At 33.9% G+C, this 60,948-nt stretch overlaps 9 protein-coding genes and 1 long non-coding RNA gene across 12 annotated transcripts; 6 read left to right on the forward strand and 4 right to left on the reverse strand.

Moving 5' to 3' along the window:
• Window positions 6,243–7,981, forward strand: LOC109349452 (caffeoyl-CoA O-methyltransferase). Its single transcript, XM_019590257.1, has 5 exons — window positions 6,243–6,424; window positions 6,593–6,672; window positions 6,785–6,929; window positions 7,278–7,409; window positions 7,513–7,981. Exons 1-5 carry the CDS (start codon window positions 6,332–6,334, stop codon window positions 7,804–7,806), a joined length of 744 nt encoding a protein of 247 aa, XP_019445802.1. The 5' UTR covers window positions 6,243–6,331; the 3' UTR covers window positions 7,807–7,981.
• LOC109349453 (40S ribosomal protein S16-like) lies at window positions 10,073–10,766 on the forward strand. The gene has a single exon (XM_019590258.1). The coding sequence runs from the start codon at window positions 10,159–10,161 to the stop codon at window positions 10,597–10,599; it is 441 nt and encodes a 146-aa protein (XP_019445803.1). The 5' UTR covers window positions 10,073–10,158; the 3' UTR covers window positions 10,600–10,766.
• On the forward strand, window positions 14,030–20,625 carry LOC109349454 (probable E3 ubiquitin ligase SUD1). Of its 2 annotated transcripts, none has more exons than XM_019590259.1 (9): window positions 14,030–14,607; window positions 15,273–15,965; window positions 16,644–17,411; window positions 17,495–17,706; window positions 17,811–18,173; window positions 18,454–18,614; window positions 18,694–18,857; window positions 18,959–19,105; window positions 19,785–20,625. In XM_019590259.1, the coding sequence occupies exons 1-9, from the start codon at window positions 14,245–14,247 to the stop codon at window positions 20,283–20,285; spliced, it is 3,372 nt and encodes a 1,123-aa protein (XP_019445804.1). In that variant the 5' UTR covers window positions 14,030–14,244; the 3' UTR covers window positions 20,286–20,625. The 2 variants fall into 2 exon arrangements, with proteins under 2 accessions (XP_019445804.1, XP_019445805.1); XM_019590260.1 differs by having other exon boundaries at window positions 14,031–14,607; window positions 18,457–18,614.
• LOC109349455 lies at window positions 20,443–20,821 on the reverse strand. The gene is made up of 2 exons (XR_002107970.1): window positions 20,780–20,821; window positions 20,443–20,703 (listed from the first exon to the last, which is right to left on the reverse strand). It is a non-coding gene; the product is annotated as an uncharacterized LOC109349455 (long non-coding RNA).
• Window positions 22,237–27,245, reverse strand: LOC109349456 (polyadenylate-binding protein 2-like). The gene is made up of 9 exons (XM_019590261.1): window positions 26,999–27,245; window positions 25,041–25,159; window positions 24,278–24,934; window positions 24,122–24,199; window positions 23,942–24,031; window positions 23,421–23,558; window positions 23,101–23,274; window positions 22,806–23,012; window positions 22,237–22,703 (listed from the first exon to the last, which is right to left on the reverse strand). The coding sequence occupies exons 1-9, from the start codon at window positions 27,243–27,245 to the stop codon at window positions 22,458–22,460; spliced, it is 1,956 nt and encodes a 651-aa protein (XP_019445806.1). The 3' UTR covers window positions 22,237–22,457.
• On the forward strand, window positions 30,403–34,124 carry LOC109349461 (CBS domain-containing protein CBSX2, chloroplastic-like). 2 transcript variants are annotated; one of them, XM_019590268.1, is made up of 8 exons: window positions 30,403–30,974; window positions 31,070–31,157; window positions 31,279–31,343; window positions 31,503–31,551; window positions 32,152–32,201; window positions 33,367–33,482; window positions 33,688–33,745; window positions 33,842–34,124. In XM_019590268.1, exons 1-8 carry the CDS (start codon window positions 30,783–30,785, stop codon window positions 33,908–33,910), a joined length of 687 nt encoding a protein of 228 aa, XP_019445813.1. In that variant the 5' UTR covers window positions 30,403–30,782; the 3' UTR covers window positions 33,911–34,124. The 2 variants fall into 2 exon arrangements, with proteins under 2 accessions (XP_019445813.1, XP_019445812.1); XM_019590267.1 differs by having other exon boundaries at window positions 30,410–30,974; window positions 32,149–32,201.
• LOC109349457 (UDP-glucose flavonoid 3-O-glucosyltransferase 7-like) lies at window positions 36,769–38,440 on the forward strand. Its single transcript, XM_019590262.1, has 2 exons — window positions 36,769–38,273; window positions 38,340–38,440. Exons 1-2 carry the CDS (start codon window positions 36,848–36,850, stop codon window positions 38,342–38,344), a joined length of 1,431 nt encoding a protein of 476 aa, XP_019445807.1. The 5' UTR covers window positions 36,769–36,847; the 3' UTR covers window positions 38,345–38,440.
• Window positions 42,021–43,269, forward strand: LOC109349460 (protein IRX15-LIKE-like). The gene has a single exon (XM_019590266.1). It carries the CDS (start codon window positions 42,131–42,133, stop codon window positions 43,058–43,060), a length of 930 nt encoding a protein of 309 aa, XP_019445811.1. The 5' UTR covers window positions 42,021–42,130; the 3' UTR covers window positions 43,061–43,269.
• LOC109349458 (uncharacterized protein At4g06744-like) lies at window positions 46,450–48,004 on the reverse strand. The gene has a single exon (XM_019590264.1). It carries the CDS (start codon window positions 47,854–47,856, stop codon window positions 46,453–46,455), a length of 1,404 nt encoding a protein of 467 aa, XP_019445809.1. The 5' UTR covers window positions 47,857–48,004; the 3' UTR covers window positions 46,450–46,452.
• LOC109349459 (uncharacterized protein At4g06744-like) lies at window positions 48,915–50,940 on the reverse strand. Its single transcript, XM_019590265.1, has 2 exons — window positions 50,097–50,940; window positions 48,915–49,710 (listed from the first exon to the last, which is right to left on the reverse strand). The coding sequence occupies exons 1-2, from the start codon at window positions 50,891–50,893 to the stop codon at window positions 49,110–49,112; spliced, it is 1,398 nt and encodes a 465-aa protein (XP_019445810.1). The 5' UTR covers window positions 50,894–50,940; the 3' UTR covers window positions 48,915–49,109.

A 60,948-nucleotide genomic window follows, 5' to 3' on the forward strand; every position in this document is an offset into this window, starting at 1 on the left:
GCATTTTATATTTCCAACCATTGTGGATTTCCATCATGTTTCATTTTGTCTTAATATATTGCATTCTGGATTTCATTCAAAGATATAGATGCAACCCTCTGCAAAATGCAGTTGCACTCGACTTTCTACCAGAGAAATCTATGGATTAAAAATTGGACCAACAACATCTTTATCTTTTATGGCAAGCATTCTATTCAACCAAATTGATTGACAGTTGAGCCATGTGTGAGTTAAATAGGATAAGAGTATTTTGTTTAATTGCATTTGCCCATAAAACTTAAATGTACTGATTTGTCAGCCAATTTTTCTTTAAATTGTAGAGTGGTAACTGCTTTGTCCCATCGAGAGTCACACACTCAGCCTATACCATGGATGGAAATTGAAGACTTAAATATCAACTAAGATAATTCATTCAATATATGACATTCAATTATATATATATATATATATATATATTAATTATCATCCTTGGATTTCTTACAACTTAATAAATGAAGTTCCTAATAAATATTTCATTTAAGGTTATTCTAAGTATCACATTACAAACTTAATTTTCATCGATGACTTATGGCCTCCTATTATATTTTTTGGTATAATCTAGAATATTCTCTCACCTTATAAGTAAATAATAAATTTTTTTCTGGGTACACAATTGTTCTTCTTAATAAGTCTCGTTTTCAGGAATCGAATTATTGATATTTTAGTCTACCTACTATTTAGTGATGACTTGCATCATTAGACTTACATGTGTCTTCTATCATTCTTGGTAAAACAAGGATGCAAAGAAACTGTTAAGGATACAAATTAAATGTATTAAAGGAAGGATTTATTACAAGAATTACTAGAATCAAAGATTCAGAACGAGCAAAGTTTTAGGAACTTTTTTATCAATTAATATTTGTAAATGGCCAGAGAAATAAGGAATAATGAATGGAGTGTTTGTACGGTGGTAAAGTATCTTTTCTTGTTATTTTCATCAAGTATGGTGATACAATATATAAGATGCATCTATGTTAGTTAGTTTTGATTGCTACAATCGGTATTCCTTGATATAAAATAGTTCCTAAAATATTATTCTTTCTTAATGTTTGATTCTAATTCCTGGAATACTTTCTTCCTTTAATATTTGAACTTTGTATCTTAACATAAACACTCACGCTTAAAAAAATGGCTGCCAATCTTAATCACACATTCACACCGCAACATTCTACTTAAAAAATCATTTTGAATACTGATATGGAAAATTGAATTAGACAGAAGCATGATTTTTTATCATTTCCCACGCTTGCTCTTCTTTCACATTGATCAGAGCCTTAAATTTTAATATTTCAGAAAAAATAACAGAAAGTAATTTTAAATCTTATCTTCTAACCCTACAGAGGAGGCATGTTTAGCATGGTAGAGTTGCATCATATAAGGTTTGTTTATTATTTGACTGTAATGTTGGTTGAATCTTTTTTCACAAATTGTTCTTATACCGAAATTAATTTTAAAGAACACCTAAAATAATTTTAAATATTATCTCCTAACTATCTATAACAAAAGTGGTATGCCATTTGAACAAAAAGAATGACAATTATGAAGAGTGAATGATCTTGAAAAGGAAGAAAGATGAAGAAGGAGATCTTGATCAATGAATAACCTCTTTTGTTCTTTTATTAATTGAAGATTGAACACTTTGAATGAAAAGAATTTTTACATACTAATTAGCCAAGAACAAAAGGCTTATAATGCAGAGAACCAGAAAGGAAAAACAGAAAAGTTTCCAAAAAAAGAAACTTAACTAAAAACGGAAATAACAGAATTTTGAAAATATGCCAAAAAAGGAAAGAAGTCAAAAACAGAAAGAAAAATCAATTGGGCTTGTCATGACTTTGGGCTTTGATCTCTTCTTCTTCTCCTTGATTATTCATTTCAACATCCCCCCTCAAGCTTGGCATGTAAATATTGATGATGCCAAGTTTGCTTATAATGTTACGAAAAGGAAATGGAGAAAGAGGTTTTGTAAAGATGTCTGCAAGTTGATTTGTAGAAGGGATAGGTAGAAGGTGTATGGTGTTGTTTTGAACCTTTTCACGAACAACATGACAATCAATCTCAATATGCTTTGTTCTCTCATGAAAAACGGGGTTTGCTGCAATTTGTAAGGCTGAATTGTTGTCACAATAGATGCTGATAGGATTAGGATGAGGGATTCCAAGATCTCTGAACAAATAGGTTAATCATTGTGCTTCACAGGTTGTCATGGCAAGAGCCATGTATTCTGCTTCCGAGGAAGATCTAGAAATGGTGTTCTGCCTTTTGCTTTTCCAGGAAATGAGGGTTGTTCCTAAAAAGAAACACCACCCTATAATGGACCTTCTAGTGTCAAGACATCCTCCCCAATCTGAGTCTGAATAGCCCTTTAGAACTGCTGAATTGTTGCTTGGAAAGAATATGCCTTGTCCTGGTGAATTCTTGAGGTACCTTAGGACTCTAGTTGCTGCCTTATGATGAAGATCAGTAGGATTAGAGAGAAATTGGCTTAGAAATCCAACAGAGAAGGAGATATCAGGTCGTGTGTGAGTTAAGTATAGAAGCCTTCCTATTAGTCTCCTATAGGCAGTGATGTTGGCAAGGGGGGTTCCTGATTTGGAGTGGAGTTTAACATTGTACTCCATTGGAGTTGATGCTGGTTTAGCTCCTAGTAGACCTGTTTCTTGTAGGAGATCCAGGGTGTATTTTCTTTGATAGAGAGATATCCCCTTAGTTGTTCTGGCCACTTCCATTCATAGGAAGTATTTTAATTGCCAAATGTCTTTGATACTGAATTTGTTGTCCAGAAGGAGCTTTGTGTCACATATTTGTTGTAGGTCATTACCTGTCAAGATTAGATCATCCACATAAACTAGAATGGCCGTGAAGCCTGTGTTAGAGTTTTTGATAAACAAAGAATAATCAGAAGAGGATTTCACATAACCTGTTTTGAGAAGAATCCCTGTTAATTTTTCATGCCACTGCCTGCTTGCTTGTTTCAGGCCATAGATTGATTTCTCTAGTTTGCATACTATGCTGGAATCATTGGTGTGAAGTCCTGGAGGGACCTTCATGTATACTTCTTCTTTGAGTTCTCCATGCAGAAAAGCCGTGTTGATGTCAAGTTGGTGTATGTGCCAATTATATAAGGCAGCAAGGCATAGGAGAACCCTTATAGTTGTCATTTTCACAACAGGACTAAAAGTGTCCATATAATCAACTCCCTCAGTTTGATTGAATCCTTTGGCAACTAGTCTAGCTTTGTATCTCTCTATAGATCCATCAGGGTTATGTTTGATTTTAAAAACCCATTTACATCCTATGGCCCTTTTATTTTCTGGCAGATTAGTTAATATCCAAGTGTTGTTTTTAGCCAAGGAATCTAATTCTGTTTGAATAGCTTTCTGCCAACATTCATGCTTGATAGCATCAGCATAGTGAGAAGGAGTTTGGTCAATGGATATGGTTAAGGAAAAGTGTTTGTGGTTTTGGGATAATCTGTCATAAGACAGATATTCACAGATAGGATACTTGATGCCTTGAGTTTGTGTGTGAAGGCCCTTAATCATGTTGCAGTGATAATCACTTAAATAATTGGGAGCCTTTCTAACCCTTTGAGAGTGTCTTCTATCTTGCTGAGAAGTAGAAGTGTTTGCATCAGTATTGGTAGGACTACAAGGTGTTATGGCAGGGTTAGGCAGGGGATCATAGTCAATTAGAGGGCAAGGTGGTATGTTTGGTTTGATGAGAGGGACAGTGTTTTCTTGGGTACTGCTATCTTTATTGCTGTTAAGAAATGGGAAGATATGCTCAAAAAATGAGACATTTCTAGAGAGAAATACCTCATTGGTTCTAACATCTAGCATAATGTACCCCTTTGTCCCAAGTTTGAATCCTAAAAATACACACCTTCTTGATCTAGGATCAAGTTTTCTCCTGTGTGAGGTCAAAGTGGATGCATAGCATAAAGAGCCAAAGACTTTTAAGTTTTCAATGTCAGGTAAGGTTTGGTAAAGTTCCTCATAAGGAGACTTGTTTGCTAAGTAGGTGGATGGTTGCCTATTGATCAGATGTATGGCATGGGACACAGCATAGTTCTAGAAACAGTGAGGTAGACCAGATTGGAATATCAAGGCTCTAGCAATGCCTAGTATGTGTTGATGCTTTCTCTCAACTACACCATTTTGTTGAGGAGTTTCAACACATGTAGTTTGGTGTTGAATCCCTTTTGCAAAATAAAAGTCATGCATAATAAATTCCTTCCCATTGTCACTCCTTAATGTTCTTAACTTTTAAATCAAACTGAGTATGAATGTATGAGACAAATCCTTTAATAAGTTGACTAGTCTCAGACTTTTGTTTCATAAAGAATGCCCAAGTGAGCGCAGCAGAGTCACCCTTCACAAGGGTGCTCTGATACCATAACAAAATTGGTATGCCATTTGAACAAAAAGAATGACAATGATGAAGAGTGAATGATCTTGAAAAGGAAGAAAGATGAAGAAGGAGATCTTGATCAATGAATAACCTCTTTTGTTCTTTTATTGATTGAAGATTGAACACTTTGAATGAAAAGAATTTTTACATACTAATTAGCCAAGAACAAAAGGCTCACTTAAATAATGCAGAGAACCAGAAAAGAAAAACAGAAAAGTTTCCAGAAAAGGAAACTTAACTAAAAACGGAAATAACAGAATTTTGAAAATATGCCAAAAAAGGAAAGAAGTCAAAAACAGAAAGAAAAATCAATTGGGCTTGTCATGACTTTGGGCTTTGATCTCTTCTTCTTCTCCTTGATTATTCATTTCAACAATCTATGAGGAGGTCAGGTGGAGCATGGACCATATTGCATTGTTTAAGGTTTTTTCCTAATTTGACTCTAAATGTTGGTCGAATTATTTTTAAATCATAACTTGTTCCTAGAAACGAAACTAAAACGACCCAAAATATTGTTTGGGTCAGACTTTGAATCCAAACCTGACACTTTTACCCGATTAAATATAATACATATCTCTTTTAGATAAAATTTTCTCAATATTATTTACTATTTATGAATGTATAATTTGACATATAAAATGTTATGTATATATATATCAATCAAAGAGATGTCATTATTTTGTATACAATTAAATAAAAACACATGCAAATATAAAAATATGATGAATGAGTTTCTATGAAACAGGTTGAACCGATTCATACGTATTCTTTACATGGTCCTAAATATTGTATGAATCTAGTTTTTAAAATTGACGTGACCCTAAACCCGATGAAACTCGACCACATTCGAGTTATCATCATACCCCAAGACGATGATCCAAATCCATTGAAACATACGTTATTCGATGGTCCACTCCTCAAACCTGTCAATACATTCACTCTCTCATGCTTAGTCTCATTTATGGGTGAGCAGGACCTGCCCTACCCGCTCACTCGACACGACCTGATCATGATCAGATCCGAATAGGGTCGGGTCTGATCTTCGGATTCAAAAAATAGACTCGGTCAATATTTAGGGTTGGGTAGGAACCAAACATGACTCATCCGACCTGTCTCATGGTCACTCGCTCATCATGTTTGTATGTATTTTTACTCAAACGTGTATAGAGTAATGATATTTTTTTGGTTGAATGTATCATTTATTCTTTAATTTTTTCATAATTTATAATGATTAATAATATATATATATATATATATATATATATATCATTTTATATATTAAATTACATATTTGTAATAATAAATAATATTGAGAAATCTTTATTTAAAATGAGTGTACATTATATTTAATCGGGTCTAGGTTGAGGTCAAGTTTAAAGACTAACTCAATATCTATTTTGGATCAAATTAGCTTCGGATGTAGAGTCAGGTCTAAGATCGAATCTAAATTCAAAAAATTATCCGACCAATACTTAAGACCGGATAAGAACAAGCGTGAACTCGTCCCAACCCGGCGATGCTCACCCCACCAACCCCATACCAGATTCAATTGTCATGTGTACGTTTCAACTTTCAACTACACCCATGGGTGGGACCCACCATTTCAACCACCACCATCCCCACCACAGTTTGCGATGAATCATGATTTTCAACCATATAATAACTAATAAATAAATACATCACCAACCACGGACCGGATGAAAACCGGTTCAACCAAACATCTCATGCCTTTTCCACTCTCACCTTCCCGGTTCGACCGGACTTTCCTTTTCCTTATATAAACCAATCCTTCTGCATCATCTTCCACAGGCTCTAGTTAACTCTTACCATCTGAGAAGTAAGAAGAAAAGGAAAAGAAAACTATACAAGTATTGTAGCAATGGCAAACAACGGCGAACAGAATCAAACTGAAGCTGGAAGGCACCAAGAGGTTGGTCACAAGAGCCTTCTCCAGAGTGATGCTCTTTATCAGGTATACACACAATACATAACTATTTATTTTCTTATATCGCACAATATTGACCATAAACAATCAAATAAAGAGCATACAATAAATAGAAAAACAGAAGACAATGAATTTTAGTAACAGAATTCGGTGAATTATGCTTATGTGAAACATTACTTTTTGGATTATCTGCAGTATATTCTTGAGACTAGTGTCTACCCAAGAGAACATGAAGCCATGAAAGAATTGAGAGAGATAACAGCAAAACACCCATGGTATATAATTATTCATCGATCCACATATTTCTTATTAGTTCCGTTGCTATTTTGTCACTTACTTTTACTTGCGGGTGATTAAGTTATTGTTTTGATTGAACAAAAACAACAGGAACATCATGACAACCTCTGCAGATGAAGGACAATTCTTGAACGTGCTCCTTAAGCTTATCAATGCAAAGAATACCATGGAAATTGGCGTCTACACTGGGTACTCCCTTCTTGCCACTGCGCTTGCTATTCCTGAAGATGGAAAGGTATCAAAGTTTCTTTTAATACCCTGTAGAAAAAACAATTTTTTCTTTATGAAAAGGAAAATTTTCTAACACCGCCTTTTTTGGGTCAAGTATGTCGCTATTTTATTACTATCTTGACCCTTTTCCTTTGTGTTTGAGAAGTAAATGTTTGTTTAAATGAAGTAATATAAAATGTCTACTTTTGAATAGAGAATGTTTTTGTATTAAAATATTATATATCGATTTGAATATCATTAAGTACTTAGCTTTACTATATCATAGTACAAAAATGGCTATCATAAAAAATTGTCAATTGCATGTTATATCTGAGCTGAATTGATTTTGATTGCCATTAATTACTTGTGACAGATCTTGGCCATGGATGTTAACAAAGAGAATTACGAATTGGGTCTGCCTGTGATAAAAAAAGCTGGTGTTGACCACAAAATTGATTTCAGAGAGGGCCCAGCTCTCCCAGTTCTTGATGAATTGGTTAAAGATGTAAGCTTTTCCAAACCTTAATTTTCGTTAATAAAGATAAAAATAACAATAACCATTACTTAAAGGAGAGAGAAGTAACTAAATTGTGTTTGGTTAAATGCAGGAGAAAAATCATGGAAGCTACGATTTCATTTTTGTGGATGCAGACAAGGACAACTACCTCAACTACCATAAGAGGTTAATTGAACTTGTTAAGGTAGGAGGTGTGATTGGATATGATAACACCCTATGGAATGGGTCTGTGGTGGCACCACCTGATGCACCTCTTAGGAAGTATGTTAGGTACTATAGGGATTTTGTGTTGGAGCTTAACAAGGCTTTGGCTGTGGACCCAAGAATTGAAATTTGCATGCTTCCTGTTGGTGATGGAATCACTATCTGCCGTAGGATCAAGTGATTATTCATCTTTGAAGCCAACTTCATTTCTCATGATTGCTCATTATTACTATTAAGTTGGATTTAAAAGCAATCCACCCTTTTCTTTTCATTTTCTGCAAAATATTTGTATGTGTTTTTCTTTTTATGTTCATGTCAAATGGAGGATTAATAAGAGTTATACATATGCTTGTGCTTTGGGTGTGTGTTTAGTGCAATGGGAGAGTAGAATTGGGGAGAAGAGGGTGGCAATGTTCAATAATATGTGTCTTGAATTTTATTCATAAACATGATTTAATACATGATCTATCCATTGTTTCTATTTGAAAATCAGTAAGAAAATTTTATAAAAAAATAAAGTTACAAGTTTGTAGATATACTTATACTTTTACTACTTCGTGTACCAAAAAATTACTTTTTACTACTTTATAGATTGAAAAATATTGCTTGCTCCTACATTTTGTGCCCAAATTTGGCGTGCTTTATGGCTTGGTGTGTTAATGATAGCGAAAGATAGACTCGCCAGTCATCACAAGCAACATTTAGGTGCATCATGGGTGGTGGACCAACAACCCACCAACCCCAACTCAAACACAAACACAAAGTGATACCATCCAGGTTATTATTTAATTCCAACCATCACCGAATAAGAGATAGGGATATATAGAGTTAAAGGTGCCAGTTCCATCCCAAAATACTTGTCCTAATATCCTATATACCTCTACCCTATGTATAATATGAGGCCTCTCTTGGAGGTCCATAAACCAAATGCAGCAGGTGGGTCTAAACTAAAAAGGCTTAAATGTAATAATATAAAACCACAATAGAATAAAATGTTGAAAATTTTGCATTGTCCTTCTCGTACAGGTATAAATTAGTTCGCACAGACATGAACTATTTTATTACTTAAGGGGACTGAATCACTGACCCTTAGTTTGTTTTTAAATATTAAGTTGTCACCCATATCAAATAACGTATTTAAACATAAAAAAGAAATCAATAGACTACAGTAATTTATTATTTCATTATAATTGATTTTGCATATAAATATAAAAAATTAAAATAAGTCATTCAGAAATATTTATTATTGTTTGATAATGTCTGTCACACCTATTTTTTGCTTGATTTTTTATTTTGAAATGTTTTAAAATGATTTACTTCAGAGGAATAAAATTGAAAGGCAAAGTATGTAAACAAGAAACCTGGATTTTTAACGCAAATGAAGAATAAGCTACAAACGATCTTAATTGGTACAAAATACTTTGCAGCCAAATCAGCCCATGATAGGCCTTGAAGTTTGTATAGTCATAAAACACATCTTCTCTCATACAAAATGGACCAGTTTATATAATATCAATTGTGATCAGTCAAAAAAATATTTAATTATTAAATATAATTTTTTAATCAATCATAAAATCTAAGATATAGAGTTACATATTTTTGAGATAAAAGATGTACAATACCAATATTATATTTTTTTATTAATGAAAGTTGTTAAAAGTGAACCATATATCCAAGTGTAAAGGAAAGATGATCATAAAGAAGTAGACAATAAATACAAATGAGTGTGATGTATTAAATATACATATATCAAATATAACCATTTTGTAACACAATAAGCAAAATATAGAAATAGAATGGTGCCACCCAAAATACATACAAGGGAAAAATAATAAGATAAATAATATTACCACAAAGAAAAAAGAGAGAAGAATCAACTAAGAACAAAGTGCACCAATACTATTCATTTTATTTCAACCCTATCTTGAAACTCTTCACTCCATGAACATATATGTTCATGAAATCCTTTTCATTTACTCTCATCTTACTTTCAAGGAAGATTGGAAATTTGGAATGAAGTAGGTTTTAAAGGAATCTCCACAAAATATCACATTTACTATTGTTATCTTAATTAGTAAATTGTAGAAAATCTCATTGAGTGGAATGTAAGCATATATTTTCCATCAAAACTCTCCTTTTATATACGATAATAACTGGTATTATTTATTTATTTATTATTTTTCATCACCAATTTTATTTATATTTATATTTATATTTTATTTTTCATCACCAATTTTATTTATATTTTTTGATGCGTCCAACTTGTGCAAATGATCCGGCTAAAATCCAATCCCCCTAGTATTGGATTTTATTTTATTCTGGGCTGGACCCTTGCTCTAATTTGACGAAGCCAAATGTCAATCCAGTAATTAAGTCGGTAACTAAGGGCATTTTAGAAGCTCTAAAAACCCTAATCCCCAATATAATATAATATCACACTCGAAACTCTGTCAAACGCTGCGCACAAAATTAGGGTTTCCAGAGAGAGAGAGAGGGGCAAGGGGCAAGGGGCAATTTCTACGAAGAACAAAAAATGGCGACCGCACCCGCACTCGAACAAGTCCAGTGCTTCGGCCGCAAGAAAACCGCCGTCGCCGTCACCTACTGCAAGCGCGGCCGCGGCCTGATCAAGATCAACGGAAGCCCAATCGAGCTGGTTGAACCGGAAATCCTCCGGTTCAAGGCCTTCGAACCGATCCTATTGTTGGGGAAATCCCGGTTCGCAGGCGTTGACATGAGGATCCGTGTGAAGGGTGGAGGACACACTTCCCAGATCTACGCCATAAGGCAAAGCATTGCTAAGGCACTCGTTGCGTTTTACCAGAAGTACGTTGATGAACAGAGCAAGAAGGAGATCAAGGACATTCTTGTTAGGTACGATCGTACTTTGCTTGTGGCTGATCCAAGGCGCTGTGAGCCTAAGAAGTTTGGTGGTCGTGGTGCTCGTGCTAGGTTCCAGAAGTCTTACCGTTGAAGAAGGAAAAGAGAACGTGTTTATTGCTGTCTCGGTTTTCGGTTCATGTTTTATGCTGTGGAAAACCTTTGTTATTTTTGGCTTTTTTGTTTTGATTATTATGGGATGCTTTGTTATTTTAATCGAACCTGTTTTATTTAGATATGGTTGTAATTTTGCAGCCATCATATAAGTTTATCCTATTTTCACTTTAAAATCTGAGTATTTTAGTTTTCTGCTTATGCTTGCTCTTTAATGTGTATTCCATATCTTATTCTGAAGGTATTGGAATATGTAAATGGGGTGGTTTGTTAATTTCATGTTCATTTGCAATTAGGTGAGGTTTAAATTCATGTAGGAATAAGCTATTTGTACATTAGGGATTCAACTCAACTCTTTCAACCCATGATTTTGGGACTTTAGAGTTCTTTTTGCCTTCTACTGTCATGGTATTTGGCCCATCTGGCAAATTGACTGTGGGAGGTGCAATCATTTTATGTGGTCCATCTTAGGTCTTTCATATCTGTTAGATGATATTGCATAGTGATGTGTTTTCTGTCTTTTCTACATTGTTATAGGTTAGGTGGATAAATGAAGTTGGGTTACCTGACACATTTATATCACTAGTTGTTAATTTTATCATGCCATTGTCATGTGCATTCAATTTATCAGGTTCAATTTTGTTAGTGATTTTCAATCAGTATATTAAGAACACTTTTGGAGTTAGAAGAGTGGCTATTTTTTGTTCCAGGTTTGATTGTTTTGTTATAAAGTGTAACATGGGTTGATGTGTTCCATTTTTTTTCCTTTGCAAGTCTTGTGAGTTAGATCGGAAATTATACACATATTCCTGATTAGTGCAAATATTTGGCTTATAAGTTCAAGCTTTTGTTTGCAGTTTGATTTATCTCCCTTTTTCTTTTAAGTTTTAACAAAACATGAACAAAGTATGCCTGATTAGGGCAGTATTATCTTTGTTAAACTGTGCTGCTTTCATGCAACCTCAAGTCTGGAATTTACTTTCTCTGCCGTTGGTCCCAATTTTCAGTTATTATTCGGAGATCAGGTATTTGGAGATGGTTTGGTGAGATGATGGAGTCTCATGTATAAGATGAGATGATGGTTTGATTTTGAGGAGATAAACAGAGAAATGAGATATAGCTTCCCAAGAATTTAAGGTGCGCCCATGGCTAAGTTTTTGCTGCAAAACTTACTCATCCTGGCAAGGCTCACGTAAAAATTTTAAGTCTTCTCATATCTTTCATTCTCCTTCAAAAAAATTATTCACTCACAAACAAGAGGTTAATCTTCAGCTTTGAGGAGTGAAATTAAGCCCTCTCCGATCTTGTTATTTGGCTAAAGAAATTAGTATGAAAGATACTAATGCTCTTATAAAATTAAAAGGATTTGACACCAAAGCTTACGAGGTTGGACAATGATCCGCTGTCCAAGTCCCAAGCTAATCACAATACATTACTTGGGAACAATAGATTTGAACAATAGATTTGCATCCATGTCTACCTTGAAGCATGTCCATATCATCAATGATTTGGCGGTATGTAACCACATAACTTGCATGACTATATTTTCTGATTTGTTATTCAATTGTGCAATGCATGTAAACATAGGATGAGGATGTAATGATGTAGATCAAACAAATTCTGAGGAGAAAGAAAAACAGTCAACACAAAAATGCAAGCAAACCAGTTCCATATATCAGCACTGTTCAATCTCGAATACCAATAATGCAACTTCTATATGTACAAAAGCAATATTTACAACACCACATCTCTAACTCAAGCTTCAACTCCGATCTCCAATAATAAAAGAAAACCATTGCCAACCAATAAAGGATAAAACCATGTCTCACCAAAATCTATCAACAACTGAATTCAGACGTAGTAGGACAGATAGAACAAGTTGCAGTGTTTAACTTTTTCTTAAAATGCTTAGTCATGCTTTGCTTCCCCTTCCGTTTCTTCCTTCTTAGCAGCAGTTTCCCCGAAAACCAAAGCCTCCTTGTTGTTTACATGGTAGAATTTGCAGAGGTCCACTAGCATCGCTTCTATCATTTTCGTCTGATCTGAGACTCGTTTCTGGACGGTTAACCATGATTTTATGAGTTCGCATAGTGCTATCACTTTCATAGTCAAGAAGAGGTGTCTTTTATGCATCTTTAGTACTTCTAATTTTTTCAATTTGGACAGGATCATTGGTTCCTCTAGCTTTAGCATCATCCTCAGCTTGCAATGTGATTGAGTAGAGAGCATTGTTTAATCAATTTCTTATTCTTGGATGCATTGGCCATGGCCATAGTACTTGTTGTGGAGACATCCCTGTCAAAAGTAGAATTACAAAATACTAGAAACCAAAAAAAGAGAGGGAAAAAAGAAGAGTGGAAATCGTTACCTTTTTTCCTGCTGGAATTGAAGCTCAAGACATGTTGCTTCTAATTCCTCACAGGAACTCTTTTTATCATCTAATTCAACTTCTAGGGAGGAAACTTTTTGAAAGATGCCATTTAACTTGACGTCAGCTATTGTAAGCCGTGTATAAAGGTCTTCATTTATCAGCTTTTGTTTCTCATTATGATCTTCATTTATGATTTTTTCTACACATATAACTTTCAGTATTTTTACATGTGAGACTTCTTGTTGTAACTTAAATTCCCAACAACTTTTAACTAACACTAACTACTGTCTAACCAAAACTTAACCTCACGATTAAGAACTAATTATATTTTGGTCTCAATTGAGCAATATCAAAGTTGGAGAAAATTCAAATTACAAAAATGAAACGAATAGAACAAACAAAAAATGGAAAAAGAAGAAGCTTAGTCAGCTCACACAGTAATATATATAAACCAACACAGCCAACCATTATATGTTGATGATTATGGGCTGAGATGATTGTGGAGTTTGAGATTACATAGTATAGATTGAAAAATGAGATTAAGGGGTTATGAAATTTGTGGTTATGAGATTTTGGAAAATAAGAAAATGGATGGAAAAGAGTAAAGGATATTTTGGATTTATAAATTTTTTGTGTCCAAAAATAAAAAAATGCATCTCTTGAGACTTATTATTAAAACTACTTAATGGAGAAGACGGACCAAACGAACCCATAAAATGAGGTCTAATTGAATTAAGTTTATTATATTTGAGTATAACATCTTTATATTATAAGAGTAAATATTTATATACAATCAGTATATTATTCATTTGTATTATTTTTGCTAAAAATTAATAATAATTAAAATTAAATGATAGATAATAAACTAACAATATATAACAATAAAAAAAAGAGACATTTTTTGTCTTATATTTAGACATTGATTCACTCTTCCAAAGAAATCATTTTTGAACCTTTAATAAAAGTGTGAAATTACCCCGTATGAATTCATGAGTTCCAGCTGTTAAATAAAAGCACCGCCAATTACAAAAAAAGACCATACCCATTAAACCCAAAACACGCTTCCACGTCCTCAAAAGACCCACGTCCAAATGCATCACCAACACACCATCACCTTCGCATAATATAAATGTCTGAACGAGGGTAATTCCGTAAACCTCTATTTCAATCCTCATCCCCTCCTTCACCGACTCGGTCCCTCAACCCGCGCTGAGTCGCCACCGGTCCAAGGCCAGTTCGGTTTGGTTCCGTTTCATGGAGATCGCTCACGATCACGAACAGCCACCACTGCCGCTGCTTTCCCTCGACGGAACCCCAATCCACGGTGAAACTCTCGCAAACTCTCCCACATCTTCTTCCTCTTGCTCCTCCCCCTCTTCATCTTCAACAGAGGGAAAGGACATCGAAGTGACAGCGTCGTCGTCGAAGGCACCGCCGCCTTCCGCCGTAAAGTACGACGATGATGACGAGGAAGGGGATGTCTGCCGAATATGCCGGAACCCTGGTGAAGCCGATAATCCTCTTCGGTATCCTTGCGCGTGTAGCGGCAGCATCAAGTTTGTGCATCAGGATTGTCTCCTTCAGTGGCTTAATCACAGCAACGCTCGCCAATGCGAGGTTTCATTGAATTTCTAATCTAAATGTTCTTATATAAATCGACGTGCTTATATTTCTTTTATATCTTTGTTTTTTTGTTGTACTTCAGAAATTGGGAGCTTAGATTAGTTTTGTAATTTTGAATGTCAAGATTCAGAGATGACCTGATTTGATGCTAAGAATAATGGAAACAAAAATATGGGCTATCAATTGTTTAATAGTATAAATATATTGTATATACCCATTTACTGATTTATGGCTAATCTTTCTAGTTGGAACCTGAGAAGAGTGGGTTGCAGAGGCCAAGCTAATGTCCTAAAATAGCATGATATTATCATGAAAACTAGCAATTATGAATTTGATAGAAGAAATGAAAAGAGAAGATGAAGAATAATTCTTGCCCTTACTTGCAAGAGCTACTTGAAAACATATTTATTACAGTATTAGACTTGCATATATTATGAAAACGTATATGACTTACATGATGTTTTTGGAAGTTATGTATATACTATGTTTGGTAGTTGGCTTTGCCTTGCAACCACATTAAATATGTCATATAACCCCAGCTCATACTTTCAGACTAAATGTTTAGTGTACTTGATTCCTTCAAAATAAATGTTTAGTGTACTTGTGTCTTTCTTCTCTTTGTTTGGGATCTTTATCCTAAATGTGCTTCACATGTGTAGGTCTGCAAGCATCCATTCTCCTTCTCTCCTGTTTATGCTGACAATGCCCCATCTAGGCTACCTTTCCAAGAGTTTGTGGTTGGAATGGCAATGAAAGCTTGTCATGTTCTGCAGTTCTTTTTACGCCTGAGTTTTGTGCTATCTGTGTGGCTCCTAATTATACCTTTCATAACATTCTGGATATGGCGATTAGCTTTTGTGAGGAGTTTTGGTGAAGCCCAGAGGTTATTCTTAAGCCATTTATCAACAGCAGTTATTCTGACTGATTGCCTCCATGGTTTCCTACTTTCTGCAAGCATTGTCTTCATTTTTCTTGGGGCCACTTCTTTGAGAGATTACTTTAGGCATTTGAGAGAAATTGGGGGGCAGGATGCTGATAGAGAAGATGAGGTAGACAGAAATGGTGCTCGAGTGGCTAGAAGGCCTCCTGGACAAGCTAATCGTAATGTTGCTGGTGATGTGAATGATGAAGATGCTGCTGGGGCACAAGGAATTGCAGGAGCAGGTCAAGTAATTAGACGTAATGCTGAAAATGTTGCTGCACGGTGGGAAATGCAAGCAGCACGTCTCGAGGCTCATGTTGAGCAGATGTTTGATGGTCTGGATGATGCTGATGGAGCAGAGGACGTGCCCTTTGATGAGCTTGTTGGCATGCAGGGTCCAGTTTTTCATTTAGTTGAAAACGCATTTACTGTAAGTCTATCAATTTTATTTTAATGTCTGTTATTCATTTACGACAATGTCTATCCAAACACTATTCTATTAAGACTATTTTAGATCACCTTTATGGCAGTAGAGCTTAACTAACAAGCTTTACAGTCTACTCCAAATAAGTATATTTATGTGGTGCATCCAAACATGGTCTTGGTCTACTTCGCTTGGGGTAATGCATGATTTTCTTTCTTGATTAATGAACTTCCATACTTTAATGTGGACGGAAAGACTGACTGATGTAAATTAATCGTCATTCTTAGATGAATATTTAATATTTGTGCTTATAAAACTTAAAATAGGGGCTTGTAGTTGCATGAACCTCAATGTCTTGTACTAAAATTGATTTTGGCCTGATTTTTCATCACTAAGACATTAACAACATGAATCTAAGCTTGAAATTTTCACTTTTATTACTAATTTTCTATGGTGATTTGTCATTCTATTGATACATCCCTGTTTGAAGCCTGAATATTTCTTTGATTATTTTCCCGTGTATTAGTCATTCTATTGATGCAACAGCTTTTTATGTTTTGTAATTTCACCTTGTTTTGATCGACTTTGTATGAAAAAATTAAATCTATTTTCTTATTTGTTGAAATAAATTTCTTGTTTACCACATTTCTTAGTTAAAAATTGAACGCATTGTTCTCTATGCAGGTGTTGGCAAGCAACATGATTTTCCTTGGTGTTGTAATCTTTGTTCCCTTCTCATTGGGCCGCATCATACTTCATTATCTATCCTGGTTATTCTCAACTGCTAGTGGCCCTGTATTGTCAGTGGTGGCCCCACTTACAGATGCATCTCTTTCCCTAGCAAATATTACTTTAAAAAATGCTTTAACATCTGTTAAAAACTTGTCATCTGATGCTCAAGAAAGTGGATCAATTGGTCAGATTGCAGAAATAATGAAAGTGAATGCAAGTGGATCGAGTGAAATATCAAATAACATAAGTGCATCTGTTTCAGCTGATCTCTTGAAAGGAGGGTCAATTTCAACTTCAGGGCTTTCTGATGTTACTACTCTAGCTATTGGATATATTTTCATATTTTCTCTGATTGTCTGCTACTTTGGGGTTGTCGCTTTAATACGTTACACTAAGGGTGAGCCTTTGACTATTGGAAGGTTCTATGGTATTGCTTCCATAGCAGAGACAATTCCATCTCTCTTCAGGCAGTTTTTGGCATCAATGAGGCATTTGATGACCATGGTTAAGGTTGCTTTCCTTTTAGTCATTGAACTGGGGGTATTTCCTTTGATGTGTGGGTGGTGGCTCGATGTTTGTACTATACAGATGTTTGGGAAGACAATGGTTCATAGGGTTCAGTTCTTCTCTGCGTCTCCTTTAGCAAGCTCATTGATTCATTGGGTTGTAGGGATTGTGTACATGCTACAAATTAGCATATTTGTCAGCCTACTTAGAGGGGTAAAATTTTGTCATTTGACATGATTCTTAATGCTCTGATTTTGTTTTTTTACCACATATTCACGCTCTGTTTCCAATGGCAGGTTTTGCGTAATGGAGTTTTGTACTTCCTTCGAGATCCTGCTGATCCAAACTACAATCCATTCCGTGATCTAATAGATGATCCTGTGCACAAGCATGCTCGCAGGGTATTATTATCTGTTGCAGTTTATGGCAGTTTGATTGTGATGCTGGTATTTTTACCTGTCAAACTTGGCATGAGGATGGCACCTTCCATTTTCCCACTTGACATATTGTAAGTTGCCCTGCTTAAGCAATCTTATTAATTGTTACTAGTTTCAACAGGATATACTATGTTCTCTGCTACAGTTGTTAACTTCGAATATGCATATTTTGCAGGGTATCTGATCCATTCACTGAGATTCCGGCTGACATGCTTCTCTTTCAGATCTGTATCCCATTTGCCATTGAGCATTTTAAATTGAGAACAACTATTAAATCCCTACTTCGCTATTGGTTTACAGCTGTTGGTTGGGCACTTGGTTTAACCGACTTTTTACTGCCTAGACCTGATGATAATGGTAATCAAGAAAATGGTAATGGGGAGCCAGCTAGGCAGGAAAGACTGCAGGTAGTACAAGCAGGAGTGCATGATCAAGGTGTAATGGCTTTTGCAGGTGATGATTTGAATAGGGTCATTAATGCAGCGGGAGAACTGAATGCTGCAGAGGATAATGACAATGACGATCAATCTGATACTGAGTGAGTTCCTCACAAATTTAAATCTTACAATTATTTTGTGTTTATCCTTCAGTTTATTTTTTTTTATCTATTTAAGTATTTATCTAGTTATATTGCACATTCCTCTTAGGAGGTGGAGGGTGAGTGGAGGATCAAGTCTGTGGCTTCATGGTTTTTTGGCTTTGAATAATGCACTGCATGAAAATTCTAGCTGGAATCATCCATTTCTCTGTATACACATGTTCTAGCCATTGCTAATTTTCTCACCATATCTGATTACACATTTGTTTGATGTGACTAGCAGTTATGCCTTTGTTCTTCGCATTGTTCTTTTACTGGTACTTGCTTGGATGACTCTCCTTGTCTTCAACTCTGCCCTGATAGTTGTACCAATTTTACTTGGACGGGCACTTTTCAATTCTATTCCTCGTCTTCCCATAACTCATGGCATCAAGTGCAATGGTATGTATTTGATTGGATTGTTATCTTTTGTTATTGTGATTTGTAACTTTGAAAGTGTTTGTAATATTATTCTTGTTAGATCTGTATGCATTCATCATTGGAAGCTATGTGATCTGGACTGCTGTTGCTGGAGTCAGATACTCAATTGAGCAAATTAGAAAAAGGAGAGCTTCAGTTTTGTTTGGCCAAATATGGAAGTGGTGTGCCATTGTTGTGAAGAGTTCTGCACTTCTGTCTATATGGGTAAGGATGATTCTGGTTATAATCATGTTACTGAACCTAACCTTTTGATTATGCATTATTTCGCATGCGCTTTTTAATGATCAACTCAATTTTTGTTTCAGATATTTGTCATCCCAGTGCTAATTGGGCTTCTCTTTGAGCTTTTGGTCATTGTGCCAATGAGAGTTCCGGTGGATGAAAGTCCTGTATTCCTTCTTTATCAAGACTGGGCATTAGGCCTTATATTTCTCAAGATTTGGACTAGATTGGTTAGTTTTTCTTTTTTACAAGCTTTTCCTCTGATCAGTCTTTTGTTTATTGGCTTTAGTTTTTCGTATGAAGTTTTTTATCAGTTTCTTTAATTGCTCCAAGATGACTAAATAAATTATGATTGATGCGATGTTGCAAAACCTCATTTCCCCCCTCAATTCACAGTGATATTTATTTAGAAAATCTGATCTTCTGCTAATACTCAAGTAACTCGTAAATTTATCCTGCTGCATGTAGTATCAATCATTTTTTTATGACATAGGCAGTACATAATCGCAATGCCATTGTTTGATGAGTACTGAATTTTGATTTCTGATACATCAGTGATAAAGATAATGGTGTAAGGGAAGTCCTACCGAATTCACTACTTGGGATTTCAATCTGAAGAGAGTGTTTTGATTCTTTAGTTGTTGAACTTTGATCTTAGTTTTTTACCATCTGCAATTTTAGATGTGTAATTTCTATAAAGCTGACATTGAATTTCCAATCCATGTGTGTATGTGTTCATCCCAAGTCCTAACTGATAATTGGGATCTGAATGGTCTTGTTTCCGTTTTTGCTTGCCCAAGATTTTAGGATGTGATATGTGTTCTGTAAATGAGTTACCTGCCTGCCAAGGTTTTGTTTACATGATTGAGCTTACTATCTGACATGTTATTGACTTGATTCTTTGATTAGGTTATGTTGGACCACATGATGCCTCTCGTGGACGAAAGTTGGCGTGCGAAATTTGAGAGAGTGAGAGAGAATGGCTTCTCCAGGCTTCAAGGTCTTTGGGTTCTTAAGGAGATTGTAATTCCAATCATAATGAAACTATTGACAGCATTATGTGTACCTTATGTTTTGGCCAGAGGTGTGTTTCCAGCCCTTGGGTATCCCTTGGTGGTCAATTCTGCTGTATATCGGTTTGCATGGTTGGGTTGCCTCTCTTTCAGTTTATTTTGCTTTTGTGCAAAGAGATTCCATGTGTGGTTCACAAATCTCCATAATTCAATACGTGACGATCGGTATCTGATTGGCCGGAGATTGCATAACTTTGGAGAACATGTTCAGAGGGCAATTGAAGCAGGAGCTTCTCCGGAGATGCAGGATACTTTACTAGGTACAAACTTAATCCCACAAGACGGCGAAGCAGATATTGGACTACGGTTGAGGCATATCAATCAACAGGCACACTGAAATACTTCAAGTAGGAGACCTAAGGTTGTTAAAGCCTTGGGCTGTCACAGTTCATGAATCACTGATGTATAAACTAAACAATTCTGTTGGATAGTTATCACACCTCTTTTCATGACATGTACTACAAGCTAAGATGAAAATGTGCATGTTACTTGCCCAATAATTTAGTTAATAGTAGGTAAACGAAATTATTGTAGAGCATTTTTTTCCTTGTTTGTGAAAGAGAAGTGAAGATCATGCTCGAATGTGGATTAAGTAGTCATAGAATTGCATGTGTTACAGAATGTACGGAAATTGTAGATGCCAGAAGTAAAACGAGCCAGCACAGAAATGTTGTTCTCCTAGTGTCTCAACATTAACTTTTTCTTTTGTCTTTGACCTATTGTATGATTAATTTGGGTTTTAGTTCACCTCAACTCTAACTAAAATCAGCATAGCATGAATTACTTGGGAATAAAAAAGCTTAATTTAAGTAGATACTTGGTAATTGGGACCCCAAAATTCCATATTACACCATAAATCAAAGCATATCCAAAAGAACCATTTTAATGAACTATTTTTTATATCAACAAGTTTTTGATCTAGTAGAATAAGATTTTGTTATATGTCATAAAGACCAAAGATTAAGTGTTTGAGATTAAGTCTTTGATTCATTGGAGGACACATATTAGCAAAAATAGTTACTTATGCGAGTATTAGTTCATCACTAATGAAACGATACTATTAGTAGTACAAAAAAACTATTTTTAATATCATAATATCTATCCTACTATCATAAGGGTTGGTTTGACATGTCATATAAGACATAAGATATTGAATTGTCATTCCGGATGAATTTGCCAAGTCATCACCTCTAAATTGAAATTGTGTGGATATACATGAAGTTGAAACGATCAAAATAAAAGCGATACGTGGGATGTTAAAACAACATTTTACTCGAAATATATTCTATTAGATAGGTGATTAAAACCAGAATTGTAATATTGATGTGATAACGTGTAATTTTATAAAATTAGTTTATAAGTCAATGTACCATTTATTATTCAATCATTATGTAAAACGTCATCTAATAGTTCAGTATAATGCCGACTCCTGCAATACAGTTGCAAATAGACATTCCTCATCTTATAGTTCAGTATTATTTTTTCAATTGACCTGATGTAACAATTCACAACAAGCCATATACATGTAAAGAATAATTAAGCGTAATAGTTAGATTATTAATGATATAATGATTTTGCTACATATGAATTCTTCCACAAGTTTGATTGCTTTAAATCAGCACTTGATTCTTTTTTGGGGTACATGACTCGGCACTTGATTCTGACTTCTGAGTACATAGAAGATGAGATAAAAAGAACTTGATGGAGTCTTAACTGCTGCATTAGGTGACAGGCAAATTTTTGGCTACATATGTTTTTTTTTCTATTTATCCATGCAATTTTCTTATGTTTACAAAACGACCTTTAACACTTTGCAACCATGTACAAATTTTCTAGTGCCAAATTTAGTTTGAAACCTTGCTACAGATGTTCTAATTCTAAGTTTAATTTGAAAACACAATTTTGTTATTAGTAATACTAATTTAGTATATCAAAATTATAACTAGGTTTTGGAGAAAAATTTAATAATTATGTTTCAAAATAACCATTTACTAAATTTTGACATACTAATTTAGTATATCAAAATTTAATAACTGTTTTGGAGAAGAAATGATTGATAAATTTTTTCCCGTTTATGGAACTTCATTCTTCAGGGCCAATCGAGTTTTTTAGACTGAGTCAATTTATTCTTAGTCCATAACAGATTCACCTACATTTTCGGCTTGACACTCATGTCAGTTAGCCTGAACCCTTGAGTTTTATTAGCATGATAGCATTGACTTTGTCAAATCAAGAAACTCCCTTCACTAAAAATCAAACTCCACCAGAGCAGCACATTTATTCGGCAAACACAAAAATCAATGCAGTCAAACAGACAAGCATGACAAGAAATTATCCCAAGTACCAAATTCAAAGCATAATTAAATCAACTGAAGGAAACTGATGCAGGATAAACCAACCAGAAGTGTCTAAATCTAATGAAACAAGCTCAACCTAAAAACTGGATTAAACCCAGCGCCGAAAACAACAATCCATAATCACCAAGAAGTAATCTCAAAACATAAAGAACTCAAGAAACAAGGTTGTCATTGATTGATAATGAAGACAGCTGATCAGCCGCACTGCCAGCCTGCTGCTGCTGTGCCACATTCCTTAGGACGTCTATCGCCTCAGCCACCTTTGCTTTCAGGGCATCCGGTGACTCGAGCAAGTGCAAGACTTCAGTCTGGTCCATCTCCAGAAGCATGCCAGTCACCTTGGCAGCATTATCAGCCTCCAACTGCTCCACAAGTGGGTAGAGATTCTCACCCAGCATCTACAAATACAAGACCCAGCACACGCACGATAAATGAAGCTGCACATCTGAATTTAATGGAAATAATTTAACATTGTAAAACATTAAAGTGGAAAAGCATACCGTCCTCTGCTGCTCGGCAGAAGCATTAGCCAGAGCAGAAGCTAAAGCTCCAATAGGAATTTGCTGGGAAAGTCCTGCGTCACGCATAGGAATCCCAGCCACATCATATGGAACAGGAAACATGCCTCCGGCAACTCCAGGCATGGGAACTTCAGGAATGCCCCTACCAGGAGGAGGATAGCGATACATACGTCCTCGAGGAAGCATCTGCCAATCCAAATATAATGAGGTCAGTGTTCCAAATAGGATAAGATGATCCGAAAAACACATGAACACAAGATGGAACTTAAACAACCTGCTGTGGCATAAGAGGAACCGTCTGCTGGGACTGCTGAACACCACCTGCACGTCTTCCACCAGGACGCTGCCCTTGTTGTCCCTGCTGAACCATTGGCATAAAGAAATTTGGAACCGGAGCCCCAGCAGGCCTCATACCAGGCACAAGTTGTTGTTGATACCCAAATCCAGGCTGACAATTTTCAAGGTAAAAAGAGAGACTGATGATGAAGTTACTCAATGATGATGACAAAAGAACATAATCAGAGGAATAAAGTTACAATTCATTCACGATATCAATAAATGAAGTCCTAGTAGATACACAATAGAAGGGTTTACCTGGGAATGAATCATGGCAGGAGGGCCTTGACCATAAAATATCTGTTGACCAATACCTGGACCACCAGGGGGGTACATTGGCACACGAGGAGCAACAGATGGTGACATTGTAAGAGGGCGCATCTGGGCAAATTGAGCCTGTATACAGTAAATGAGTCCAATGTATAAACCTCTATATATTCACCAGGACTCGACAACAAAATACAAGACAGAGCTAATACTTGTTGCATTGATAATGAAGCAAGACACACAGCATCACCATATCACATGTTTAGAATCCCAAATAACAGTAGGACAGTACAAAGTATATATAATTGATGGAGAAAAAACTATTATACTTCCCTTATGATAATCAACAATCAGATCCAATTACAATAATTATTACATATTAAGATAAATGAAAGAAAGTGACAGAACAAGGCTTGTGTGTAGTGGATGCATATTTCCGCAGGTGCTAGGAAGACACATAAGACAACAAAAATTTAATTCTGCATCAGTGATACATAATTCCACCTACATACCTGCAGTCTAGCTCTTCTATCTTCTTTCCTTTGTGCCAGAGTCACATATAGAGGTTTGCTTACCACCATTTTGCCATTCATCTCCAAAAGCTACCATATGGTGAAGGAAAATTTTTATTTTCATTTTTTAACCAAAACAAAAATACCAATTATTTTCAACGAGAAAGGACAAATACTTACAGCTCTAGATGCCTCCTCAGGGGTTGAGAATGCAACAAATCCTGATCCTCGACTTATGCCACTGGGGTCTCTCATAACCTTTCAAGTAAAAAAAAATATAATCTAGAGAAATATACAGTTACAAACATTTAATAGGGAGGCAATTATACTACGCACCTTGCAAGAGGTAATGGTACCAAAAGGGGAGAACAGCTCCTTAAGTTTTTCATCACCAATGCTATCATCTAAATTTTTGACATACAAGTTTGCCCCTTGATATTTATCAGCAGCTTCTTTCATGTTCTGCTCAAATTTAAGTTTCAATTCATGCTCCCTTTCAGATTTCTTCTGAGCTTTTCCAACATACCACTCTTTGTCATCAAACTTTTTGCCATTCAGAGCCTCAACAGCCCGAGCAGCATCATCAGTATTCTCAAAGTTCACAAATCCAAAGCACTTTGATTTCCCATCCTCATCCCTCATCACAACAGCACTGGTAATTGGTCCAAACTCACCAAAAACCTTCTTCAGTTCATCATCAGTGGTTGATTCAGATAGGTTCTTTACAAAAACATTGTTGAATTTTGCCTTGTCAGCTGAACCTTCTCTCTCTTGCTTGCGAAGGAAGGGTCCCACAAAAACTTGTTTATCATTCAGCAGCATACCATTCAGCTTCTCAATGGCTTTTTCGGCAGATTCTGCATTATCAAATTGTACAAAGCCGTAGCCTTTTGAATTACCAGATGAATCTGTAGAAACCTTGCAAGAAAGGATGCTCCCAAATGAAGAGAATGTATCATGTAATGCCTTGTGGTCAATTGCTCTGTCCAAATTCTGCAATAACCCACAAATTTGTAAGAGAACAAATGGCAAGTCAGAACCAGCAACTTTCGGCAGGACTCCACAATCAAACAATGAGGAAGAACCAAGAAATGCATACCTTAATAAAAATATTTCCAGCTCCACTTTTACGGACACTGGGATCACGGTGAGAATACATGATGCGGATAGGCTTGTTATTGAGAGGAGTGAAATTCAGAACATCCAATGATCTGGCAGCTGTAAACATGTAGCAACTATCTTACTAACAGCAAGTAAAAAAGAGGGAATCAAACATAGAGAAAAATCTACAACAACATCATAAAACTATTGAACTATCAGTCTATTACTCACGTCTAGAAAACCATAAGTGAAGATCAGATCAATGAGTAGAAAAACTAATTAGATTAGTAAGTAATAGTATCACATTAAATGAAGTTTTCATGACATAGTAACTCTTCAAACCACACCTAATAATGTATAAAGTCAATAAATATCAGATGGATAACAATGAAGAACACAAATCATCCCTGAAATATTTTAATAATGAACTTCACATCCTGCTTCAGTTCAAAATACAATGCTTATTAGTTCCTGTGGCAAACCATGTAGCATTAGAGGACTTAGGATTTCGCAGAGATGTATAGGTCAGTTTTGGTACCTTTTTAAGGGTAAATAACTGATTTCTGGCCACTAATTTCTCATTACATACCAATTTCACATTATATTATATGAAATGATGTGACCTTAGTGACTTGTCCGCAGAAAACTTGACTACTTCATAGTTTGGAACTCAACCAAGAACCACAACCAGGCTTAGGCTACAAATTACAGAAGCAAAATGGCACATGTTTCACATTTGTAATAAAGTTAAGTATGCTGAGTGTTTGTTCAGGTCTCCTGCGATACACCATCCAGGACTTTCTGGTAAGCAGAATTTGCAAGGCTGGCTTTTAGGTAACTTTGAAGTATAAAACTAGTCTCAAATTCTCATTATTGCTAAAAAGCCACCAACTGAAGAACATGGCAACCCCGCAGTTACCCTACATCATTCATCAAGATTTGTTGCTAGTTGCTACCATGAGATACTGCATTTATTGCATAAGCTACTATCCTACTACAGCTCACTCTTCCAAATAAGCATTCCTCTCACACATGAAAAATGCCAAGTTTACATTAATTCGTCCAGTTGTTCGAGCAAGTTTTTGGTATAGCCAGAGAAATTAGATTATGATTATACTTATCTATGATTACAATCTTGAAAAAACAACTCATCCTATTTGAAGCTTTGTAAAAAGCTTCTTTATAAATATAAACTAGTTACCCAAACAAGCTTAGATTATAAAAAAACCTTATAATACAAAAAATGAGAAGAAAAAAGGAAGGTCTACCAAACATAGGATATATCTTGGCTATATTTTTCATATTACAGAAAAGGCAGTAAAAAGTCAACATGATATCCCTCTCTGAAGAATCAAACATCAGAACAGTTGACGAAAAGCATTGCTTTGAAAACAGCGTGCAAAGTTTCGTTAACCCAAGGAAAAAACATGTAACGTTTTGCTTACACAAGGGAAAAAACATGCAAAGTTTTCGTCTTTTACAGTGAACTAAATTCACAATGCACATTTCACCATGTATGTCTATTTGCAACAAGCACATCAACATTTATATTTTATAAATAAAACATATCAACATCAATAACAGAAATGCTTGATGAGCAGCAATAATAAAAGCCCATTCTCGCATAAAAAAGAAATTAAAAAACATAATGTATCAGTTAAGATAACAAGCATTGTCAACATATCATCATATAGTAAATATGTCATTCAATCCTCCTTCAGTTGTTTCTAGGTTTTCAATTTCACCAGAGCAAAGCAGTACACAAAAACTAATAGCTATCATGAATCTCTCACCAAGGAATTAACACACACAAAAACAATGATTTAACCAAGACTTACAAATGAAATTACTGTAAAAAAAACATAGATTAACCATGCATTGAAAATCATTAATTTATAAACAAGATTAAAACTTTCATTAGATCCACTTCATAATAAGAGAAAGGAAAAAACTAACCATCTTGGGGATTGCTGTAGTTAACGTAACCGTAACCAAGGGATCTCCCAGTGGTTAAGTCCCTACAAACCCTAACAGACACGACCTGACCCAACTGGTTGAAAAGGTCATAGAGCTGCGAATCGGTGACGTTCGGGTCAAGATCTCCGACGTAAAGCGATGTGGGCACAAACTGGTTCCCACCATTGGCAGCACCGTTAGGACCACCCTGCATCGCATTCTGAGGCTGAACCTGAACCTGAGCCATAGTACTAATAATCTAAATTCCTATTTTAATTTTTTGAGATTTTACTTTTTTCTGTTTTTTTTTTCTCTTCCCTCTCCCCTCGTTATTGAGAACGATTAAAAAACAGAAAAACGAGATAGACACGGAATTAGGTAGTTTAGATACGAGTGACGAAAACAAAAACAGAAACTTGGAGAAAATATTGTTTTTTTTTGTTTTTTTATTTTTTTTCTTATTTTGGTGGAAAAAGGTGAGGAGAGGGAAGGGAAAGTAATAAATATGATGATAAAAGCGAGAAGGATAAAGGGTGGCTGCCGGAGACAACCGGGCGGCGCGTGAGCGATAAAACGGAGAATTGAAACGAGAGTGGGGAGGAAGACTATATAGTAATGGTGGTGGGTGGTGACTAACGTGGTTAAGGAAACCCTAACAAAATCTAACGATGAGATCTGAGCCGTTGGATGAGGCAGGGTGTGGGGCCAGGAGCGGTGATGTGAGGGTGATGTAAGCGGGAGCGGTAGATTTAGGTAAAGTAGAGGGAAGATTGGAAGTGAAAACGGTGGCCCACTAGGAATATGTGATTCTTATATATATTGTATTTCAGATTTTGATCATAATTGATTATAATCTATATAAAAACATAAACCAAAATAATCAATCATTATTTTTAAATATATTTCTTTTTACTTTTTCTTGATTTATAAGTTTTTATTTCTAGTGAAACCAACCTTTAAAATTGAAAACTTAACGTGGCCTCTCACTACTTACCAGTTTTGTTGGTTTTTATAAATTAAGTTGATTACAAACAACCCTTTTTCTATCCACATTTATATGCCAGGGAAAATATCCAAACCGTGTGCTGATTAATTTACTGCACTGCGCTTACTAAACAATTCCCCATAGACAAGCTCAAGCCATATGGGTAAAGAAATAAAAACATCACTAAGTAATGATCCATTGACTTTGTACCATTACCAAATGAAAAATTAATTTGAATTTTTTTTATACTGTCATGCTATTTATCACCCTTATGGATAAGGAATTAATTATTTGATCTTTTTAAGGTATATAATTGTTCATTCCAATAAATATCGTTCACAAAAATTGAATTGTTCACTTTTAATATGTCTAAGAATCTTACATGACCTTGTATTATTAGATTAACATAATGTTGATAACTAATTTGAATTTACTTAGTAGGGTGTAATATTTTCTTCTATTTTATATTCCTCCTAAACATAAAAAATGCTAACAACAAAAAAACATACATGCAATAATTGAATTTAGATAGATGTTAACCAATCTTTTATTTATAATGACAAACATCAGAAGAATTAGAATTTGTGGGGATATTTTAATGAAAAATATCCACTAGAACTAACTTAGGCAAATTCTTACATCTTTATTAACTTTCTATCTATATTTATATATATATATATATATATATATATATATATATATATATAGTCGAAACATATTATAACTAGCTACATGACATGATTTTCACTTATCTATTTTACCCTTATAATTAATAATTATTACAATATTGTTCTATACAATAAAAATATAAATGGAAGTTAGAGGAAATTACATCCACTAAATATATCAAGTTATTTATGTAGTTTTTAATAATATCACAATTTTTTTTATATTTTATCAAAAAATTATAATATTGTGTACGAAATATGATATAATTCTCTAAACTAAAATATATAAAATTAATTGTGCAATACTAAAAAATAACAATGCGAGTCGGTAGACACAGAGTAACTGCGACACGCTAATATAAAATAATTGTAATCAAATCAAGCACCTAAAATTAAAGTTGTAATGCTATAAATATCATAAATCAAATTTCATAAACACAAAACAATAATGCAATATATATTTTTTTGTTTCCCACATGTATCCTTGCACTTGAGGCAATCATGTCTGAACCAGAGATATCCATATGTATGTGGAGTTAACTTTCAAAACGGACATTTTTTCCATCCACAAAACTCAAACTCGAAACATTAGTTAAGAAAAATCAAGCATATAATAATTAAACCGGTCTTCCAACTATATGCAAATTATTTCTTAATTACATGTTCAAATTTTCTCATTGTTTATTTATATTATTATTATATGAAAAAATACTCCTACTTATGAGAATCCGTAGTAAAATTCACACACGTATTGGCACTTGTCATAAATGAGTACCTCATATTTTAAAAAGTGTTCTTCAAAACTACAATATATACAACAAGATACGAGTTTAGTGATACTAGTGTTTGGAAATACTCATTAAATGTATAAAATTATTTTAATGTCCATGAAAATAATTACAGTATCCAACTAGTCAATGTAATACAATTGAAGAGAGAGAAATATTTATTTGGAGATACATGTATGTAGAGATAACTAATAAAATATTGGTAACATATTAAAAATTTAATTATAATGATAGTATAAAAATATAAATACATTTGCTTCTAAATATAATGTGTCATATACATCTTGATACAAGTTTTTCTCATTAATAAGAATGATTTAAATCATTAAAGATGTGATGGTGAATATTTTGATTTGATGAATTTTCAGCACTTTAATATTTGAAAAGCAAATTAAATTTAAAAATTTGTTCATGACAACTATTTTTTGGTATAACTAATGACATAAGCCTCACTCAATAAATAAAAACTAATTATCTCCATGCATAAGATTATATTTTTTAATAAGTGTTAATCACATAAATTAGGTATTTGAATACTCTTGTTAGAAACATATTTATTGAAATTGGATTTTTAAATTTGTGGGACTAAATTTGGTACTATAGAGTATATATTCAAACAATTTGATTTCTCTAAAATTGATAGTTAGAATCTAATTTAAACCATTAAATTTTCTTAGAATGGATAACAGGTAGAAAATGGATCCCTTCTTCAAACAATGTTTTTTTTCTTTCTATACTAACATGTACAAAATGTCAAAAAAGAAACTCAGAAAAAAAGTGTTCTTGTTTCAGGTTAACCTCATTGAGTACTAGTATCGGTACATCCTAATAAAAGTAAAAGAAAAACGGACCCCTATAGCTACTACTCATTTCTGTTGGTGCCCATTGTTTATTTTTCTGGTTATCGGTGCCCATTGTTGATATATTGGAAATTAGTTGAACTAATATTTTGATTTCAAATTTAGAAGGTGTCGCGTGAGACTGGCGCAGGCTCTATTAGAAGCCCGACGCCGACTGTTGTTTAAGACTTCAAGTGTCAACTTTTTCAACTTCTCATTCCACCGCCTTCAAAAGAAAAGTATAGTCCCACGCTTCCACGTCTCCTTTTCATTCAACCGTTTCTTTTTTCTTTCTCTATTTTAAATTTATTAATACACTTCCCCAATTATTAATAATTTATTTTCATTCCACAAAGATTTTATAGAAAGAGAGAGCGCCATTATCATTACTTCCCCACTCACTATTGGATCTCTGATCCTTTTTCGTTCTTCACCTTCAAACTTAGAAGAAAAGGAAGAAGAGAAGCCATTTTCTTAATAAAGAAAGAAAGCAAAATACTAGAAATGAGTTCAATAAATTTGATCAACATTTTTTCTGCTGCTCCATTTCGCACCTTTTCTACCCCTCTCCTTTTTCCACAACGCCATTCTCCTCTATCTTCTCACGCTATCACGAAACAACGGTGTTCAACGCTCTCCGTTGGATTCTGCAACGTGGCGACTCGTGCTTCAGGCTCAACCATCAATTCCGTTCCGGTGAGTCTTCTTGCTCATTGGATCAACCTTCTTTGTGTTTCTTTTTCTGTTTTCTTATACCTGTTCCGTTCTTTGTTTTATTATTCTCTCCTCAGCGCGAGAATGGAACTTATACAGTTTCTGATTTCATGACAAAGAAGCAAAATTTACATGTTGCCAAAACCACCACCACCGTTCATGAAGGTAACCCCTCAAACTCACTCCTTTCTCTCTTTCTCTGTTTTTATCTTCCATCTTTGTCTTCTTTTCATGTTTTGTTATTATTATTATTATGATGTAGATTTACCTCTGGTTTTTGTTTCAGCTTTGGAGGCTATTGTGAACAACCGAATAAGTGGTCTTCCGGTAATTGATGATGACTGGAATCTGGTAATTGTTTGATTCACTTCACCTCATATTTTGGGCCGGTTTGGTTTCAATGTTTCATGATTTCACTGTATTTGCCCATAATGCAATTACTACAAAGGTTGCGACTTTATTCTTTCAATTCACCATTTGTGATTTTTTTGGGATAAAATTTTGCTGCAGGTTGGAGTTGTTTCAGATTATGACTTGTTAGCAATCGATTCAATATCAGGTATACCACAAACACCATGAATACAGAATTGCACATAGTATATTATCCTACTATGTTTACTTCTAAAGTAACAACAATGTCTGTCCATTTCTATTACCAAAGTAATTCAACACACATGTAGATTAATGCCGGGGTGGAACTACAGATGAGTGGTCGCAATCCCCCAAACAAAACTTATTTCCTTCATTTTTATGCATAATTTTTAAAATAAGTCATCTCGAATAGATTAAATCAGCCCCCTTTGAAAGTTCTCTTGCGTATATCTGAGCAAGTATTAGCACCCCCGCCTAAAACTTTCCAGTTCTACCCCTGGGTTGATGGGAATGGTTAGATTTTATAGTCATCAAAACTTGTCCTGTTATTGTTGAAAGTTTGAAGGTATTCATATGTTTTATGCCCTTGTATATGCTAGGCAGAAAGATATAGTAGTTCCCTATTGTCCTTCCTGGTAAGTGAGTTGAGGTGAGTGTTTGAACTTAGTTTTTCTGCTTTCCCCCAATTCCAACCTTTTTAAATTCTATTAATGTGATAAAGTTGTGGCACAAGTTCTCAGCATACTATTGCAAAGATTTTACTAACTAAATGTTTGGCTTTTAGGAGGTACTCAAAACGATGCTAACTTGTTCCCCAATGTTGATAGTTCTTGGAAGGTATGTGTAAGGTGTAACCGTTTTATGTACTGCTGTTTTGGTCGTTTTTGGATACAATATGTTCTGCTTCTTGGGTGTTATTTTATTAGCATTTGTTGAACTACTACATGAATTCTTGTAACTATTCAATAGATTTGGTGTTGATCTACTCCGGTGTAGTTGATGCAGAATGGTGCTATAAGATGTTTATATGGTTTATAATTTGATGTGGGACCATTATATGGTCATCAATGATGATGCTCAAACTTTGGTTTGAACTTTGGATGAACTATGTAATACTTAATAATTCATCAACACCCACATACAATTCTTTACCTAATAGTGGGATTTCATTTTTCATTTGATTGCCTTGGCCTTTTATGTAGGTTGGCTAAAATCTAACTTAGGCATGCATGAACGAATACATAAATACTTGAAAGCAAACCTCTATTTTTATGCATTTTGAGATTTTATCTGCTTAATATATTTCTCTCAGGGCAGGGTATATCATCTTATCTTGGATTTCCGATGAGTGATGACAATTACACTAAAATAATACTCATCCTCTGTAACAAATTCTGTTGCAACATAACTTTTTATTTTTTATGTTTGTTCCTTTGAACTCTGCCTGACCTTCAGTTGTGGTACAAATTGGTTTTCACTAATTCCAATACCTTGTCTAAAATCTAAATTTCACTATCTGTCTCTTGTGGTTAACAAGTAGATAATATTTATGATAAAATCATAAAAAAAGGAATACTGATTTGAAAGAGAAGCAATTTTTATTGAAGTTTGAGTCAAGACAGAATGTCTTGTTTCAGTGTAATGAATCTCCTAGCACTCCAGTCATAGGATATAAATGAACTTTTACCTGAAGTATCATGTGGATGAGCTGTGTTTACCATAAGAATGCCAGAGTCAAGCTTACTATGACCCACTAATTGGTTTGAATGTTGTTGAGATATAGCCATACCTTTCTTTTTCCGTTATACTTAACTGGTTTTCTTACTTGCAACATCGTCATTGAAATTTTGCAATGATTCTGTGTCTGGACATGATCCTCAAAGCACTCGCCTTGTCAGGAATTACTGAAATTGAGCTTCTTCCTGATAGAGCATTGATCATCTAGACTGTATTCTTACTATTTGCTTTACATCTCTAGCTCTGATTATTGTTTGCTTGGCAGACATTCAACGAGATACAGAAGCTTCTAAGTAAGACTAATGGAAAAGTTGTTGGTGACTTAATGACACCAACTCCACTTGTTGTTCATGAATGGACTAGTCTGGAAGATGCTGCCAGGTACTGATTTTGCATACATATTCAATGGCATTGAATTTTCAATTATTTTGTTAACGATTTAATAGTTTCTTACTTGCATCAGGCAACCATTCAATTAACCTGTTTCCATGGAAGATTCATAAATTTCAAAGCCATCATATTTTAGCAATCTAGGTTGCAAATGTCGACTACCTGATGCCTGACACCCTTACTTCTTGTTATATAGGCTGTTGCTAGAAACAAAATACCGTCGACTTCCTGTGGTAGATGATAATGGAAAGCTGGTAAGAGGATCAACTGCTCCCTCTAACATAGTTCAATTTGTGTGTTTCTTAAATTAGTGACTTTTACTGATTAATTTTTTCATACATCATTGCAAGGTTGGACTTATTACTAGGGGAAATATTGTGAAAGCAGCTCTTCTGTCAAAACGTGCTGGCGAGTGGTGAGAAGTCCACATAGTATGTTCAAACATCTTTGCTTACAGGTTCTGCTTGTGAAAGTCAGCATAGTATAATCTATATCATGAGCTATGTATGTAGTCAACATCTGATAGATATTTAGATTGTTACGGATGCATACGTTTTAGGCCAAAATAGGAACTGAAGGCAACTTTTGTTGGCCTCCTTAGCTCTTTTAACTGGTGGGTTAATAACACAATAGGGAAATGGTCTATTGATTTCTTCCTCATGATAGTTTCTGTGCACCAGGTTGATGAGAGCTAGGAGGCAATATAGTATCCAGTTATTCTCTATGTAGGATCTGTTAAGTCTGACACTTGTGATATTGGAATAGATCATTTTGTGCATTGTATTATAAACACATTGTATGTAAATTGCTTAGCTTGTTAGTTTATCAAGTATGGCGTGTATAACTAGGGTGGATGTTGGAGTGAAAATGTGAATTTGTTGAAGTCTCGCATTAGTTAAGTGTGTAATTTGAATTCCTAATAAGTTGATGGTGAAGAGTCTATAAACCTAATGTCTTAAGGTTGAGTCGACATGGTGTTAGGTCTGCTTATTGGGTTCCCATGCTGGCAGAGGATGAATACAATTTGAGAATAGGGCAACTGGTACACATACATTGTATGTGAAAACATTAACTTTATTTTACTCCTCTACTAAAAGAAACATAAACTGTTAGACTATAAAAGAAAAAAGAAAAGGAACCCTCTGTGTTTCAATTTTCACACACCCCATATTTGCAGAACCAAATGTATCACGAAATATATCCTTAACCTTAAGGACTAAATGCATCACAGGATTGTATAATCAATGCTCATGACATTCTATCCCACATCCTAGACGAGTCAGACTCGCCTCCATTTAGAAGAAGAATAATGTGAATTGGAAAAAGAAGTCTATTCACAATTTTTTGACACATTACATATGTTCCGGAGTTTGAAAAAGGGTAAATGTGAATTGTGATTTTTTAATACCACCAAAAAATAAAATGGAGTGGATGAGATATTTGTCCATTTTTATTGTATCTCCTTCCAACTTCTGAACACATCTCATGTGTCAAAAAATTGTGAATATACTTTTTTTCCAATTCAACCTTCTTTTAGAGTGGAGAAGAATGTGTGCATTGACAATTTATACACAGTTAATGCATCATCCATTATTCATTTATAGTACTTTTATTTAAAAGTCAATGATGATTAAAAATCATTGGTGAATGATGAAAGTGTAAAAAAACCTTTATACTGTCGGTGTATATGTATATCTTTTTTCCATCCCAAAGTGAATTGCACATAAATCACAAAACATCATTTTAGTTCTTTCCATTTCATTCTTTTCTCTTTTATTTCATCCATCCAATGATTCCATTAGATATTAATCTAACTACTAATTATATTTAGACGCTAAGATAATAATTTAGGGATCAGTATAATTAATAACTTCAAGACTGAGATCCTTTGAAATCTACATTAGAAATCAGTTCTGTGTTGATTTTATTATTATTTGCTTTGTACATTTGGATACAGTGAAGATTTATTTTGTTTCTTTACATGTCAAAATAGTTCAAAATAAGCACTAACATTTCAAAAAATTATCCTGAAAAAGAATAATTTGTCCATACTATGAGACTTGTGAATATGAAATTGTTTTTTATTTTCAAATACAAAATAAATGCACATAGAAGACTGTTGCCACTCCAAATTATCATATTTACACACTTCAGTAACATATACGACAATTAAGTCTTTATCTTACGTTAATCCCAAAAATCTCAATCCATTACCTACATGCAAACGATATCATTAAAACACTCCAGTGAACAATCATGTTTTTAATTTTTTAGTTTACAAATGTATTTTCTTAATAACAAATATGAGCAAGCAAATTAAGGGTGAATATGTCCACCCAATATGGATATTCACTCTATTAAAGGAAATGCTAAGTGAATAGTAATCCAAGAATGAAGATCTTTTGTTTCTGTCTTCAATGGTATCTCCCAATTGTAACATGTTATTTAATTAATTAAAAAGATCATACAGGCAAGTTGTTGTGATTTGATTGGACAAAAACAAGGTTTCTTGAGATAAGTGATCTTACTTCATAATTGATGATGTTGTAAACTAGGTCAAACAACCCAAATCACTTGTCCCAAAAACTTTGTATTTCTCCGTCTCTATTCAATTAAAGTATACCAAGTAATATAATTATTTATTTATAATTTTTCTATTTAATTAAATGATACAATTTAATTGGTCTGAATAAGAGACCCTCCTTCCACAAATTCATATTTATTTAATGAGCTCGTGCACCTCATGCTTTGTCCATTTCCCAAGTCCTGCAAACAATAAAGCAAAAATAGACTAAATTCCACCGTAACCTCATTCGTATGATTTCTTTGTATTCTGGGTTAGGGTGCTTAGCCCCTGTTTATGAAAAAAATATAAAAAAATAAAAACATTATAATACTTAAATCAAAATATAATATTTTATTAATAAGGTCTAATACAATTACTAAATAGCTGAGTTACATAAAATTAATTTCAGAGGTTTAATGCTACCGTGAACTCTATCCAATTACATGTTTTATTTTATATTTTATAAACATTTAATATTTTAATTAAAATAATATGTTTTCTTGTATGAAACAACTCATAAAATATAATTTAGGATAACAATACTCTGTTAAGCAAATAAGTCTCCTTCATATTTGGGTCCACGATATAAATATTTAAACTGATACAAAGATGAAGTAATATAAAAATTTATAAACAAATAAAAATATTAACCCGTGCAAAACGCGTCTGCAAACACAACCAGCCATTGAAATTTCTATAAACACAACAATCTTAGAGAAAGTGTTACAAATCCATACCCATCATCGTTTCCCTCTAATTGTGACAAACCTTAACCCACCATACCATAACAATGGGTAACAAGAATCATGATCTTCACATACTTTTCTTCCCTTTCCTAGCCAATGGCCACATCATACCATGCATTGATTTAGCCAGAGTCTTTGTTAATAGAGGAACAAAGGCTACCATAGTCACTACCAACCTCAACGTTCCACTTATTTCTAGAACCATTGGAAAAGCCAACATAAACATCAGAACCATTAGATTCCCTTCACCTGAAGAAACTGGATTACCAGAAGGGTGTGAAAACTCTGAATCAGCACTAGCCCCAGACAAGTTCATCAAGTTCATGAAGTCAACTCTTCTTCTAAGGGAGCCATTAGAAAAAGTGTTAGAAGAAGAACGTCCAGATTGTATAATTGCTGACATGTTTTTCCCATGGGCTACTGATTCTGCTGCAAAATTCAACATTCCTAGGATTGTGTTTCATGGTTTAGGATTCTTCCCTTTATGTGTTTTGGCATGTGTGAGACAATACAAGCCTCAAGACAAAGTTTCTTCTTACTCAGAACCTTTTGTGGTTCCAAATCTCCCAGGTGAAATAACACTCACAAAAATGCAGTTGCCACAGGTTCCTCAACATGACAAGGTTTTTAGTCAATTGTTGGAAGAAAGTAATGATTCTGAGGTGAAAAGCTATGGTGTGATTGCTAACAGCTTCTATGAGTTGGAGCCAGTTTATGCTGATCATTATAGAAATGAGCTTGGGAGAAGAGCTTGGCATTTGGGTCCAGTTTCTTTGTGCAAAAGGGACAGAGAAGAAAAAGCACTTAGAGGAAGAGAAGCAGCTATTGATGGACATGAATGTTTGAAGTGGCTTGAGAACAAGGAAACAAATTCTGTTGTTTATGTTTGTTTTGGTAGCATGACAAGTTTCCCTGATGTTCAGCTAAAAGAAATTGCAATGGGTCTAGAAGCTTCTGGTCAACCCTTCATTTGGGTTGTGAAGAAAGGGTCCAAAAGTGAAGATGAGAAATTGGAGTGGCTTCCTGAAGGGTTTGAGGAGAGGATTGAAGGTAAAGGCCTAATTATAAGGGGTTGGGCCCCACAAGTTATGATTTTGGAGCATGAGGCTATTGGTGGGTTTGTGACTCATTGTGGGTGGAATTCAACATTGGAAGGAGTGTGTGCTGGGCTACCAATGGTGACTTGGCCCATGTATGGGGAACAATTTTATAATGCTAAGTTTTTGAGTGATGTAGTTAAGATTGGTGTTGGTGTTGGAGTTGAGACTTGGATTGGAATTATAGGAAGAGAGCCTGTGAAAAAAGATGCAATAGAGAAGGCTGTGAAAAGGGTTATGGTTGGAGAAGAAGCAGAGCAAATGAGAAAAAGAGCAAAGGAACTTGGTGAGAAAGCTAGGAGGGCTGTGGAGGAAGGAGGATCATCTTACATTGATTTTGACTCTTTAATTAATGATTTGAGGTCTCTTGCTATGTCGGAAACAAAGGAGCAATCAAATATAAAGTCTACCGAGATATAAGTCAATGCACAACATGTTTATTAATGTTTAGTTTAGTTATTACGTGGAAGTGTTTGATCGTTTGTGCTTGAAGTCAATCACATGTGTTTGCCCATTAATAATATCAATATTTTGTTTACTCAAAGGGACTCTATTATAGTGACTTTCTCTTTTCATATCTCCTTTTTGTTACAATAATAGACTTGCTTTCGATCAATTATTCAGAACTACCGGCATTCGATTCATCGTGCATTTGAAACCTACCAAAGAGAATAAGGATGCCAATAATAATGAATTATTCAATAAACAATCATGTTTTCTTTCATTTTTAAAGTAGGACAACTTTAAGCTGTTGTTTTGGTTTTTATTATTAAAAACAAATTCTTTGATGTGTGATGTGCTCGCCCAAAGTTTGATATGTAATTTAAAATTTGAAGTACATAATTGTGATTGTTGATTAGGAAATCAATGGTTATTACCACCCCATGGTCATTATATTTTTAAGCATAGTTTAAGTCTATATTTTAACATATAGATAACTTATTCACCATATGACAATATTAAAAGAATATCAAGATGCTTCTTGATATGAAGATGATTGAAGTGAATAACATTTCTTTGAATGAAACTAACAATGGAAGAATGAAGATAGAAAACTCTTTTCTATTAAAATGAATAAAGTGATTTGAATTGAATTGAATGATGAATCATGAAGAGTATGCACATATTTATACAAAGATGAAATCCTAAACTACTTAAACAAACTTAACTAACTTTCAGAATGATAAAACACGTGTTAAAATAGCTAAAACAACCAAAATAGAGTTTGCTTGTGACTATGCCCTGTTTTCTAAATCCAAGCTCTATTTATTGTGAACTTTGCTTGGATGGTCTTGATGCAGATGCAACCTTGAGTCATTGTCTTCTCGATCAATCTTATCCTTGAGTATATGTTTCATGTGTGGATGTGAATTGGTTGCATATTCCTTGTCTATGATGGCCAAGCCTAGGCATGATAATTTGGGCATCTGGCCAGGCTTATTGTAGGAGTGTCTTGCATGCTTTTGCTTGGTTGTTGCATTTGGTGGATGAACTTCATCTATTAAATATGTCAATTTATAAGGAAGAATAGAGAATATGAACCCCATAATAATATATCTGCACGTATGATATATCATAAAATTAATATTATCGTAATTATGAATTTATTAGTTAATGATCCTAATGTGTACTTTAGACTCTAAGTGCAATGTACACATTAGAACGCTTTACATGACATCTAACTTAGTTTTCAACAAAGTTCTGCTTTAGAATTATCAATAGAATTTTGTTAACCATTACACAAAACACAATAGTAGGAATAACAACATAGATCGAGTCGGGTTTATATTTACTCAACCTCAAACCCGAAATTATGAACTCAAATCCAGCAAGATTAAAAATAATATTACCATTCTTGAACCCATTGGGTTTTAGATAACCAAAAGCGGACAAAACCCCGCCAGAAACATGTAACACATGCACTTAAGAGTATATTACAGCCCAACCTAAAGCATGTCATATAGGTCTTAGTCTCTGCAGTTGTAAATGCAAACTGAGCATGTGTGACATTTTCATGGTGGTGAAGCATATTTCCATAAGGACTAGGTAATGGCCATCCCCAAAGCATATTTCCATAACTAACCATGTGTAAATGCAAACACAGTATTATTTTTATAACATTATAAATTACACATGAACATAATATTCTTTTTACATCATTATTAATTAAGAAGACAAAATATTTCAAATCTACAATTTGTCATGAATATGTAACATGACTGGAAGAAAGAAACAAATCAGATGATATAGCATTTATCACATGAAAACAATAATTTATCGGATTCGTGGTTGGGTTTCAGCTTTACTAAACCCGAATTTAAACCCAAAAATTGAATCCAGATGAAACTCAAACCTAACCCTAATTAAAATAGATTACGATAAATATGGGTCATCTTTAATTTGAAATATTGGTCTTCAGTGTTTTTTCATATTCCAATCCATAGGAATTAGGATGCATTGAAAGTCAATAGATCACAATTATTATAGCTCATCTTATCCATTTCATTTTATCCTATCCCTATTTTCTTCCAAAATTGAGAGATAAGATGGAACACAATTATTATTGACTTCATTTCAATTTCAATGTTCCATCACAAAACTTTCAAATAATGATATAATTATCTTACTCCACTCATTATTAAATATATAAATATAGCCGGCCTGATCAATAATCACAAATAAAGAACATATCAAATTAACAAATTAGGGAGAGTAGAAGCTCAAATAATGAGAAGTAAATGGGGATTTAGAATAGTTAAAGGCCACCCTTTCATGAAAGTTTAAAGTTATTATGAGAAAAAGGCTATAGTGCTTGGGAAAAGTTTGCTTTGATGGACATGAACCGAAAAAGATGAGACTAAATGGTTGATTAATGACTAATAGTTTATTAAAGTTCACTTTTGATTAGCGCCACCTAAGCCTTACTTGGTGAGTAATCAAATTCAAAATACAATTCGTAATCATAGGAGACTTGAACTTAATTAGATTTTTGTCCCCTACTCAATAGTATCATCCTCATATCCTGGCTAGAAAAACAAACTTCAAACAAATTGATAGCATGATTTGGGGTCAGAACTTTTTGGTCAATGTCGTCAACATGCTCCATGTGGTGACAATAGAACATAATAACGGTAGGTATCTCTTGGCACCAAGTTAGGTAAAGGATATGCTTTTTTCAGTATGAACTCCAACACAATTGATTGTACTTAGTTTGAGCATGTTCAATTTTATATGTCATAGTTAAGTATGATGTGCATCTTAATTCACAAGAAACCCATTTCTGTAATTGTTTGAGCTTCCCCTTTGCCCATGCGTTACAATATAAAATCATTTGCTGGGAGTGTTAAAATAAACCTATGTAGAGGGTAGTAAGGGTACTATTAAAGCGAAGCCAACTAACTCTCTTATTGTTCGGATCTGATTGTCTCATATCAAGATCGCAATTTCTGAAACGAAGGCCAGTTAACAGCTAATATTTCACACTATATCACACCATATAAAATATTTACGTTAGAGTTGGAATTTAGTAAATAATCATAAATTTGTGTCTGAATTGGGAAAATTATACTATAATTTCTGATTTTAACTTGCTTGAAATTAAGGTAGTGGTGGCAGCAATGGTGACATTGTTATCCTAAAAAATGTGTCATCCCATGTGTCATTACTTATAATTGATTAGAAAAATATTTAAATATTTATAACTTAAATATATTTTTCAATCAATCACAAGTAAATGACGCATAGTCATACACTTTTTGAAATAAAAAATGTGCAGGCATAACATTTGTGTAGTATTGTGATGGATGTAGTGTCCTATATCAAATACATTATGGTTTAAGTTAGTTATCCTCATTTTATTCTATAAGAGCTGCACTCTAGTTGGTTAGATTTCACTGACAAGTGACATAGATTTAACATAACTTATTATAAATATGAGTGAAGTTTAAAATTTGATTAGGATGAAATAAAAGTTGATAGTTTTTATTTGCCAAAAAATGTAAAGTTTAAGGGTTCTATACATTTTTTGTTGTTTATAATTTAGAAGAAATGAATGACGTACGAGAAGTATGAAGAGTTTAAAAATATATAAAAAAATTATTTGTGTGACATGCTTTACCTCCTCCCAAGAAAAGATCTGGACTCATAGGAAATAGAGAGAAGGGGAGGGTCGGCCCAATAAACCAAAACAACAAAAACCTCTCCTCTCTTCTATCATTTTCATTCCCCAAAATGAAAACCAATTCAAACACCAAACTCATACTCCTCCACCCTTCTCTCCACAAACAACCCTTACCAACACTCCTTCCCTCTCACCACCGCCTATGCCTCCTCTTCTTTCTCACTTTCTTCACTTTAATTTTTACATTCACCCTCCTCACCACCACCACCACCACCATCACCACCACACCCACCTCCACCACCGCCACCTCTCCTCTCCCACCCTCCGTCGCCAAAGCCCTTCTCCACTATGCCTCCATCCCAAACACCACTACAAAACCCATGACCCCTAATGAACTCAACGCCATCACAACTACACTCCTCCAAATTCCACAGCCCAACTTACTCATTTTTGGTCTCACACACGAGTCTCTTCTCTGGCACGCGGTTAACCACAATGGCCGCATCGTTTTCCTCGACGAAAACGAATACCACATAGCGAACTTTGAAAAATCCAACCCTGGGATCGAAGCTTATGACGTTCAGTTCACCACCAAAGTTCGCGACTATCCTAACCTTCTCTCCCATGCAAAATCACAATCCAAAGGAGATTGCAAACCCGTGCAGAATCTCTTGTTCTCGGAGTGCAAGCTTGGCATCAACGATTTACCAAACCATATTTATCAAGTTCCGTGGGATGTTATTCTCGTTGATGGGCCAAAAGGGTATTTTCCGGCAGCTCCGGGGAGGATGTCGGCGATTTTCACGGCGGCGGTTCTGGCAAAGAGTAAAAAGGCCGGCACTGGTGGAAGAACAATGACCCATGTTTTTGTCCATGATATTGGGAGAGAGGTTGAAAGCGTTTTCAGTAATGAGTTTCTTTGTGAAGAGAATTTGGTCCAGAAGGTAGATTTGTTGGGACATTTCGTGATAGAGAATGAAGCTGAGAATGGAACAAGTTCCGAGTTTTGCAGAAACTCTAGCTCAATGTTGCCATCATGAACTGAACCACCAATGTGGGATTTTAGACAATCTGTAAAATAATATATGTTTTTCTTTGTTTTTTGCTTTTTAATATTTTAATTAAAAGGAAGTGTAATTTAATTTGGTGTTACAATGATGGGGCCTTCCCTTTTTTCACTTCGAAAAATAGAGATGAGAAAAGGATAATGGAGCTTTGCAAGTTTATTGAATCTCCGAGTCTTATGGCTCTGATTGTGTTAACTGAAATTTTGACACAGTAAGTGGCAGGCAGGACTATAGACACGGATGATTGAAGTAAACGGGGACTTGCGCGTTTTACCAAAACAACTATGTCCGGTTAAATGCTCATCAATCTATAATAGTGAATAAGTTTCAACCTGAATAAATTCAAAATTCGTTCGAAACTTGATTTATTATTTAGTTTGATAAACTTTGTTAATGAACCAAATGAGTTAAACTTGAGCTGAGAATTGAACTCGATAAGTAAACGAGCCGAACTTAAGTTGAATATACTTCAACTCGTTAGATTCATGAGTTGACTCGATATATTTATTTATATATATATAAATATATATAAACTAATTTTTATGTTTATTATGACCGATACATTATTATGTATATTTTTTGTAAGAATGTAAAATCTATACACTGACATTGTAAATATTTATGCACATACATTTCATCATCTACCGTTCATTTAGAAAACATTAGCCAAGAGCATTTGATAGTTTAACAAGTGTAGTTTTTATATCTCAAATTTGTTGTTTATATCCAACTTTTTTACAACCAAATATGTACAATTATATTAATAAGTATTGGTTTAATGGTATAAAATTTTACTAGATTTTTAGAAAAATAAAAAAAACCATGAATTTAATTCTTATAAAGAAGATTTGTTGAGATAAACAATTACGAGATTTTTATCATATTACAAAAAAAAAAGTACACACAATTATAGCCTACTAATATTAGGTCAATGGTAAGATGGAAAAAATTAAATGCATTTAATTTTTAACATTTAGAAAATATTCAAAAATTAAATGCTAACTTTTTTACTCAAATTGATTACTATAGATTTACACCTTATACAAATTTTCAAAATATTTCATCAGTTATTCAATTTTTGATATAATTGAATGCTAAAAACTTATAAACATGCATTTTTATGGTTACTCATTTGCTAATGGGAAAAAAATTACGAATTAACTCTGTATAAATATTTGTACTAATCGTTGTAGACTTTGAAATAAGAGCTCTTCAATACTTGTAGTTTTGGATGTAGACAAAGGCTCATTCCACTTTGATATAAGTAAAACTTCAGATAACTATTTATTAATATTTTCTCAATATGTTGTACACATGTTTTATCATCTATTATTTATTTTTTTAAGAGTTAATGATTATTAAATATAAATTGGAGATGATATAGTAATAAACTCATAAACTGTCAATATACTTATCCTTTTCTTTAAGTTAAAATGCTATTTAAAAATCCCCATTTCAAAAATAAAATACTTTTGAAAACATTTTTGTAGTCTGATCCAAAATTTTATTAGGTATGACTGTGCTCGTGAGAGAATTAAATCCACTTTACTTCCCCGTAAAAAAGAATCCGCTCTTTTCTAGTCTGTGGTCTTATGTAATAAATGTCACAAATTTCAATTTCAAATTAGTTTGTTATTTATTGGAATTATTTTGGGTACCGTTAATGGTAAAAATTAATTCACCATTATTTCTCTCAACAAATTTGAATTTGGGAATCGAACACTTAACATTATAACATTTCTGAATATCTAATGAGATTTTACAATACTATATTAATGTATTATTTGTTATTTATTTATTAGTATTTGATTTAAGCTACTGAATGACAAAATAGAAATAATGCTGAAATTTGATTAATGTTCATTTCTGAGTATTAATTGAAAGAAAAAAAGTAGATTTTTTTTTATTTTGTTCCCTGAATTTAATATGTTTTGTTATTTTGCTCTCAATTTTTATGTCTCAGTTCTGCCCATATTTTTTTTTCTCGTTCAGTCGAAATTTTGTCTCATTTCACAAGCAAAATGCTGATATTTTTTACCTTGGGTCTTATCCAACTCTTTCTCATACACCACTAGAACGATGCATATATTTCAGATGTTACCAAGACATTAACAAGACTAAAAATGAGACAAAAAAATTAATTTAAGAAACTTAAATAAGAAAAATGAGAAAATTAATCGACAAATATATATTTTGACCAACATTTTTTTGCCTATTGAAGGTATGAAAATAAGTGGAAAAGTATGTCACATTTTTTTCCTGACTCATGATCGATGAGCTAGTAGTAGTAGAAGGTATGAAAATAAGTTGCAAAAGTATGTCACATTTTATATTTTCTCCTTAACTTGTATTGATATAATTTGTATTTTTAGATTGTGAGATTATAATATATGAAATTATAAATTGAAAAAAATAAAGTAATCCATCAAACTAGAACATGTTATTGTTATTTGTTTTTCTTTATTTATAAGTTTTTTGATAAACTGAACTTTTTTTTCACAAACAAACTTAATCTATAAAAAACTTATAAACAAAAAAATACTCCCAATCAAATATCTACATGTATTTGATATAGATTGTGTATTTAGATTTTAATTGTAAAATTTGAGATCATAATATAAGAGATTATAAACTGAAAAAACAATTCAACTAATCTTTTTTTGAACATGTTACTTCTTTCTTCTTTTTATTGATTTAAGTTTTTATAAATTAAGCTGGTTATAAAAAAAAGCTTTTATAAACCAAAATAAGCATAAAAGAATTCATACCAAATATGATATTTTAAAATCTCAAATATTAATTAATATATATAATAATAAATTAAAAAAAGTTTCAACCGCTTTATTATATCTTAAATTCTTAATTAAGAGTTTGAATTCTTGTGTCAAACTAATTTGTGCACTTTTTTAATGATATTAATTCCAGTCGAATTTTTCCTAACTCCTCTTCTTTCTCATCAAATCATCATTAAAGTGTGTCAGTTATGATTAATCGAAAACAAATTATATCCATAAATAAAATAATAACTAAATATTTTTTTAACGAATAATATTTTTTTCAACATGCCACATGTTTTTTCTACAATGACATTCTTGGCCCAACATCATCTTTTCACAAAAAATCACTTAAATGCACAACCACACATAACTTATAACTAATATCTATTATACTATATTTTAATATTTCTCATATTACACTAACCACCTTCTTATTATTTGGCCCAATATCTCATCATTAAATTACTCTATGAATTCCATATAAAGTTTGATTAAGATACTCGTTACTATATGTTTATTGCAATTTCCCCAACACAATCTTGTTTGGAAAAGAAGAAAATAAATCATTTTTAGATTTACACTTCTGAATTACAAAACTCTATTTCTTGAAAGAGCAGAATATGACAGCAAATGTCTATGACTCTGAGTTTTCACATGAGGTTTCCACAATGGAGGAATCTTACATGGTACCACTTTAAACAACGCAGGGTGCGAACAAGACCTTGGGATCAAGAAGAATGCCCTACACTCCTTCACCGATCTCTGATCTGGTAGTCCAAAAATACAATTCTGCCTCACATCAATAACACCATTTTTAATCAGTTTCTTACACAATGGTCCCACTCTCGTGAAGTAATTAAATGACAACGATAGATTCACTAAATTCCCCAACGCACACACCAATTCAGGAACCTCTCCGTACAACATATTCCTAGCCAGGTTGAGCTGCTCCACTTTCTCCAAACAACCAAATGAGTAAGGTAGTGGCCCAGTTAAGAGGTTGTTACCTGAGTCAAACAAGATTGTGTTTTTTAGAAACCCTATTTCATAGGGAAGACAACCCGTTAAATGATTATTCAATAGTAACACTTCTCTCAATGTGGAAGAGGCTTTTCCAATGCTAGATGGAATTGGGCCAGTGAATTTGTTGTTAGCTAAAGTGAGATAAGCTGCTAACGTGTTACCTAAATTGTTAGGAAGTGTGAGCATGAAGTTATTGTTGTTGAGGAAAAGTGCATCTAAGGCTTGCATGAAAATTTGTGGGGGTACCGTACCGGTGAAGAAATTGTACCTAATGTCCAAAAAGGACAAGGTGGGTATGTTTAGAATTGAGATAGGAAATACCCCAGAGAGCAAGTTGTTACTTAAATCAAGTTCATATAGGTACTTGAGTCCTGCTATTTTTGGTGAAATGGTGCCAGAGAAACTATTGGTATTTGCATGGAAAAGTGCTAAGTCGGGGAGCCGATCGATGAAGCCATCGAGCGAAGGAGCAGAAAGTTGAAAGCCGTTGAAATCTATGGAGGCGATGGTGGTGGCGGTGAGGTTGTCCGGTGGGTTGTCACAATAGAAGCCTGTGTAGTTGCATATGTTTGGACCAACCCATGTTGTGGTCACTCCTAGTGGGTCTGAGGTTATTGTTTTCTTGAAGTTTTGGATAATGGGGAAGACTAAAGCGAGTCTTTGGTCTATGAATGTTAAAATGTTAGGGACTAATGGGAGTGATTGTGATGCACTTTCAAGGATTTGGCAATCTACCAAGAGAATACAAAGAAGGATGATGCATGTTTTCAATTTTGAAAATGAAGCTTGGTTAAATAAAACCATTCTTTCAATTTGTATGGGTAGCGAGGGAAAGGCATTGGTTAATGATTTATAGTGGGTGATAATATAAGTTTCTTCAGTGGGATATTGAAATGATTTGCTTATTTTTCTTCTCATCCTGATAGGTAGTGGTGGATTATTAAGAATGTTTACAATAATTGTCCACATTGCGCACTCACACAATTTGAGAGGTTCAGCCCACACAACTGTGTTTGGAGATTTGGTAAGCTAGCATTATGCGCGCACCACCGACTTATTATGGGAACACATGTTATGGCTTTTAAATATGTAAGCCACTTAAGTAAAACGAACATGACAACACATACTTTTTTATTTTTTTAAACATGAGAGCACATATAATCGGTTTTGAAATTAGCAAACCACTGTTTAAAGTTCCATTATTAAGGTGTATCACTAAGACATGTGTTACAAAGAAAGAGTGCTGAGGTAGGTAGCTTCCATGATGATCGGTTATCTTTTAAAACATAAGTTGAGTGACATATTTAAAAGAAAGGGTGCTATGGTAGCCGCCGATATTACTCAATGATATGTTTATTTGGTTTACTGGGAGATGTTGTGAGAGAAGAAAGATTCATTATCCAAAATGAGTATATTCTTATATCCTGAGCCAATAAGCTTCATCCATGTAGATAAAAATGTACATTTACATTTTTAAAATTTTCTTTTTAATTCAGTGACACTTTATCATGTGATCTCAATCACTTGTAAGACAAGTCCATTGACACAACTCCTTATCATGTAATTCGTCATCTGAGTTGCTCTACGATGCTACTGCCTATAGCTTTTGCATGTCACTAGCAGTTATATTAAAGACATTATTATTCAAAGGCATCAAGAGGTTAGTCTTCAAAGTTCAAAGCTTCTCCATTTGAGGTCAGTGATTACATATGACTCATAACCATCACAGGACATACATTTAAAGTTGTCAGTTATCCCTTGAAATTCTACTTGTTAATTTGTTGCAAACTTTGATCGCATAATGGGGTGTTTTCTTGAGGTGCAGACCATTTGAAAGAAAAAAAACCAGATTCTGATGAAAAATAGATATATTTTAGTGAAATTCAGTATACAGTATGGAGAAAATCTAACATCCTAGAGAGACTAAAGATAGAGTATTCTCATTCTAGAATTTGGAATTCGCCTCTACTCAGACCAAAACAGCGTATAGCTCCAATTGGTGATGCATACATTCTCATCAACAATCATCCTTAACATGATTTAACAAATTTATTTAAGCACTTATCAAAATTACATTTGACTGGCACCAAAGTGCCATAAAATCGAAGATGCTAAATTGGACTGTACTATACAGCTTATTCCTTAATACAAAACAAACAATTACCATATAATTATGAAAGATAAACATATATAAATACACATAATCATCAATTATGACTTGATCACAGTCTCAACCGATGTGGTTTAAGAGACTTATAAGTTACCGGATCAAGTGGTGAAGCACTTGAATCAGAGACAATGGTACTGCTCTGCCCCCAGGGTCCCTTACAAGGGATGTAACTCAAATACTTCTCATTGGGGCAAGATTTCACTTTGCATGAAAACTCATAGCACTCATTATATGATCTCTGATTTGGAAACCCAGGAATGCAGTTATTGTTCACGTTCAAAACATTGGACTTTATCAGCTTCCTACATTCTGGTCCAACCTCAGTGAAGTAGTTGTCTGATAAAGAAAGGTTCCCATTGTTGCGAAGGCTCGGTAACTGGCACACAATCTCTGGAACTGGTCCATAAAACTTGTTGTGTGCCAAATTAAGGAACTGGATTTTGTTCAAGCAAGCAAAAGAGAGTGGGATTGGACCAGTTAATTCGTTTTTGCTCACATCAAAGACTGTAGCCTTTTTGAGGTAACCAATTTCATATGGCAAGCACCCTTCAAATTTGTTCCCTAAGAAAAGCACTTCAGTGAGGGTTTTTGAAGCATTGCCAATACTCCTTGGGATTGGACCCGTGAATTGGTTGTTAGCAAATGTGAGGTACCTGCAGGACAAAAATCAATTCAACATTGAAGAGAGACCAAAATATAGGAACAATGATCATTTCCATTATTGGAGTCAAAAGTGTTATTCCATTATATATAAACAAATAAAAATATATTATGATGTTATGCTTTTCTTTGTTTTTTGTAGTACTTGTCTCTTCCATTAATAGAGAGTATTCTTACTCTAAATATATAAATATAGTAAATGGTTTATTTCCTGTTTTAAAATGGTTCTTTAAGATACAAGTGATGAGGTTAAAATTTCTATAGTGGTCCCGCCACTGCTTAAAAAGTACTTACATTTATGATTTATCTCCTAATATTCACCACTCAAAAAATCAAAATTTTCATGATTCACCACAATATAGTCAATTTTAAGGTATACCTGGCCGGGGTGGAACCAAAGTTATCAGGGAGACATTGACTGAACTTATTGTTGTTGATGAAGATAAAATCTAGTGGCAGCTGAAACAATTGTGGTGGAAGTGGCCCATAGAGATAGTTGAACCTAAGATCTAAGAACACTAGTTGAACAGCCTGAAGCACTTCTTTTGGAAACTCACCAACCAATTTGTTGTTACTAACATCTAACTCGAAGAAAAAAGGGAACTTGGTAATTTGGTTTGGGATGCTACCAGAGAAGTTGTTAGAGTTCACATGAAAAAAGGTCAATTCAGATATCCTATCTAAGATACCATAAAGAGATAAAGAGGTTTTGTTGATTCCTGATATACCAGCTTGGTTAAGGTCTATTCCAGCAACTGCTTTCTCATTTGTGTTTGGATATATGGCACATCTTATACCATTGAATTTGCAAGTGTCTTTGGTGTTCTGGTTCCAGTTTTTAGTGTACCCTTTTGGGTCATCAATGAATTTTGTGAAATTTAGAAGCACTAGACGGGCTTTGTCCAACCGGCTAAGCAGTGGTGGTGGTGGTGGTGGTGCTGGTGGTTGTGGTGGACATGGCGGAGGAGGAGGTGGAGGGCATTGAGGTGATGGAGCAGGAGCATAAGTGCCACCTCCTATGGTGATTTCCAATGTTTCTCTCTTGGATCCTGCTTGCTCTAGTGCTTCACTTTCTGATCTTGCTATATCTTGGGAAGCAATTACACTGTTGTGCAAATAAAATTGAACGAAGAAAGCATATAATAAGAATACATGGCAAAGGGCCTTGGCTCCCATATTGCTTTGTTAAGATAGGGTAATGATTGATGGAAAGGAAATGAATTCATATCGTATAATATAATGCATTGGAATGGAGTATTCATACTTCAATATCCAATATTGATATGTATCTACACATTATTGTTTTTTTTTAAATAAAAAATTAAAAAAAAAGTTCAAATACTGCTAGATATATATTCTTACTTTACTTTTTTTATATCTCTTCAAAGCATTTTAAGAGAAAAAACATGAAACATAATTAACCAAGTAAACAACATAAACATAACATTCAATCTAGCAAATACAATTATCAAAAGAGAGAAAAAATGAAGCATATATATTACACGGAAAATGAAGAATAAATGCATTGACATAATGATTATTAATACTATTTCTGGTTGTCAGCAATAACCAATCGTTTCTTATGATGATATTATTTTCATTTTTTATTTATTAATTTTTGAAAAATATGTTCTTATTTGAAATTTCTGACCAATTACATGACATTATATTTTATGAATTTTATAAACATGTTTTATGTGTATTTCAAAAGTATTCTACATTTTCCCCAAAAAAATGTGTATCCCCATGTAATGTTATATTGGTGTATCTATGCAATATAATTCAAGGAAAATGTTATGCATGTGAGGAGAAAAGTCAAGGGTAAGAGCTTCAAGTTGTACTAGCAAAACAAAAAATATAAATATAAAGACACTTATGAGAGGTAGTTACGATTCCTTTATCCAAGGAGGGACAATTTTTTTGTATTCGATGCTTTTGTCTCACTGGATTCTTTGCAATTATATGTGAAATACTACTTTATGGTAGGTTGTCAAGTTCTCAATTTATTCTTTGTCGTCTCAATTACATAAGAAAACAAGAAGATAAAGTATTCAATTCACAAATACATTGACTTGAGGATAGTGGGTCTTCTCCCGTGAATGAAAATAGTGCTTTTTCACTAAGCCATTTTCATCTTGAAGTTGGGCCTCTTCAAGCAAATTGGGCTTGACATGACATTTGAAGTTTGACACCCCCCTCTTAAGAATCACACCCTTTAATCTTCTTCTTCTGATGAGCACACATTAATAATTGAACCTTTCAGATATGAGTGAGGAAACTTCTTATTTTAGTGCATTACAAAACTTAGTTTAAACATAGTGATAAAAAAATAACGTTGTGCTTTTGTTGACGTAGGTCACAATTAATGTTTAATTAATTAACAATTTTATTGACTGTTGATTGTCAAATAGATTAATCAGAAAACACAGATTGTGGGGGAGGGGGAGGTAACTAGTTAAAATGTGAAAAATAAAGTATAAAAGCACAAGTTTAAACCCCTAACAATACACTCTAACCGTGTCCCAGAAAAAATTGAAAACACTCAAAACAGAAAAATATTTGCATATTAAAATAAAAACCATGTTTATGGTATTCGGCAACTCCAGCAGCCCAGTCTCAAGTTAGGCCTTATTGAATAGAAAATTCTGAAGGGATTATCAGAGTTATAGACTAGAAGTTGACCCATTTCACAACTTTGCCTTAACCCACTAAATAAAAAGGCTTTTGAGGGTTAGATCAAAAAACTTATGATGATAACATAAAGCTAATAAAAAATAGCCCTGATGTAAGATTTATTAAGCAAATCAGCAATCCATCAAAGATCTTAATTTAGTAAATCATTTAATGATGTTCTATTTTGATTGACATTCTCACTTTCAAGTCGTTTTTTTCTTCATATATGTAACTTATTGTCTCTCACTTAGCATATTGTTTTGCTATATGAAGTTTTATTGCATTAATAATTTAAAATAATTACAATTATTTGAAAATATCATAAAAATTCTGTATAATATTGTTATTAAAAAGGTTTTTCTATGACAGCTGCATTTATATTCAGTCCTAGATGCACAAGATCTTCCTTTTATCTTTAACGAAACTACAGACTCTTATATAGTTTTAGTTTAGATATTGTACATTTTTTTTAGCATATTGGCTTCTAAGATGATCCTGCTCATAAAATCACACAATTATCATATTGTTTAGTATTTTTAAGAAAATCTAAATAAAGTAAGAGTTTAGATCCATTTTGTGTTTGAAAATTTTGGTGTTTGGTAAATTTCAATTTGATCACAAAATTTGTTTTAAAATGACTATTTAAACCTATATATAAAATCTTTCAAATCCAATATCATTTTAATAGTTATGAATTAAATTGATAGAAAAAAAATTATACATGAAAATGGGTATTCTCTTATAGTAATAGAAAATGATACAATATTATTAGAGATGATAATAGAGTAAAACAAGTATGAATAATACTTGGCCATTTTCATACTCATACCTATTTTCCTATATTTATGTGGGTATCTACTAGAAAGCAGCCAATTTTAAAGTTTAAGAATATATTTTATAATAATGTTATTCTAATACTAATATAAGGTAAATCATAATTTTGTTAGTATAATTCAATATGAAATAATAATAAAATGGATTATATAATGTTCAAGTAATAAAAAGTATAACTATATTTATTAAAAAATAATTGTATGATTATGCAAGTGTTAAGTGCCAAATTGTTAAGGAAATTCATATGCTTTTGGGGCACTTAGTGCGCATTTAAGTTGTAATTGTGAAAGATTCCTGATAACTTAGTAATCTTATTCTGTGTAGAAAATTTTATGTGTTTATGTTGTTTCAGGATAAGATTTAAGAAGAAAAAAAAAAGAAGATTGGTACTTCTGGGCATCGCAAGCCTCGCCTAAGCCACAAATAGGAGAAAAGTCACCAGAAATCACTATTGTCTCTCGCCCAAATGAGGGACTGTCACCCAAGTGACAATTGGAGCTAAAAAGACCCTGATGTCTTGCCTGATCCTCGCTTAAGTGAAGGGTCCCCGCCCAAGCGAGGGATGTCTCGCCCAAGCGATGTACTTAGGTTTGAAAGCCTCTTATTTACTCGCCCAAGCGAGAATCTCTAGCTTGGGCGAGGGTTTGGAAGTTGGAACTGATATTGGCGGTTTCAGAAGTCGAAAAGGGAGCCCATTCACTTTTCAGAAGAATTTTGGCACGAAAATATAGAGAAACACATGGAGATTAGGATAGAAATCGTGGAAACGATTCTACTTCGCATTATTCCTTATATAATTTCATGATTCGAGTGTTGTAATAGCGAGAAGAAGTTATTAGATCTTGTTGTGAGATTCGAAATGTAATTTTCTAACTTTTGTACTCCTGGATTTGATTCCATTGTAATTGTTATTTGATTTTGGGAAGTTCATCTTGTTCTTAATGCATGAATTTACTTTGCTACTAATTTCTTGTTCTTATGTTCAAGTTTAATTGGGAAGTTAAACTTGACACCGAACCTAGATCATCTTCCTTCATACATCATTGCTCTAGGAATGGAGAAGGGTGCATAAATTGCTTTTACATGGAACTTAATGCTAGTTAATCGATCAAATATTCAAGGAATTGGTATTTGAGTGATTATCTGAGGATTTTACACAAGGGATTGATGTGAATGATATGTGCATCTGAATCAGTAACTTCACAACTCACTTGGAATTGAATCCATGAATGTCATTGGGAAAGAACGATGCATTTCGATCCCAAATTATTTTACTTGTTTTTCGTTCAATTTATGATTTTTCACAATTAATCACAAAATTTTATAAAAAACATCATTGTAAATATATACTCAATTAATTCTTATAGGAATTACTGTAAATCCACTATGCTCCCTAGGGACGATATCCCAATATTTTACCGGATTTATTACTTGAACGATGTGGCACACTTGCCGTTTCGTAAATATCTAATAGCAAGTAGCCGTGAGACCAATGTTATATTCTCATCTCATCCGTTCAATATTATCCTACATATCTATTATTAGTATTTTTGTGGATACCGAATATTTTTATCATGAGGAGGGATCAACATACTCTAAGATTAAGTTTTTTAAATTTACTCATTATCTTAGATATCAATTCTAAGAAATTTAATGATTCATATTTATAGAATTTCCCTAAAATTGATGACTAAAATAAAAAATAAATTTAACAAAATTTATTTTTGAAGTAAGTGAATCTCACTATATCTCAATAAGATGAACCGTTTGTTGTGTTGGAAATTGTTGATTTTTTAAATTGAATTGAATGGTATAAAGTGGAAGGATAAGTGACGAGCCAATATGTGAATCTAAACAATCAAAGCAACAGACAGCTAATCCATTGTTGAGGCCACGTCTGAAGATAATTAATCAACAAGCGCGTTCTCTTTCTGTTTTGCTATCTATGACCAAACAAATGAAACAAGTGTATGATTATGATGTTAACTGAATTCTTCTTTCAGGATACAAACTCATGACATCTTAATTGTTTTCTATAATTAATTGGACCCCTCATTCTTGCCAAAATTACTTAAAATAAATTAGTAAGACTTATCCAACCCATAATTTCCTATTCAACTTAGCAAAATCCCAATTTATTATTCATGATCACTCTAACATAACTGGCAAGAGTCCACCACTAGCTACATTCCACATTAACTCTATCATAATGACTTTCACGTTATTGGGCCGTGGAATCCAATTTTTCCTTTGAGAAAATTTATTCAAGAATCAAGAATCGCTTCTAACAATTTCTGATTTTCTTTTGTATTTTGTATAGATTTCACTTCTAGAATGAATGTTGATAATGGGTGTTAAGGAAATTAGAAAAGTCCTATTATGACTTCGTTCTTTGGAGTAGTGATCTTTGGATTTGTTTGTCTCATAGCGTGCGTCTTTCCCCTTAGTCTTGCCTTTTGTTCACTATTTGTATGATCCTTGTACTCTGTTTATATATTATTAATTAATTTTGCTTGTAAAAAATATAGAGGGATTTAAACTATTGTTATACACTTATACCGGGTCTTTGAATCAAATATAATACAATAACTTATTCAACCATATCAAAAACTACTTATTAAATAATAGTTCCTGAGTACACTTGAAGTTTGGAATGAAAACTTCCACAATAGATGGTGTATATGTAAAGATAAATCTAAGTTAATTGATTTAAATGTAGTATACAGGTCTGTCTGTCACATACTTTTATACATGAATTTCCAAACTTAACAACTCATGATTTTGTTTATTAAAGGATGAAACAATAATTAGTTTCTTAAAGCATCAAATAATAATTTAAAAAAATATTTCTTTTAATTACGAATACCATACTTAACAACTCGAAGAATAGTACTATAAAAAAGTGTCATATTTGTTTTCCTTTTACTAATCATTCAAATTCTAGTCATGTATTCAAAGAAAACCTTCATTAAAAAAACTTCACTTTACTATGCTGTAAATATTCACATCAAACATATCGTAATTGTTGTTTTGGAAGATATTTGTGGCTGGAAAAGAATATAGCAAATCATTATATATATATATATATATCAATTTCCTTTTCTTTTTCACTAGTATTCCCACGTCTTTGTTTGTCAATCACAATCTTAATTTTTTAATGTGAAGTATATATACATTAGCAATATTTAAGAGGGACCAACTTTGTTATTCGTAGCAATTTGCAAAAGAAAGAACAATTCTTAGGACAAACACTACACACACGTATGTGCCAAATAATTAAAAGTATATAGAAAGCATAAGAACATTTCGAAACATTTTTTATATGGAGAACATTTCAAAACACAATAGTAGTTTAATGTAACAGGATTCTAAATTCTTAATAATGGCTTCCAACTAATCCAAATAGCAATTCCCTCGTCTCAACCCTATCCCTTCGCCTGCACACAGCACACCATGGCAAAAATCTACATTTGTCAATATAAAAGAGTTTAACATGTAAGCGTATTTATATTTTTTTTGGACTCATTTTCCATAATTCATATATTAATATTATTGAATTTTAAATAAAAGTAGCATATCAACGATTAATATTATATTAACAGTGTGAATAATATCATACAAATATTAAACTCGTATAAAAATACTACACATGTCACATGGATAAGAAATTAAAAGAATATTTATTTGTTAAATAAACTCAGTTATGATTTATGAAACTCTTTTTATGAACTTCGTATATATACCCTTTCTTTCACCAGAAATGATGCTATTATAATTATATCTTTGGTATATCCATCGGTATTTAGTATCATGGTATTTTTTTTATTAAGTGTTGAAATATTAATAAATGTAAGTGCAATTTTTTTATTTCATAAATAAAAGCAATTGATATATCCATATGAATAATTTTTAGGAAGCTTCCTTTCTTTTTCTTCTACTGGTTACTCGTATTTCGTATGGTTCATGGTTGTCTTAGTAAGACGACAAGTATGATGGCTTTACAGATTGGCAAACGACCTTAGATGCTTATCCATTTTCTTCCTTTCTCTGCATCCTAATGCTCCTACTCTTGCTAGCAACCAAAATCATAAATTCATAATAAGAAAGCAAAATGTCACAATAAAAAAAAAAGAATGAGTAAATATACATTTTGGACTTTTGGGTCCTTTAGATTCTTGTCTCTACTATTTTAGTCTCAAAAAATTAAATTATCATTTTAGTTTATTTTCTATGACCAATGTTACTCCTTTTATTATTTAGGACTTGGGTTTACGTACATACATGAAACATTAGATGTATTCTTGAACTTTTCCTTATTTTCCACCGTGGAAATTGGTTACACCACGCTTTGTTTCACCCCTTTTCTATTCATCTTCTAGGTGTTCTAGCTAATTGGGGTTTCTAGGTATTTTTTGAGAATATATTTTGATCTTCCTCCAATATTTGCAGGTCTTGAATAACAGTGATACAATATTTGTTTGATTCTCTTTGTTTGATTCACTCTCTCTGCGCTTCAATATTTGTTGCTAAACACCAATGTCTCTTTCATTTTCCTTGTGGAATTCAATTGAGGAAGAGAGGGAAAAGAGAGGGTTTCACAAGTTGGGGCTAATTAATAAAGAAGGAAGGGAGCTTGTCATTTGTATGTGTATTAGTTTTTTCAATGGCCGCCATATTAAGCAATTATGGTCAAGTGAAATAATAAGAAGGTTGAAATGTTGAATGTTGAAATTGTTAAAATCATTGTAATTCAAAAGTTAGGTAATGTAGTTATAGAAGTTTCCATATTAGGAAAGTCAGTTAGTTGGTTAGTTGGACAGCTTGCTATATATAGTAAGTTTGGCATTTTGATTCATTTCAACTCAATATACAAGAAGCATATTCATTGTCATTCATTCTCTTCTTCTTTCTTCTTAATTCTTCCCCAACAAACTGGTATCAAGAGCTGATTTCACCATGGGACCAACAAATGGAAGTTTTCCTGCAAATCTTCCCATTCTCGACGGCAAGAATTGGAATAAATGGCACATCCAAATGAAGGTGATCTTTGCATATCAAGAGGTGCGTGAAGTGGTTGAAGAAGGATATCCTGCACTTGCAGAGGGTGCTACAGATGTCTTAAGGGCCGTGCATAGAGAGAATCAGAAGAAAGACAACAAGGCTATGTTCTTCTTGCATCAATGTGTTGACAATGCACACTTTGAGAAGATAGCCTCTGCAAAAACAGCAAGAGAAGCATGGCAGATTCTTGAAGCTTGCAACAAGGGTGCAGACCAATTGAAGAAGGTGAGATTGCAAACCTTAAGGCGTCAATATGAATTGATGCAGATGGAAGTGAATGAGAAGGTAGCAGAATTCTTCAATAGAGTGATTGTCATCACTAATCAAATGAAGGCTTCTGGTGAGACAATCACAGATCAAACAATTGTGGAGAAAATTCTTCGCACCCTAGCACCAAGATTTGATCACATTGTTGTGGCAATAGAAGAATCAAAGAATTTAGCAATCCTGAAGGTTGAAGAGTTGCAGGGGTCCTTAGAAGCACATGAGCAGAGAATGATGGAGAGATCTAGTGAAAGATCACATGATCAGGTGCTTCAAGCACAAACATGGAAGAAAGGAGGTTTCTACAATAGGGGTACTCGAGGAAGAGGAAGATTCAGAGGTGTCTCTACTGGCTCAGGGAAACAAGTCTTGAACTTAGAAGGAGGTGAGCAATCAGAAACATCCATAAGAAGAGGTTCACAGAATTGGAGAGGAGGCAAGAGAAGGGTGGACAGGAAGTCCTTGAGGTGCTTCAATTGCAACAAGATTGGTCATTTCTCCTCTGAATGTAAGGCACCAAGTAATGAGGCTAACTTGGCTAAAGAGAACCAGGAATCAGATGAAGAGCCTGTTTCCTTGATGATGCTAGCAAAAGAAGATAACAAACATTCAGAAATATGGTACATTGATTCAGGGTGTTCTAACCATATGACTGGTCACAAAGATTGGTTGATCAATCTTGATGAGAACAAGAAAAGTGGAGTCAGGTTTGCTGATGATAGACACATCTCAGCAGAAGGAATTGGTGATGTAATGGTCAAGAAGGAAGATGGAAGAAATGCAGTAATAACTGGGGTTCTGTATGTTCCTGGCTTGAAGAGCAACCTCATTAGCATGGGTCAACTATTGGAGAAAGGATTCACTCTGCATATGAGCAATGGTTATCTTGAAGTTTATGATACTCAGCACAAATTGATCTTGAAGGTTCCTCTCACCAGAAATAGGACCTTCCAAATCAAGGTAAATGCCTTAAATTCACACTGCTTGGCTACTGAGGTGGAAAAGGACAGTTCCTGGTTGTGGCACCAGAGATTTGGTCACCTGAATTTCAAGGATTTGAGCCTGCTAAATTCTAAAAGCATGGTGTCTGGCTTGACTCATATCAAACTACCTTCAAAGATCTGTGAAAATTGCTTGTCAAGTAAGCAACCTAGATCCTCTTTCAGTACCTATAGTGCATCTAGATCTAAAGCTGTTTTAGATGTAATATATGCTGATGTGTGTGGTCCAATTGATACTATATCAATGGGAGGAAATAGATACTTTGTATCCTTTGTTGATGAGTATAGTAGGAAGATGTGGGTGTACTTGCTCAAAGCCAAGGGTGAAGTCTTTGGAGTGTTTAAAGTCTTCAAGGTCATGGCAGAAAAACAATCAGGGAAGCATATCAAGGTGTTTAGAACAGATGGAGGTGGTGAATTCTGTTCAAAAGAGATGGAGAATTTCTGCTCAACTCATGGAATTCTACATGAAGTTACAGCTCCCTATACACCACAGCACAATGGAGTTGTTGAGAGAAGAAACAGAACCATTATCAACATGGTTAGAAGTATGCTGAAAGAGAAGAAATTGCCTCATCAATTCTGGGGTGAAGCAGTTATGACTGCTGCCTATGTGCTAAATCTGTGTCCAACAAAGAAACTTGGATCCCAAGTACCTGAAGAAGTGTGGTCAGGACAGAAACCATCAGTTCAACACCTCAGAGTTTTTGGTTGTTTGTGTCACAAGCACATACCAGATCAGAAAAGGAGAAAGCTGGATGATAAGAGTGAAACCATGATCTTCCTAGGATATAGCTCAACTGGTGCATATAAGCTGTATAATCCTAGAACAAAGAAGGTAGAGTTCAGCAGAGATGTGGTGTTTGAGGAACATTTGGCATGGAAACCAGAAATTGTCACTGATCAATCAGTAACCAGAATTGATATGGAGCCAGAACATACTACACTTGAGATAACTAATACAGAGGAATTGATAACTGATGAATTAGCCTCATCAAGCCAGCCTCAAACAGAACAAACTCAAAGACCAAGCAGAAGCAGAACCAGACCAACAAGGCTGAATGATTTTGAACTCTTTCAGGACTCTGAGTTTGATAGTGAAGGAGAAATAATTCATTTAGCCTTACTTGCTGATGCAGATCCAATTTGTTTTGAAGAAGCATTAGAAGATGAAACTTGGATGCAGGCCATGAGAGAAGAATTAGCATCAATTGAGAGGAATGACACTTGGGAATTGGTAGATCTTCCAGAAAACAAGACTCCTATTTCTGTTAGATGGGTATATAAGGTAAAGCTCAATCCAAATGGATCCATTTCAAGACACAAAGCCAGGCTAGTTGTGAGGGGATTTATGCAGAAAGAAGGGTTGGACTACACTGAAGTCTTTGCACCAGTGGC

The sequence above is a fragment of the Lupinus angustifolius genome, chromosome LG06, assembly GCF_001865875.1.
Source record: "Lupinus angustifolius cultivar Tanjil chromosome LG06, LupAngTanjil_v1.0, whole genome shotgun sequence".
NCBI lineage: Eukaryota > Viridiplantae > Streptophyta > Magnoliopsida > Fabales > Fabaceae > Lupinus > Lupinus angustifolius.

Coding starts and splice junctions, on each gene's coding strand:
- LOC109349461 (XM_019590267.1), top strand. CDS start 30,783: ATGAGTTCAATAAATTTGATCAACATTTTTTCTGCTGCTCCATTTCGC. Junction 31,158..31,278: donor CACCACCACCGTTCATGAAG/GTAACCCCTCAA, acceptor TTTTTGTTTCAG/CTTTGGAGGCTATTGTGAAC. Junction 33,746..33,841: donor TAGATGATAATGGAAAGCTG/GTAAGAGGATCA, acceptor CATCATTGCAAG/GTTGGACTTATTACTAGGGG.
- LOC109349456 (XM_019590261.1), bottom strand. CDS start 27,245: ATGGCTCAGGTTCAGGTTCAGCCTCAGAATGCGATGCAGGGTGGTCCT. Junction 25,160..26,998: donor CTACAGCAATCCCCAAGATG/GTTAGTTTTTTC, acceptor ACATGTTTACAG/CTGCCAGATCATTGGATGTT. Junction 23,013..23,100: donor TTCCTCTTATGCCACAGCAG/GTTGTTTAAGTT, acceptor TTGGATTGGCAG/ATGCTTCCTCGAGGACGTAT.
- LOC109349460 (XM_019590266.1), top strand. CDS start 42,131: ATGAAAACCAATTCAAACACCAAACTCATACTCCTCCACCCTTCTCTC.
- LOC109349453 (XM_019590258.1), top strand. CDS start 10,159: ATGGCGACCGCACCCGCACTCGAACAAGTCCAGTGCTTCGGCCGCAAG.
- LOC109349454 (XM_019590259.1), top strand. CDS start 14,245: ATGGAGATCGCTCACGATCACGAACAGCCACCACTGCCGCTGCTTTCC. Junction 14,608..15,272: donor GCAACGCTCGCCAATGCGAG/GTTTCATTGAAT, acceptor TCACATGTGTAG/GTCTGCAAGCATCCATTCTC. Junction 18,174..18,453: donor GACGATCAATCTGATACTGA/GTGAGTTCCTCA, acceptor TGATGTGACTAG/CAGTTATGCCTTTGTTCTTC.
- LOC109349452 (XM_019590257.1), top strand. CDS start 6,332: ATGGCAAACAACGGCGAACAGAATCAAACTGAAGCTGGAAGGCACCAA. Junction 6,425..6,592: donor AGAGTGATGCTCTTTATCAG/GTATACACACAA, acceptor GATTATCTGCAG/TATATTCTTGAGACTAGTGT. Junction 6,930..7,277: donor CTATTCCTGAAGATGGAAAG/GTATCAAAGTTT, acceptor TACTTGTGACAG/ATCTTGGCCATGGATGTTAA.
- LOC109349458 (XM_019590264.1), bottom strand. CDS start 47,856: ATGTGGACAATTATTGTAAACATTCTTAATAATCCACCACTACCTATC.
- LOC109349459 (XM_019590265.1), bottom strand. CDS start 50,893: ATGGGAGCCAAGGCCCTTTGCCATGTATTCTTATTATATGCTTTCTTC. Junction 49,711..50,096: donor TTTGGTTCCACCCCGGCCAG/GTATACCTTAAA, acceptor TTTGTCCTGCAG/GTACCTCACATTTGCTAACA.
- LOC109349457 (XM_019590262.1), top strand. CDS start 36,848: ATGGGTAACAAGAATCATGATCTTCACATACTTTTCTTCCCTTTCCTA.